Genomic DNA, 68,515 nt, shown 5'->3' on the forward strand with positions numbered 1-68,515 from the left:
TCTTGCAGGAATTCTTTAAAGTTTACAGTAGCTTGCCGGCGCTGCACCGGCCGGCTGCCCCCAGCACCCCGACGGCTCTGTCCATGGGGCACCTTGGCCCAGACCCCACCCTGCCCAAGACACACACACACACACACATACAGACAGACAGACGGACGGACAGACGGCAGGACGGCGCTGCTGCTGCCCCTTCCCTGAACAGAGAAGAAACTCAATAAGTTAAAACAGCAAATAAATAATACTGGTCTCGGCCAGCCTCGGGGCGACGGGCACGCTGGGCCCTGGGTCTCGTTCCACCTGCGGCCCCCAGAGAGCTGGGGGTGGGACGCGGCGGGTCAGGTGGGCGGCGCTGAGGTGCTTGGACGTGGACGAGGAGCGGCGGGGTGGGGGAGGGGCGCGCCGGGGAGAGGCCGAGGCGGCTGGGCCAGACGACTGCTTCGCCCCCTCGGGCCCGCCCCGGAGGCCGGCTGGACCCGCCGAGGGCGCTAGTCAGCGCGCGTCCAGTTGGGGGGGCCTGGGTCCTCCTCCCCATGGCCATGCGGAGCTGAAACTGGGCAGAGCTGCCGCGCGGGCAGGCGGGCGGGCGGGCGGCAGGAGGAGAGAGGGCGGGTCTGCGGCAGCTGCCTTCGGTCAGCCGGAGTCCGGCGGAGAGCACGGAGGGCGGCCTCGTGGAGGTGACATGTTAACTTTTCGGGATAATTCCTGGTATCAGAGTGGAGACAGTGGCGTTGTCAGAGACAGGCAGAGAGAGACAGCGAGAGAGAGAGAGAGAGCGGGCCCGGTCGGCCTGGCCTGGGCTGCAAACCCCGGGGCCCCCTTTCCTTTCCTCCCCGGCTTGACGGCAGTCTAGACAGACTGTGGCCCTGGGTCCACCCCGGGCGGGCGGGCGGGCGGCGGGCCGCACAAGGGGCGGGGGCTATGTGTCTGTCTAAGGCTGCTCCCGGCGGGCGGCGGGCAGCCCCGTCCTGGCCGCGTCCTTGCCCGCTGGGTACTCGGCGTCCCCTCCAGGGCCGGGGCCAGCGGCCGCGGAGTCCCCGAGTGGGCTGTGGGCACTCCGCTTGGCGGGCGTACTGGGGGCCTGGGCTGCCTGCCCGTTCTTCTCGTCTGAAAAAAGTTGTTTAATTACGTCAAAGAAGTTACTCAATGGGCTGCCTGGGTGCACAGAACAGAGACAAAAGAAAAAAAGAAAAGAGAGAAAAGGAGGGAGGGAGGGAGGGAGGGAAGAGAGAGAACAGACGGATGAACCAGGGGCCCACGAGGGCAGGTGCGCGGGCGCGCGGGGCCGCGGCAGCAAGCGGGGCTGGCGGCCGGGGGGGCTTGAGGCCTCTGGGCGGCAGGCTGGGGCCCAGGCTGGCGGGGACCCTCCTCCTCCGCCAGGCCTCCCATCACCCTGAGTCCTCAGCGGTGGGAAGGCCAGGACCAGGCAGGACCCAGGGAATGGAGGCCCAAGCCAGTCACACTCCTCCTGGGAGGCCTGGAGCCCCGCCCCCGGCCAGCCTGGGTGGCACAGCGTGGACACAGAGGTCAGCAGCGGACAGACAGATGGATGGATCGGTGGACAGGCATGGAGCTTGGGTGTGGTGAGGGCTGGGGCAGGCAGCCAAAGTGGGGTCCCAGAGAGACCGTCCCGAGGGAAAAGGAAGGGGCAGCCGTGGGGGCCCAGCCTGTGCTCCTGGCCCCAGTGCACCTCAGCCCCTCCTCCTAAGCCAGGCCTCCACCCGGGCAAGAACAGGCAGGACCCCCATCTCTGCTCTGATGACGGAGCAGCAGGTGCCCCGCTCTGCTTCTGCCGACGGCAAAGGGCCTGACCCGAGCCTGCAGCCCAGGGCCTGGGGGCCCCCTGACCTCAGGCCAGAGCCCGCAGCTGGGAGCCTTGCTGGCCTTGGGGCTGAGGCGCCCCTTCCTGCTCTGAGCCTTGGAGTCCCTCCCTGGCCTGCCTTCATCTTGGGCCGGGCTTGCGGCCGCTCTGGGGACTGAATGAGGGAGGTGGCTGGTGGCAGAGACTGGGGGCTGGGCACAGCCGGGCGCCTTGGGGGCAAGCGCGGCCCCGTGTGCGTGTCCGGGCGCCTCAGGCACACAGGGACCCCAGGACAGCCGGGGGTGGGGGCAGCACCCACCAGAGCAGGCTGCAGGGGGTGCAGGGGTGAGCAATGGGGTGACAGGCTGGGGGGCCCCGGTGCGCGTGAGGGGTTCTTACCACATTTGGAAAGCCTCCCCGTCATCATTTCCATACAGTTAGTGGTGTCTGGAGCACAGAACGGAGAAAGGAGGGGAGACGTGTGAACACAGCTTCCAGCTCAGACCTCGAGCTGGGGGGGCAGCCTCAGGCCGGGCCCGGGGAGGGGGGGGGGGCCCTGGGAAGGGCGGGGCTTAGGAAGCGGGCGTGGTTGTGACCAAGGGTGGGCGGGGCTGGGGCCAAGGGGTGGAGCCAACGCAGGCGGGCTAAGAGGGCCTGTGCTCAGAAAGGCGCCAGGAACACGCAGTGCGGGGCTCAGCGGGGAGGCGCCCGCCGGGGCGGGCAGGGCTCGACAGAGGGCAGCGGAGAGCGGGACCCCTCTTCTGGGCACTGGGGGTCATGCCTGGCCCTCCCTCCCCTCTGACTCTGGGTCCAGGGCACGCGCTTCAAAGCTAAGAGGTCCAGGCCTCTGGCTGGGATCTGTGTGGGCCACCTTTGGGTCCTCAGCCTACCGCCCACTCTTTGACCCGGTGGCTGCAAGGCTCCCCTTTTCCAGACTCAGGGAGGCACCCTCTTCCTGACCCTCTCCGCTTGGCCGGGCCGGGTGGGCTGGGGGTGGGGAAGGCAGCCAGGCCCTCTAAGAGCCCCTCCTTGGGCTGCAGGGGGCCCTGCTGGAGTGGCTACCAGGTCTCAGCCTCGTGCCCCAGAGGGACCCCAGCTTCTGCCCCCTCCCCGCATCCAGCGGCTCTGAGCTCCCGGGACAAGCAGGACAAGAGGGAGGGACCTGGCAAGGGCCGACCCCTGGAGGAGGGGCTGGGGTCCCAGCCTGGGCTCCCCAGGTCCAGGGCTCCCTGAAGGAAGGCAGGACAGACGGGCTTGGCCCAGAGCTGGCACCCAGTAGTCTCCAGGGAGGCGGTTCAGACCCAAGCTGGCGCAGGGGTGGGGCCCTGCAAAAGGGTTGGTCCACCAGGTTTGCTCCTGGGCTGGGGCCTAGCGCAGGGCACACTGGCAAACGGGAGGGGGCCCCCTAGGGCGGGACTCTGCCTGGCCAGGAACAAAGAAGGCCCGTGTCCCTGTCCTCCAGGCAGTTCGCCAGGCCCCCTGCTCGCTTCCCTGGACAAGCTGTCCTGACTCAGCTTCAGCCTCCCCCTGGGAGCGCTGCCTCCTCTGAGATGGGGGCATTAAAGGCACAGCCCCCAGGCCAGCCAGCTCCCAGGGCTGGGGGAGTGGGCCCCCTCCGTGGGTCAGAGCCCTCCAGCCCCAGCCCCCCCCCCCACCAGAGGGGCACACGTGACAAGGGGGAGAAGGTGGAACACAGACGATGGAATGAGCATGGCGGGGCGGGATGGACGAGGGCCACTCGGCCTCTAGGATCCCACACAGAAGCACAGACGGTCGGCCACAGGGGCCCTGAAAAGGGGGCTCTGGGCTGGACCCTGCGCTCCCCAGGCCCCACATGGGCCTCGCGGTCAGCTGGCATCTGCCGCCGCGAACCCGCGCCGCTCACCCTCCCTGACACGCCGCTCACCGTTCATGCACGAGCCCCAGGGCTCACCCACACCTGTGCGGCCACAGCCCCCTCCCCGCCAGGGCCCAGCCGTGCTGACCCTCAGGCTCCTGGGCCTCCAGCGCTGCAGGCCTGGGCAACGCCAGCCCCTGTGTGCACCCCTCTAGGCCCACCGGGAGACCCCTGCTTCGCCTGGACCTCAGGCCCCCCTGTCCTGCCCGTCTAGGGGAGGGTGGGTGGCGGACAGCCCCTCATATCAGCCAGAGTGGATACAAGAGTGGGTACCACCCCCCACCCTGGAGAATGCTGTGTGGGGGACCCCAAGGGCTCAGGGCCCCGGCAGGACCCCAGTCACTCCGGAGGGGCCTGCTCTCACTGGCCAGGGGCCGGGCTGCCCCATGTCCAGCTGCTCAGCTGGGTGCTGGGCCCGCGTGGCCTGTCCAGGGCCGGGAGGCAGCCGCTGGATGTGTGGGTGGGCACAGGGCGCCCTCCTCGGGCCAGCCTGGCTCTCACAGAGGACCTGCCCACAGACCCCTCCCTGCCCCGGCGGTGGGGCCGGACACCTTACCTGCCAGCGTCAGAGGCTACTCTCGTAGCTGGTGGCCACCTTCTGGCCCTTAAGCCCAGCACCCCAGCTTAGTCCTGGAGCTGGCGGGGGGGGTTCTACAGTGGACAAGAGGCGCCTTTCAGTGTGGCGTGCGGCCCTACCTCCCTGGTGTGCAGAGACGCCGCTGTGCGGGAGCGCCCTGCTCCCTGGGGGCGCATGGCTGCGGGCCAGGCGGCTCGCAGAGGGGCCTCACCCCGTCCCCAGCCCTCGGGCCGCCGGGCCAGGCCCCTCCCTCACCTGACAAGTGCTGGGCAGAGGGCTGCTCGTGTGTGCTCAGCAGCTGGGCCTGAATGGTCTCCACGACCCTCTTGAAGCGGCGGCTCGGGCCTGGGGGAGACAGGGCGGGTGAGGGGCAGAGCCGACGGGACCCCGGCGCTCCAGCCCCGCCCCCAGGGGGCGGCCCCAGGCCTCCCCAGCGGCTCACCTGACAGGAGCGTGAACGTGACCGAGTAGATGCCGTTCTCCTTCTGCGCGGCCCCGCCCTCCGTGTACGTGATGTCCACCTGGAACTTGACCGGCTTCTGGAACACGGCCGGGCCCCCGGTCGCCTTGTACTCCGCCCGGAAGCTCGTCTGGGAGATGACGCTGTGGCTGAGGCTGGGGATCTGTGGGCGCAGGCAGTGTGAGTGCGGCCTCCCCTTGTGGAGCCGCCCGCCCCCAGGCCCCCAGACCCCAGCGGCAGGGGGTCTCCACCTCAGGCACGTGGACCCCGACACGGGGCAGAAAGCAGGGTCTGGCGGTGGGAGGGGAGAGGCGGGGCCAGAGCCTGGGCCGCATGTAGGGGACGCGGCCCCCGAGGTCAAAGCCTGACTCTGCTGGACTCAGGCCTGCGGCTCTGGTCGGGCCGAGCAGCCTCTGCACGGAGGGGCGCGGGGCTGCGGGAGGCAGGCAGCGGGCACACAGGACAGGGCGCCAGGCTCCCGGGGACAGTCTCGAGGCCCCAGGTGAATCCCCCAGACCTGCAGAGCCCCCCACCCCACAGTGAGACCTCAGGCCCCTCCTCAGAACGGCTGTGCATCACCCCACCTTAGTGAGGGGTCCCTGGAGGCACCACCACACCCCACCTGGGCTCGGCCCAGGGGACACCCATCTCCTGCCCACCTGGCCCTGCCCAGGCCGGGGTCCCAGGATCAGGGACCTCGTGGCGAGAGGCTCACCGACAGGAAGGCGTGGACGATGTCAGCTTTGATGGAGCTCAGAGGCTTATCCTTGATGACCACGAAGATCTGCTCCTCCTTCTCTAGGCTGATGAAGTTCCCGAACCAGGACTTCTTAGCGAGCCTGGGTGTGGGCGGACAGCTGATCAGCTCAGGGCACCCCAGCCGAGCCGAGTGCGGGCCTGTCTGCTCCCCCGGGCTGCGGACAGCTCGCTGTCCTAACTGGGCCCCTTCCCTGGCCCAGCACCCTGACCCTCAGCCACAGCCCTGACCTCAGCATCCTGACCCTCAGCCACAGCCCTGACCTCAGCATCCTGACCCTCAGCCACAACCCTGACCTCAGCATCCTGACCCTCAGCCCACAGCCCTGACCTCAGCATGCTGACCCTCAGCCCACAGCCCTGACCCCCACCATCCTGATCCTCAGCCCACAGCCCTGACCCCCACCATCCTGACCTGACCTCTGACCCCCCCATCGTGACCCCCATCCCAGCCGTGACTGTGACCCCATCTTGACTCCACTATCTTGACCAACTTCCCGCCCTAATCGCCCCTCCATCCTAACCCCTGACCAGCCCCGCCCTGCACCCCGCAGCCCTCACAGTGGTCCTGCAGCTACCCCCTCCCACCTGGGTGTGGGCAGCACCTGCTGAGACCCCGTCAGGAAGGGAGGAGGGGAGGTGGGGAGAGTGGGGAGCGCCCTGCCCTTGAGCACACCCCGACCCCACCCTTGCGTTATACCACTGTTTGGGGGTGACTTGCAGAATGGCCTCCCTGCAGTTCCCAGGGAGAGGTGCCCATCGGGGCTGTGTGGGTGGGGAGGGCGGGGGACCCTGTGCAGGTCTGCCCGGGGAGGGGGGCAGGGATGGAAGCTGGGGCCCGGATGCCACCTGCCCTCCCTCTGAGCCCGGGGGACTGGTGCCCGCCTGCCCGGCCAGATTACTCCTGGGAAACGGATCTCGCTCAGACCCCTGGGGGCCCAGCTGCTGCATGGAGCAGGGCAGGGGCCACCCCAGGGACCCAGGGTGGCAGCCCCCTCTTGCACGAGAGCCCGCACCTCACAGGCACCCGGCCTGCCCTGCCCATCGTCCTCTGTCCCTCTGTCTCATCTGAGGCCCCCATCTGGGCTGGCCGCCCCCTCAGCGCACACGTCCTGCCACCTGTATTCAGCCCATGCAGGCCCCTCCCACGGTGCACGAGGCTGGGACTCGCTTCTGAGCAGGAGGGCAGCGGGCCTCTCCCCCAAGATCAGGCTCTGAAAGGCTGGCCTCCCCCTGGCTAGGGGCCTCCACCTCGTGTGGACAAACTGACACGGTTAGACGCAGCGGGGACAGATGGACGGAATGGGGAGGCTTGTGTGGCCAGGAGCCTGAATCCTGCTGGTGACCAGCTGAACCTGGAGGTGGACGGAGCCCTGGATGGGCCTTGAGATGACCGTCACTGACCAACACTGTAGAGTGGGGCCTGACCCAGAGGCTGGGTGATGGACAAGCATTGGTGGGAGCACCTGCCTGATGCCAGGAGCTCAGCTGTGGACAGGGCCAGGGCTCCGCAAGCAGGGGGCCCGCCCAGGCCAATATTGCTCGGGCGGCACTGGCAGCGTGAGTGGTGGGGCCTGATACCCCGCAGGCGCCAGGCTGGGTCTTCAACTTGCAAGGCACTCTCCCGTGTGGCTCCCCTTTCTCTTGCCCGTCTCTGGAGCTGGCTCTGGGGCCCGTGGCAACGCTGCGGCCCTCGACACTGCGGGCAGCAGGCAGCCTGCCCACAGAGGCCGTGTCCACTTGTGGGGCTGGAGCCGGCCTCTGGGCATGGACTCCGAGGCAGAGACGCGCGACCTGCCCTTCCCGGGCCCCGGCGATTGCTGGCTACCTTCTCCTCCTTCCGCACACCCTGCTGGCTCCACAGCCGTCGTCGCATCCAGAGCTCCGCGGGCCTGAAGTTCAGAAAAGGGCCAGGAGGCGGCTCTGGAGCCCTCGGTGGGGGCCAGCGCCCCGCCTCCCTCGATGAAGACACTGAGTCACAGGAGCACTCAGCTGTGTGCTTGGCGTAGGGTCTGACAGCAGCCTGAGCGGCTGAGAAGGCCTGTGCGGTTCAGTCTGGGCCTGGCTGGGCCTGTCGGTGAAGGCCTGTTGTCTGATAGCAGCTCTTACACGTGCTGACGCGGACTCTGAGCCTCACCCGCTGGGGGAAGGTGCTGAGAGCAGAGGCTGGGACTCCTGGAGGAGACAGAGCTTGCGGCCCGAGACGAGGCGCCGGCCTGGTGTCTGCCCGAGGAGCTGAGAGTCTGGGCCATCATGCAGGCCGGGTGTGAACGCCACGCACACACGACGGACCGAGGCTGCGACCACGTGGAGGGGATGTCTCCGGGCCAACGACCACAGCCTCATGAGGAGCGGGTGCCAGGGACGCCCCTGCCCTAGGGCAACCCGTCGGCTCCCTCATCAGCCACAACCAATGAGTGGGGGCTGGGTGCCAGCCAGGGCCCTTGTGGGGGAACCAGGCCTCCAGGACTCAGAGTGGGCGCGAGGCTGCGGGCTGCCTGGGCGGTGCTGTCCGCTGCTCTGGGTAGGCTTTTTTTTTAAGCTTTTCTAGAAAACCTAACAATTAAGTTACAAACGTGGTTGCCAGAGCTTCTGATGACGGCAGGAAATCCTGACCGAAGGGACACCAACGGGGGGTCCCAGAGACCCCGAGGCCCTGCACCTAGGGCTGGCGGCCCTCCAGCTCCACCCTGGCGCTATGTCCACAGGCCCACGTGGGGTCTCGACGCTGTGGTAACAGAGCTTCTCCTGCAGTGAGGTCACGGCGAGCCTGCCCACGGCCACCCCCCAGGTCTCATTCACATGCTGAAGGGAGAAGAGGCTGGGACCTCTCGGGAGTCTGGGCCCCAGACACGGGGACTTGCGTCCAGACATCCAGCGCAGCACTGCCTGCCTGTTGCCTGAAGGCCGAGCTTCCGCCTCTGGTGGGACGGTGGGCGGAGGCCCCTCCTACAGGCGCCTCACAGCTGGCCAGGGGCTCGGGGCCGCCAGCTTCCCCTCGTAGAGCCCATGGCTCACAGCAGGAGCCGACGGTCACTCTGAGGCGCGGCTGTGCTGTCCCTGCCACCCGCGTGGCCCACCCCCTGAGCTGCGGCTTTGGAGCAGACCTGGGCAAGGCTGCGTCGCTGCCCCAGCCTCGCACCGACCCTGGCACTCAAGGTGAGGTCGCAGGCGGCCTCAGCACCCTAGTGACCCCGGCCTGACACCCAGGATCCATCCCGGATGCCCACACACTCCACGTCCAGGCAGCGGGAAGAAGCCAGCAGCACATACTCGAGCTTGAGCAGGGCCACTTACTCTGGGGACGACTCCGGAGTCAGGTTGGACATCTCCTCGGGCGTCGGAACTGCATGCGGAAGGACAGGGAGAGAGCACGGTGACCGCCCCGCCCCACCCCCAGCAGGGCCCCGGGCACAGCGAGCTGTCCGGCCTCCTGGTGCTGAAACCAGTCTTTGCCTTCTCTGGCCTCCAAAGGGCCCTGCTGGGGAGGTGGCCACGCCCCCCACGCCCTGCCCGTTGACACGCTGCGGCTGGTGTACCCTGGTGTACCCGGCTGGCCAGGGCCGCCGCCCCCGCTCCCGAGCTCCGCCCCCGCCCCCGCCCCGCCCACCTGATCTCCCAAGCTCCGCCCCCTGCCCCAGCTGGCGGCCCCCCAGCGCCTCTGCTGTGTCTGGCCACTCTCACCTTGCAGTTTCCGGCGGTGGAAGCGGGGCGACCCCAGGAAGCTGTTCTTGATGGAGTTGAGCCGCGTCCTCCAGGGCACCCCTCCCACGCTGGGGCTGGATGGCGGCGTGGGGTTGGGCGTGCCAGCCGGGCTCTCCTTGGGCGTGTGCACAGGCGTCCCCTTGGGGGTAGGAAGGGGACTGCCCCTCGGAGAGGGGTGAGGGGTCACCTGTATGATGGGGACAGATTTGGTGTTCGGTTCAGTCCCAGGGGGTGGGAGCCGGGCAGGCGACGGCAAGGCGGGTGGGCCCGGGGGCAGGGCCGGCTGGGGGCTGAGGCCCCCTGGGACAAGGGGCTGGGCCTGGGTGCCTGCCGGGAGTGGGTTGGACTTGGTGCCCTGCAGCGGCTTGTCGGTCAGCTTGGCCTTGCTCGGCAAGGTCTGGGTCTTGGGGTTGGGCCGCGGGGCGGCCTGTGGAGGGAGGAGGTGTCCGGGCCGGGAGGCGCTCCGACAAGCTTCAGGCTCCGTGGAGGTGGCCGGGGGGCAGGCCACAAAGGGGAGCTCGGGGGGCGGGGGAGGCAGGATGAACTTTCTAATAGGCTACAGGGCAGGCGGGAGCCGCAGGGGAGAACAGGGGGGCCCCCAGAGCCCAGCGCATGCCCCGCCCCCCGCATGCGCCGCCCCCGCAAGTACACACAACGCCAGGAGGACCCCAAGGCAGGAGGGGGGACAGGCGGGTGGGGGGAGCGTTCGCCACAAAAGGAAACGACACACGAGGGAACAAAACAGAAAACGTGCCGTTAGCGAGAGCAGCCGGAGCCCCCGAGCAGCAGGTGGGGTGGGGTCCGCCCGGCCACCCCCCGCCCTGGGGGGGCGCCCTGGGGGGCGGGGTCACTCACCCGGGGGCTGCTGAGCGGGCTGGTGGACAGGCCCGAGGAGGCGCCGCTGATGGACCTGGACCTGGGAACACGGGCGCGCAGGGCGGCTCAGACGGGGGGCTCCCGGCGCCTCCCCCCTCGGGTGGGCCCGCAGAGAGCCCCGAAAAGTGGCCCCGGCCCAACGCAGGCCTGGCAGTGCCCAGGGCAGGCCTGCCGTCCCCCCCGCTTTGCACCAGGCCCAGGAGGGCCCAGGCCCCTGGGGGCCATTGGAGCCACGTGGTGCAGCTGGTGGCCTGGGGGCTCCTCTTCCCCCCACGCAGAAGCTGCCTCACATCCAAGGCCCAAAGCCCCAGGCCCAGAGGACAGAGAGGGGCCCTCAGCAATGCTCTCGAGCCTGGTGAGCAGAGGGACAGGGGAGGCAAGGCTCCCGGGGGGCCCTCTCCACACACCCACTGACCCGAGCCCAGCTGAACTTCCAGGCTGAGCTGTCGCAGACCCAGAGTCCTGCACTCCACCGAGCACCTCACCCCTGGCGCCTGGGCACCAGCCTAGCCCCTCCATGCCCACGGTCCACCCGTATGGCTCAGAGCCACCCCCCCCCCCAGCCGCCTGCACGGCGCCTGTGACGGCCGTCAGCAGGGGTGTGGACTCTGTCCACCCTGCCTCCGTGTGGCCTGCAGACTTGGCCTGGGCATGGCCGCAGAGAGGTCACCGGCCAGCTTGCCCGGTGGAAACCACTGCGGCCGCTGCCCCCTTGGGGCAGGAACCAGACGCCTCTGGGGCGGGGCTGGGCCTGCAGGGCCTTGCTCCACCACCCACGTGGCCTCGAGGGAAAGGAGACGCCGCTCACCCCTGGGCGCCGGCACCGGCCATCCTTAGAGGAAGGAAACCGGAGGGGTCGAGGCAGCCACAGGAGAGAAGAGGACAGAGCAGCGTGAAGGGCAGCCACACCGCCCGCCCGGCCACACTGCCCACGCCGCGGCCAGCTCCTGGGCCTCGGGGAGGAGCCGGGCCCCCGCGGGCCAGGCCCCCGGCACCCGTGGGCTGGAGCCCCCCGGCGACGACCCTCTGACCCCCACCCCACCTGACGCAGCCACAGAGCCGGCGCCTTGCCCTCAGCAGCCCCAGCCCAGTCCACTTGTATCTGCCGGGCAGGGCCCTCAGCCCTCAGCCATGAGAACGGAGCACGGGCTGGCGGTCCCAGCGGGGGCCTGCCCCGCACTGCGGCCGGCAGGGGCAGCAGCTGCGAGCTTGCCGCTCGGCACGAAGGAAGCAGAGAAGCAGCAGCAGACTGTTGGCGCTTCCACGCCCTGCTGTCTAACCCTGGAAGCTGAGTTGCGGGAAGGACACGCCAGCGCAGAGCAGCCGGGGTGGGAGGGGGCACGGAGGGGGAGCCAGGGGCCCCGGGCCAAGCGAGGCCCCGCCATGGGCGCTGCTGGGCAGCGGGCCCTGCAGGCGGGGTGCAGGGGGCCTGGAGGGCTGGGCGGCGTGCAGGGCCTCCTGGGACCCGCACAGCCCCTGCCCCTTCCTGGGGAGCCTGCAGCGCCCAGGGCGACCACCTCCACTCTGGTCCGTGTGGATAGCCGGGCGGCCCCCGGACATAGGCCAGTGTGGAGCGGGGAAGGGGAGCTGAACAGGCCCAGAGGCCCACTGACCACAGCCGAGGGCAGCCCAGGGCCCGGGGCGGGCAGAGCCCGGGTCTCCTGGCACTCCTGGGGGGCCGCGTTCCTCCTCCTGGGCGTCAGCCTCAGCTGACCAGCCCTCCCCCCCGGCTCACGGGAAGTCTCCCTCGCCAGATGGGGGAGGCCACCCGAGGCCCAGCCCTGCCCCCAGGCCCGCCGCTGTCTGTGGGGCTGGGGCGGGGGATGGGGGGGCAGGGTGTATACCTGTCTTCTTTGCTGAATTGGGGGTGGGCTTCAGCGATATCCAGGCTTTTACTGAACATTGCTTTACTACAGCGGGAACAAAGTGAGAAAACAGAATTACTGCCGCGGCCCCGCCAGGTGGCCCAGGAGGCCGGCCCTCCACACCTCCAGGTTGGGCACAGCCCGCCGGCCGAGGCCAGGCGCACAGGAGGGCCGGTCGGGCAGGGGCGGCACAGCCGGCGGCCTGATGGGCAGAGCGGCCTCGGGGGACACCTGGTGCCGCCCCAGGGGGGTGGCCTGTCGCCTCAACAAGGGGCCAAGCCAGGGAGGAGCAGCCTCTGAAATGGAGCAGTAAGTGCGGCGGGCGAGGAGTGTGGGCTTTCCAGTGAGTGACCCCTGGGATGGGTGACCCCTGACCCTGCCCCAGCCCCCCACCGCCCCTGAGGCACGCGGGCCTGAAAGGCAGAGTGGAAGCCAGGACGGCCAAAGGTGGGGTGTGCAGGGCGGGGGGAGGCTGGCGAGCCCCCAGCCTGCCCGCAGCTGTGGAGCCGGAAGCCAGTGCGAGGCTCGGAAAGGATGGCGCCTCCAGAAGAGGCGCCCCGACAAGCAGGACCTTCCTCCTGCTCCTCCCCGCCCCCCACCCCGGGGCGGGACCCTCGGGCGGTGGACCGCGGTGGCTGGCAGACCTGGAGAGGGCCCCAGAGGCTGGGACCCCAGAGGGTGGGGGCTGGGACCGCCGGGGGTGGGGGCCGTGGCCGGTGGGTCGGTGACCCATTTAATCCTGACAGTGGCCCACAGCCTGCAGTTCCTCAGAGGCCCGGCTGGCCCCAGCGCCAAGCACCCAGCTGACTGGTGTGGCTGGGGCTCCGGCGGTGACACCTCCCGCGGAGCCTCTGCCCCAGGGTCTCCCTGAGGGCTGAAGGCCCTGCCTGGGCAGGGAGGCTTGGTCTCGCCCAGCATCCCGGGAACAGCAGAGGCTCTGCAGGGCCCCGATGCCCCCCCCTTCTCAGGGGGGCCCAGACCCCCCACACCAAGATTCCACATCCCTGACCCCTGCCCGGCCACAGCTGACCCAAACAAGGGCTCAGCATCAATCAGGGTTAAGCCTCCTGGGCTGCGGCTCTGAACACAGCTGACCTCCGCCCAGCCCTGCCCAGTCTAATCCACTCCAGCCCAGCTCTGTCCAGGATGGCCGCACCGAACCCAGCCTGCCCCAAGCCAACCAAGCAAAGCCCTGCCCCTCTCAGCCCAACCCAGCCCAGTCTGCTCCAGCCCAGAGTTCAGCCCAGATCACCTTATTCCAGCTTAGTCCAGCCCAGTCCAGCTCAGCTCAGCCAGCCAGCCCAGCCCACCGCAGCCCATGCAGGCCCCTACCCCGACACCTCCCCAGGCGCACCTCAGCCCAGTGCCACGCAGCAGCCTTAGCCCAGCCCCAGGGCCGGGGTGCAGAGAGGAGCCAGGCCCCGTCCAGCGCCGCCTGGCCGGGGCGGCAGGAGGCACGCACCTCTGGCCGTGCTGGGCCATCTCCAGGGCCCGCCGCGCGGGCACAGGGGAGCCGCCGTCCGTCACGCTCAGCACCTCCATGGACTTCCGCTCGGGCCGCCGCTTGCCGTGCCGGTTGAGCATCGGGGAGTCCACACGCTTCCGGGGCGGGTCTGCGTGCAGAGCGGGGTCAGGGCCGGCAGCCCGCAGGGGCGGCGCGGGCGGCCCCGGGACCCCGTACCTATCTCGTTCCTGGGTGGCAAGTCCTCGTCCTCGTGGCTCGGGTACCTCTCTTTCCGGTCCAGGAGGAGGAAATAGATCATCTTCTCCTGGTTCTCCCTGCAGAGGGTGAGAGGCGCCGGGAGGCTGGATGGGGGTCCCCGCAGGGCGGCGCCCCCGCCCCCAGGCAGGCCCCCGCACGCACTCCTCGGACAGCAGGTCCTGCAGCAGCTTGTTGCGGTCCCGGAAGCAGCCGAGCGAGTGCATGCTGTCGAGCACGTCGGGGTCGATGTCCTCCAGGCTGGGCAGGGAGCGGATCTGCACCTTGCGAGGGACAGGCTGCTCCGGCTCCGGCTCGTTCTTGCCTCCTCTGCGGGGACAGGGCCCGGTCACTCCCTCTGGCAGCACCCGAGGCTCCTCGCCCGCTCCCCGGCCCTGGGCCTGAGTCCTGCTGCTCTCCCTGCGCCCGGCCCCTGCACATCTCCTGCGTCCTGCCTGTGCCCAGCGTGGGCCGGCCAGGGTCCCCGAGAACTGGCCGGGGGCCCGAGGCTGGAGGCAGGCCTGCGTCGGGCCGGGCCCTCCCCCCGCCGCCCCTAGCGGGCCCCCCGGGCCACAGAGGCAGGCAAAGCGGGCGATGAGGGCAGGACAAGCTACTTACATATACCATATGTGTTTCTGAATGTGCTCTAGCTACAAGGAAAGAGAAACAGGGAGTTAGTACGCGGAAGGAGCGGAGCCGCGTTAGGGAGCCGAAGGTGCCGGAGCGGAGGGGCGGGGCTGGAGGCTGAGCGAGGAGCCGGACAGACGGCTGCGAGGGAGCGGGCGGGGTTGGAGGGGGAGGAGACAGGTGTGGAGCCGGGGCTGGCAGAGAGCGCGGGCACGGTGCGGGCTCGCGGAGCGGGGCCATCTCGGACGCCTGGCTAGCGCCCGGAGCCTACCTACCCCCGGGGGAGCGGACAGGCCTCCCCGGAGACGGCGGGGAGCTAGCGGGAGCGGGGCTGCAAGCCGGGGTAGAGCACTGCGAGGTGGGCAGCAGGAGCCCCCCGGGGCTCAGGGCGGGGCGGGGGGAGGGGAGCAGCGGGCAGCGGGGCGCGGGCCGAGCGGGGGGACCGAGGGCAGGGAGAGCAGGAGGCGCTCGGCCCCGACGGGGGCGCGCTGGGCCTCTTTCAGAGCGGGGCGCCCCCAGACCCTGGCTCCCCCCACACGCCCGCCGGGCCCCCCTCAGGCCCTGACTCTCCCCCCGCCCCGCCCCGGAGCGGATCCGGAAGCAGCGCTCGGGGCCCTGCCCGCGGCGCACGCACCGTGAGACGCCGCGCCGCGTCCACCTCGATCATGCCGCGCAGCAGGCTCTGGCAGTCGGGCGGGATGAAGTGCGGCATGTGGAAGACCCCGCGTTTCACCTTCTCCAGCAGCTGCCGCAGGTTGTCGTCGTCGAAGGGCAGCGCCCCCTGCCGGCGGGGCGGGGTCAGGGCTGGCGGGCCCCGGGGCCGGCTGTGGGCGCAGAGGGGCGGGGGAGGACCGTGCAGGGGGAGCGGAGGGGCGGGGATTGGGGGATGCAGGGGGAGGGGCAGGGGCCGGGGCGAGGAGGGGGCTGCGCGGGGTGGACCGACGGGGCGCCGGGAGGGCCACGGGGAGCCTCACCACCAGCAGCGCGAACAGAATCACGCCGCAGCTCCACACGTCTGCCTTGCGGCCGTCGTATTTCTCCCCCTGCGGACAGTCCTGGGGTTGGTGGGGGCGCAGGGCCGGAATTCTTGCGGGGACAGAGGGTCCGGGAAGCGATGGCCCCGGGGGCGGCGCCTCGGACAAGCAGCCAGGCCCCGACTTGGGCGTCTGCGATCACCGGGGCAGGGAGGCCCCTTGGCTGGACAAGGGCTGGTGTGGGGTGGCTACTTACCCGGATCACCTCCGGACAGGCATAGTGGGGCGACCTGAAGGCAAAAGCCGAAGTCAGGGCCCAAGACGCACCGTGCCCCGGCCATCCCACCCCCTGGACTTCCGGGCTGCCCCCAGAACGGCAGCCGGTGGAGACCCAGAGCAGGGGGAACCCAGCTCCATGCCTCTAGACTCTGCCTGGCATGGACGCCCTATGGGGGGTTCCAGGGCTTTGGTGCCAATTCTCCCACAACCTCATAGCCTCTGCATGCTCCTGGGAGCCAGGGACCCAAGGAGCCGGCGGGCAGAGGCAGGACCACGGGGTACGCATATCCCCACCCTGGCAGCCCCACGGGGGCGCCGGCCCCTGCCTCCAGCCCAGGCTGCGGGGCCATCTGCCGGGGCAGCCATGGAGCCAGGCTGCGGCCACCGTCCTGGCCGGTGTAGAACCGGAGGCCGGCTGGGGGCTCAGCTCACCCGCAGCTGGTCTCCAGCAGGCTGTCGCCAACCTGCAGCGACGCCATGCCGAAGTCTGCGATCCGGATGTTATTCTTCTCGTCCAGTAGAAGGTTTTCTGGTTTCAGATCCCTGTGGCTAGAAGGAAGGCAGGATTGAGGCTGACCGCGGCGGCCCCCCTAAAAACCCCGCCTCACAGCAGGAGGCCAATGGCAGCGCAGCCCGCTGATGTCACCAGCGGCCAATCGGAAGTCTCCCTCGGGCCGATGGCTGCAGGGTGGCAGGATGCACGGACAGGACTGCCAGCAATGGGGCACGCTCTGCTTTACTCCTTGGAGTCTCTCCCCTTTCCTGCTTCCCCCACCACACCTCACACCTGCTCTGGGCCCTTCCCCCACCACACCTGCTCTGGGCCAGCACCATCCTGGGGCCCCCAGACCAAGGATACCCTGGCCACCGGGCCTCTGAAAGCACCAAGGAGATTTGGGTGGGCACCTGGCAGAAAGCTTTCTGATGCCCTGAGGGGGTCAGTAGGGATATGCTGCTTGATCCAGTGCGGAGGGAGTGGGGGGGGGGGTGGGCGGGGGGATGCAAGAGCTGGGGGAGGCACACGTGCAGGGATGGGGGCTGTTTGGTGGGGGGTGGGGTGCCTGGGTGCCTGCACAGAGATCCAACCAGCCCATCCTAAAGGAAATCAGTCCTGAAAATTCACTGGAAAGATCAATGATGAAGCTGAAGCTCCAATACTTTGGCCACCTGATGCAGAGTTGACTCATTGGAAAAGACCCTGTTGCTGGGAAAGATTGAAGGCAGGAAGAGAAGGGGGCAACAGAGGATGAGATGGTTGGATGGCATCACCAACTCAATGGATATGAGTGTGAGTAAGCTCTGGGAGTTGGTGATGGACAGGGAGGCCTTGGCGTGCTGTAGTCCATGGGGTCACAAAGAGTCGGACACAACTGAGCGACTGAATTGCACTGGGGTGCCTGGAGGGGCAGGGGGCGCCTGGTGGGGGCCGGGTGCCTGGAGGGTGGGGACACACCATATGGAGTGGCTGTGGCAGAAGTCCAGCGCAGAGATGATCTGGCGGAAGAACTTCCGGGCCTCTTTGGGGGTCAGCCTCCCCTTCTTGACCAGGTAGTCAAAGAGCTCTCCACCAGACACATGTTCTAGCACCAGGTATCTGCAGGGGGCAGGCAGGCGTTGGGTGGGCGCCCCCAGCCAGGGCACCGCTACCCCTCAGCAGGTGGGCGCCCGCCACTCCCCTCCTGGCAGGCCCAGGCAACAGGCCCACACTGAGCCTCAAGACCAGGGGGCACTGAGGTAGCTGACCCTCTCGTGAGCCTGAGGTTTCGTCTTTCCAGACCCTTCCTGGGCTCCTGGATGAGCGAGGACACGTCAGATGCTCAGGCTCTGAGGGAGCCGGGGGCCAGCAGGGTGGACCTCGAAAGGGATGGGTTGGGGCAGGGCACAGCTGGTCTGGGAAGATGTGAGGCAGGGTTGGGGGAGGGCCGGGGCAGAGGAGGGACCTGGGGGGGGGAAGGGGCCTGAGGGGTGTCCAGATGGCAGATAGTGACTGCCCTCAACTTGGCTCAACACAGCTGGATGGTGTAGGGGGGAACCCTATGGCCCTCTGAACCGAGAAGGGGGCTGTGTCCGAGCTGAGCCTCCCTGGGGTGGAGCCTGAGGGGCTGGTTTCTGGGGTGGAGTGGGCGGCGGTCCTCAGGGGAGCTGGGACTCAGGCTGAGCACAGACCGTAAGGAATCCCTGGTGGGAGCCGGGCAGGGGTGGTTCTGCTGGTCTGAGGGGGCTTGGGGATGGGAGGGGGTGACAGGGCCCGTGCGGTGGGATCAGGGCAGGCAGGGACGGGGGTGTGGGCCTGGAGCTGGTCTTACAAAAATGGAGGGGCTGGTGGAGGCGCAGGCTGTCTGTGGCGAGGAGGAGTTGGGGGAGGAAGGGACGGGGACACGCTGGGATGTCAGCGGGGAGAGGGGCGGTTCCCGGGGCCCACCCTGTTCCTGAGAGGGGGGTCCAGGCAGCGCCCCCAGCTGAGGGGCAGAGGCCCTGCCTGAGCTCCCACCTCCAGGCTCCTGGCCCACCCTGGCACCCTGGGAGGGCACTGGGCCCAGCAGCAGCCAGGCCGGCCTGTGTCCTCCCAGCATCCTGTCCCATCACCCTGCCTGTCTTGACTGTGTCCCCCACCTGGCCTGCGATCCCCAGCCCCTCCCTGCTTCTAGCCCATCTTGGGGGGCCTCCTAGGAGCCTCACTCTCTGCCCAGCAGCCCCATAAGTATCAGAACAGGAGGACAAGTGACTGTCTCCTGTGTGCAGACATGGCAAGACCTGCCCAGCACCCACCCGCACCCCAGGCTCACGGGCCGTCATCGAGACACGAGCAGGTGGGTCCCCAGTCAGGCCAACGGGGGTGATGTGGACAGGAGGGGAGACCCATGGGTTGTGCCCCTCATCATGGTCCTGATGGCAGCTCCAGCTCACCAGTGTCGGGGGCCCAGGACCACCCCCCACCCCGCCCCGCCTCCCTCAGCCCCCAGGCCTCTAGTGTGGGGACCCTGTTCTTCCCGGGGCCCCATGGGGGCAGCTTGTCACACTGTCTGCCACTAAATACTCGGAGGGGGCTGCTGGTGGGGCGCCGGCACCCCTGCTCCCCAAGGGCTGCCCAGAACAGAGCCACCTGGGCTGGCCATCCTGCGTGCATCAGAGCGCAGTCAGGGCCGGGCTGGAGGCCCCGAGGAGCCCCTGGAACAGCGGGCCTGCGGGAGCGGTGCCAGACGAACCTCCTGCCCGCACCCCCTCGCGCCACCGCCGCTGTCCCAAGGAGGACGTGGGCCCTGCCTCGAGCCCCGCCCACGGCAGCAGCAGAGCCGACGCCCCCTTGGAGACCCCGTGAGCGGGCGGTTCTACCCTGGGTGCGCTCGCTCAGGCCACGCGCGGGAGGGGGCACGTGCGTGGGCTACCAACAGGGAGAGGTCGCCGGCCTCAGTGGTGACAGAAGGTCAGCCACACTCAGGCAGCCGGACAGCAGGCCGTGGCGACAGCGCAGCCAACCAGCCTGGGGTCCCCACGCCCGTGAGGAGCACGTGCGGGCTGCGCGAGGGTCACAGGGCAGGAGAAAGGGCCTGAGTGGCTCCTGCCCCCGGAGCCCCGCCCCCATGAGGCCCCGCCCCCGGAGCCCTGAGCCCAGGAGGCTCCGCCCCGGAGCACTGCCCCCCGCCCAGAGGCCCGCCCCGGAGGCCCCGCCCCCATGAGGCCCCGCCCCCGGAGCCCTGAGCCCAGGAGGCCCCGCCCCGGAGCACTGCCCCCAGGAGGCCCCGCGCCCAGAGGCCCGCCCCCTGGAGGCCCCGCCCCCGGAGCCCTGCCCCCAGGAGGCCCCACCCCTGAGCCCTGCCCCCTGGAGGCCCCGCGCCCAGAGGCCCGCCCCCCGGAGGCCCCGCCCCGCTCTCCGCACCCAGCAATACCTACAAATATTTTTTGTTTTCATAGACGTCGTGCAGTTTGAGGACGTGGGGGTGCTCGATCAGCTTCAGGATCGCGATCTCCCGCTCCACCTGCGGGGGGCCGCCGTCACTGGGGACGCCCCCGGGGGTTCTCCCTGCCCCAAGCTCTGCCCTGTTCCTGCCCCCCAGCTGTGCTCGGTCCCTGGCCACCGCCCCCCAGCCCCCGGTTGCGCCCCGTCCCTGCCAGTCCACCCCCGGGTCCCCTTCCGTGAGCTCCCAGCTCCCCACCCGGGTATCTTGGAGCATCTTACTTCGTGCCCCCGACGCACGCGGTCACCACCGGAAGGGCCCCCGCCCGCCCTCCTCACCTTCATCAGTACAGACTCGCTGAGCTTCTCCCGGTTGACGATCTTGACGGCCACCTTCTGGCACGTGACACAGTGGATCCCCAGCTTCACCAGGCCTGGAGGGACAGCAGGCCTCAGACCCCATCCAGCCGGGCCTCGGCTCGCACCCTGCCCTTGGCACCCCTCACTCAGCCCCTGGGGCCCTGGGCCCCTGCCCTGCCTGGCGAGTCCTGAGCCAGACCCCAGGAGTGCTCTGCCCCCACTCCTCAGGCACCGGCCAGAGGCTGCCCCCAGCACAGTCCCTGCCCCACGCCACGCGGCGGTCTTGGCCTCCTCCAGGCTTCAGTCTGGCCTCTCTCTCGCCAGTGACACCTGGAGTCACTGCCCAGACCTCAGTGGAAGCCCAGCCCCTCAGTGGGGAGGCAGGGTGACACACCATCCCACACGCCCCCCCACACCCTGGGCCTCACCGACCCTGCACCACTACCTATCACCCTCCTTCTGGCCTGCGGACCTCTGGACAGAGGGGCCTTGGGCACCGGCTCAGCCAGGGACACTGGTGAAGGTGTAGGGCCCCTCCCGGGCAGGACACTGTCAACACACCTCCACCGTCACCAGTGCGCTGCAGGGACCCTCAGTCCTGCTCACTGCCTCCCAGCCACGTGGGCACAGCTGGCCATCTGCCCCCTCCCAACCCCGCAGAGATTTGCCGACAGAGCCCCTGGCAGCTTCTCTTCCTCCCCAGCCTGCTTCCTGGCCTCCTGTGCCCTCTGTGGCCTCAGACCCAGACACCCTGGGCTCTCCCCTCCCCAGCGTGGGCCCCGCCTGGACATTCCCCGATGGGCACGGAGGTGACCACCACAGCTGGAGCCACCTCCAGCATGTGGGAGCCCAGAGGCAGCCCCAGGGGAGACGCCGGGCTCCACAGCACTGCAGCCTGTGCCTGGCCTGGGCGGGCGCCCGTCTCATTCACACTCTGCTGCTGCTCTGTGACCTTGACGCAGCTCATGACTCCGGCCGGCTGGGTGTGCACTTGCCCCTTTGGATGGTGCTGTGGGGCAGCTCTCAGAAAACTGCAAAGCCCTTTGCTTGAGAAACAAATCTTTTGCCACATGCAGCTTCCCCTAAGGGGCATGCATCTCTTTATCTGACCGTTGGGGTCATTTCATGAATGCTCACACCTTCCCAGCAGCTCGTGTCCTCCTCCTTGCCCACTGACCCCTCCCCGCCGCTCCCCCTGCAGCCTCACCCATGGGCAGCAAGCTTGCGGGTGTCTGAGAGATGATCCGTGCTCCCCAGAGGCAGGTGGGCCGGACGAGGGCAGGGGACCTAGCCTGGTGGAAGCCCTGAGCCTTGAGCCTGACCTTCCTCAGCTCAGGGGAGGACAGAGACCCCGCGGGGGGGGGGGGGGGGGAGCGCTGAGGCCCAGCTCCTGCCAGGGAAGGGCTGCAGCCCTTGGGGCTCTCACCAGCTGCCTTTGATCTGAGCCTGTGATTCAGGTTGGGAGACAGCAGAGCGAGCGGGCCCCAGGGACCAGGGGCAGCAGCGGTGTCTGCAATTCAGAGCTGAGGCCCAGGGCCTCCACGCCTCCAGGACAGCACCCAGGCCTGGCACAGATCCCTCGCCCAGACAAGGTGGACAGGCCTCAAGGAGCCACCACCACGGTGGCCCGGCTGCTCCCGAAGACATGAGCCCCTCTGAGGCCCAGGGCAGATGCCGGACAAACTGCAAACAGAACAGGCGAGGGTTCCTGGGGAGTCACCGGCAGCCCTACCGCCGAGCCTCACACCCTGCACGGGGGCTTGGCACACCAGTGCACACACATACCCCTACACGTGTGTCCTCAGGAGGCAGGACTCAGAGACACGTGGGGAAGGAAGGAAAGTGAGCTTCACCTCAATAGCGACCTGGGGGGTGACAGAGGCGTCCCCAGAAGCAGGGTGTGAGGTGCGCCCCCCCCCCCCCCCGATAATCATGGCAGGTGGTCTGCTGATGGCGCACCGGGGCTGTGAGACACCGACATACAGAGAGGCCAGGAGGACCAAGGGCCCAGCGGACAAGGTGCCCGGGAACGCCGCAGGCAGGCGGGGAGCTTTGCTGGGCCTGGGCGGGCGGGGAGCTGCGCTGGGCCTGGGCACAGCGGGCTGCCCTCGGCCGTGTCCTAGAGCTCTGGTGGCTTCCTCGCTGCCTTCATCTTCTCCCACTTGTTGCCTCTGTCTGCAGAGTCCACTGTGCACAGATTCCTACACACCCTGCAAAGCCCAGCTTAGAGGTGCCCCTGTCAGGTGGGGCTTCTGGGCCCCCTGGCTGTGCTGGTCTCCTGCAGCCCCAGGGCCCTCTGGGCGGGAGGTTTGGGTTTCAAGCAGCCCCACCACTTCTCTGGAGGCAGAGAGCAGAGTGCACCCTCGGGAGGGCCTGTGAGGGAAGCCCAGGACCGCCCTAATTACCAGCCCTCCTACTGCTCAGGCTCATTTTCCAATTGTGACTTTATCTCTAATTATTGTCTTTACAGCCAATTCGGGCACAGGCAAGAGAAGAAAAGTATACAGTGTCGCAGATAATTGCTGGAGAAACCGGCAGTTCTGCCCAGGCGGCGGGTGCCCAGGGCTGCAGGGAGGGCTCCTCAGAGCTGACCTGAGAACCTGGGCCCAGCCATGGGGTCTCCGCTGCACCCCAGTACTCGTGCCTGGACATGGGGGGCAGGCTTCCTGAGCGCAGCCTGGGGAGTCCAGGGACCCAGTGGCCGCTGGCTGAGTGCAGATCCCCACACCCAGGCCCAGGTGCCGACTGCAGGACTCTCTCAGACAGCCCAGCCTGCCAAGCAGCTCTGCCCTCCCCTCAGCCACTGGGCCTGCGGGCCCAGAGGCAGTCACAGGCCCGGCTCCCACCCCCAGCTACTGGAGGCAGAATGGCGGAGCCTTGGGGACCCTGGGGCCTCAGACCTGCAGGGAGGGGACTGGAGGGCCTGAGGGGTTGGAGGCCGGGTTGGGTGGTCCCGAGCAGACGCCTCACCCGGGCCCTCTGGTCATCCTTGACCCGCCTTTTCTTCTTGGTCACGGTCCTTCGGAAAAGACCCTGTTGGAGGGCTCAGCAATGCGGGGACCGCCAGCTCGGAAGACAAGACGGAGCACAGGGCCGCTGTCCCGCAGGGAGCCCTGGGGCGGGCCCAGACCCCACCACCCAGAGACTGCCTGGGGCTGGACGGAGGTCTGGACAGGCGGTGCTGCCGCACCTGAGAGGGAGGGGACCCCTGTGCCCCGGGGCCAGCCCTGTGGCCGCGCAGGGCAGTCGAAGCCAAGGGGGGAGGAGGCAGCAGGCCTGCGGGGGCCCCCCCCCCCCACAGACATGGCGGCGACACTCCCCAGCCTCCAGCACTGTTTTCCCCCCTTCCCTGAGCAATGAGCCTCTGCAGGCCTGGCCGGGCAGGCACCAGGCTCCCCTCGCCAAGTTCTCCAGGTGGCCAACTGAGGCAGGCTGCCCTCGGCCTCCAGCCCCCGGGGGCAGGCAGCGCAGCTCAGCTCCCCAGGCAATCCGCCCCTCCGTCCTGTGTCCTGAGCTCAGGGGCCCCTGAGGCCCCCTGGCCATCCACCTCCACTCCACCCGAGACCCCTCCTGTGGCTTCTGCCACACGCCTCCCGAAAGAGGGTGAAGGCTCATGGAAGGGTGGGAGTCAGCTTGTCTCCCGGAGGCTCTAGGGAGGGGAGGCCCAGCCCGAGTGGGCGCCGCTGACCTAAGTCACCCTGTGTGCAGGGAGCGTGCGGCGGTGGGGGCGGAGGTGGACTGGAACCCACGTTGCTGCGGGGCTGCTCCGGCTGCTGTCCGTTGTGTCCCGAAGCCCAGCTTGGTCTGACAACCCCAAGTGTCTGAGGGACGGGACACACCCGCTCCTGCGAAGCCCGTCAGTGTGCCCACACCGGCCTCCCGGTGCTGGGGGTTCGGGCCCGCGTGACCAGGCTGAGCGGGAGCGGGCGCAGCGCCAGGCACCGGAGGGCCCCTCCCCGCAGCCTTCTGCGGAGCCAGGAGGAGGGAAGGGAAGCCTGGACCCCCCCCAGAGCCCCTCTTGGTGCCTCAGGAGACACCAGCGTCCTGCCCCTGATGCTCATGGGACCACCTAAAGGTCACTGACCCTGGGCCAGGTGGCCGGCCCTCCCCATGACCGTCACTGCACCGCTGGACCATGTGGCCAGCTCCCCGGGGCCACAGGCACAGCTGATGGTGACCCAGTTTCTGCCGCCTCTGCACACCTCGCTGTGGGGGTGTGGGGGATGCTGCTTTCCCGGGGTGGACAGGACGGACAGCCTGCCGTCCCTCCCGCGGGGCTCTCCCTGGACGAGGGTGGGGGATGCCGCTCCACACTGGCTCACGGGGAAATGAGTTAGCACAGCTGGCCACCTTGAGCCGGCTTCCCACGCCGGCACCGGGGAGCTTGGAGGGCAGTGGGAGCAGGCACGGCTTGTTACCATAACTGAGAAGGGCAGGACAGGGCTGAGTCCCCGCTTTGGGAGGGGACACCTCTGGCATACTGCTGAGAGCTTGTAGGTTGCCAGTGACCGTCCCTGGAACCAGAGCGCCCCAGGCCCTGCACCCAGGGCCAGCCCAGTGGCGTCTCTGAGGAGGGCCTGCTGCAGTGGGGGTCTCAGCTGCTCCTGCAGCTTCCCAGCTCTTCCCTGGCCACACCCCCACGACCCCCTCCAAGTACCGGCCCAGAGACCCCAGCCCGCCCTCACTGGGGCTCACATGTGCCCTCTTGATGGAGAGGATGGGTGGTTGTGGAGGCAGAACTCAGGAAGGGGTCCAGGTTCTCCATGAACCCAAGGCCTGGAGAGGAGCCTGAGCCACCAAATGTCCCAGGGGGCAGTCAAAGGGGGGGGGGCACAGGACCAAGGCGGACCTGAGGGGCTCCCCAAGAAAGTGTGCCCAAGGAGCAGCCCCTCCCCCAGCTCCCCAGGCCCCCCCAGGTAGGAGTGATGAGTCAGGAGGCACAGGCCCAGCTTGAGGAGCACACGTCTGCACCTGCCACCTCAGTACGCTGCTGACCGCTCACCTCGGCAGAATGCAGCCCCCCAGGGACCCCAGGCAGCCCCCAGGGCAGTGTAGTCCTCCCCAGGGACCCCCTGGTGGCCCCCAAGGCAACGTGGTCCTCCCCAGGGACCCCGAGGGCAGTGTGGTCCTCCCCAGGGACCCCTAAGGCAGTGTAGTCCTCCCCAAGGACCTCCGGCCACCCCCAGGGCAGTGTGGTCCTCCCCAAGGACCCCCTAGGGCAGTGTGGCCCTCCCCAGGGACCCCCGGTGACCCCCCAGAGCAGTGTGGTCCTCGCCAGGGACCCCCAGGGCAGTGTGGTCCTCGCCAGGCTTCACCAGGGCTGGTCTGTGTGGCCAGTGGGATGTGGCAGAATGGACGGCCTCCTTTCTCCAAGGTCAGATGCTAACGAGAGCTCAGCTTCCTTTGGGATCCCGGGGGTCACTGCTCGAAGGAGCCTGCTGCCCTGTCTCAAGGCGATGCTCCGCCGAGACACACTGACCCATCCGTTCCGCTGACACAGCCCCTCCAGGGTCTGCCTGGGTGGGTGGGGGTCCCAAGGGTGGGCAAGAGGCCACCCTACCACTGTGAGGGTTAACCCCTTGTGCTCACCTGGCTCTTCTCCCCCCCACCTGTGGGTGCCGGCTGTGGGCGAGGAGCCCTTCCAGGAAAGGGAGCGGCTCCTCCAGTGTTCCGGGCGGCGGCTGAGCAGCTCCTGCCCGGGGGCAGGGATCCGCCTGGGGCCCCAAACCCAGGTGCGCAGGGGTCGAACAGCGGCCCATGTCCTGATGCCTGGACCCCATGTGTGAGCCTGTTTGGGAAACCGGCCTTTGCAGAGGCACTTAAGTCACAGATTTCAGGAAGAACTGCCCTGTGTGTAGGACAAGTGGGCCTCAAGTCCAACGACAAGGTTCTCATAAAAGCAGACGGAGGCTGGACCCAGACACGGGAGAAGGCCTCGCGGACGAGGGGGCAGAGGCTGTGGCGGTGCCGCAGGCTGCTGAGAGCTGGGGGGAGGAGCCTGGGACGACCCTCCCTCAGGCCAGAGAGCCACCCGCAGGCTTCCGACTCCCGGAGCTGGAAATGAGACTTGTTCCAGCGACCAGGCTTGCGGCAGTGTGTGTGCAGCCCAGAGGGCTGTGCACGGGCCTTCAGCTCACAGGGCATTCTCCCTGTCTCCTCTCATCATAACCTCCTGGTGTGCTTCAGAAGGGTTTCCCTTGGTTCCAGAGGATGCTATGTAAGCACGGCCTTCCCTGGTGGCTCAGACAGTAAAGAACCCACCTGCAGTGCAGCAGACCTGAGTTCTATCCCTGGGTCGGGAAGCTCCCCGGAGAAGGGAATGGCTACCCACTCCAGTACCCTTGCCTGGAGGACTCCATGGACAGAGGAGCCTGGCGGGCTACAGTTCCTGGGGTCACAGAGGTGGACATGCCGGAGAGGCTGACAGTTTCACTCTCTTTCGTAAGCACGTATCTTCACGTCACTCACTGTTAGGTGGGCCCCTCCCCACACCCACCCAAACGCAGCAGAGGCCTTGTGCGTTCGAAACAGGCAGTTCCCAAGAGTCCTCAGTACTCGAGGGGGGTTGAGATGTAAGGACAGGATTGGGGAGTGGGATGAGGGTCTGCACCACCTTGAGAGCCGACACCAGCAAGCGCAGCTCCCTTCCTTACCCTGCCTGCACCAGGCACAGCGCTGGGGAAGGCGCCTCATGGGCTGCAGACCTGGCCACCCAGTGCATGGTTGAGACCCCGGGGGCGGTGCCCTGGGCAGTGGTCGGGCCTGGATGCGGCCACCGGCTCCAGCCACACCACCACCTACTCAGAACTAAGGCTCCTCCCTGTGTTCCACTTGAACCCTGACCCTTGCAACAGCCCCTCCCTTCCTCAGAAGGGGAAAAGAGACCAGGCCAGGCCTGCGCAGCTCCAAGGCCCACTAACTGCCACTGCCCGAGGGGTCAGGAGAAGCTGCCCCATGGCCGGCCGGCCCTGAAGGCGGGCCTCCCCATCGCCCCCTCAGAACAGGCTTGGGGAGTAGCAGGTGTGCTGGGCAGAGAGACGGAGGCAGGACAGAGATGCTGGAGCGAGTACCTGCCCCTTCCCCGGGGCTGCAGAGGGGCAGGCAGCGAGCTGGGCGCCCAAGTCCCTTTCAGCACCACGGACAGGAGCCGGCGTCGGGCAGTGGGAAGGGCCCGCCCGCCCAGGGAGCTGGCAGAAGCCAGAGCCAGGGTGCCCTAGAAGCCAGCTGTCGGCTCCAAGGCGCCCCCCTCTTATCTGGGCTGAGCAGGCAGCCTCCCACACCACACTCCCGGCTGTGACCTCTAAGCTCAGACACCCCTGACACAGCCCCAACCTCAGGAGATGCCCCCCCCCCCCCAGCGGGGTCCTGGTGCCTGGATGCCGGGCCCCATCCACACCCCCACAGGGCCTCCCACAGCCCGAAGGGCCTTCGGAGTCCAGGAGCACGCCATGTAGGAGCCCCCACCCTCGGGGCGGGGGCAGGAGAAGGACGGGCCAGTGGGGGATGGGACTCCAGGGCCCAGGGGGGTCCCAGGGGAGGGACTCTCCCTCACTGGGGGGTCCTCTTCGCTCCCTCCAAGCCTGAGGGAGCCTGTGCTGGGACAGGGCCCACGGTGCTCTGGGCTGGCGCAGGGGGAGCTGGGGGGTCGCAGGGAAGCCAAGCCTCACCCCCACTTGCCGATGTTCCGCCCACCTGCCCCCACCTGCAGGCAGCCCTGCAGCCTGCTGCCCAGCACCCTCCCCAAGTGACTTCCCTTCGCACCCACCCACCCACTCGGGGCCCATGCTCGGCTGGGGGAGCTCTGGGGCCTCGCCTTCAGCAGGCAGAGCCCCGATGAATAGATGGAGAAAGACCACACAGCTCTGTCCTCCGGGGGCCGGCACCGCGCCGAGTTCCACCCGCGCCCCTGGCCGCGGCCCCAGTGAGTCCCTCGGCCTGGACTTGAGGCCGGGCCCAGGAGGACGTCTGGGGGCGCCCCGAGCAGCCGCCGCCTCTTCTGCGCCCCCTGGCAGAGTCCAGGACCGCCTCCCTGGCGGCTTCAAAGCCTGCCCCTCCAGGCGCAGCGCGGGGAGGGCGGAGAGCGGGCCCTGGGGGCCGCCCCCCTCCGCGCCAGGCGCCCCGGGTCCCAGCCCTGGGGGCGCCGGCCCGGAGGCCCGCTTCAAACAGGCCGCCGCGCGCGCGGAGCCGGGGCGCAGACCCGCGCGGGAGGCGCGGCCGCTGTGAAGCTGCCGCCACATCACCGCGCGCCGCGCCCGGCGCTGCCGCGGCCCCTCCTTTCTCGCCCCAGGCCGAGCTCCGGCGCGCCGAGCGGCACCGCGGTTTCCTCGGGCTCTCCTCCCGGGGCCGAGCTCCCCAGCCTCCGCTCCTCCCCGGGGGGACGCCCGCACCGCGCGCCCCCCACGCGGGGGCACCCACGCTTCCGAGCTCCCCGCGACACCCTCACACCGCGCCCCGCGCTCCTCCGGGGCCGGGAAGGAGGCCGCGACGGGAGGCCTCGAGCCGGGGGCGCGCCGCAGCGCGCGGCTCGCTCTCAATATAGACTGGGCGGCTTCCTGCGCCCACCGGCGCCAGGGGGAGGGGGCGGCGCACGTCTCTTGGGAGCCGACTGTTCACGCTCCGAAAGGAACCTCTCAAATTAAATTAATTAAGCCTTGAAATATTTCACACAGCACTGCGGCCGCCTCTGCAGGGCTCCCTGCCCGCCGCCCCCGCCAAACACCCAGACACCCAGACACCAGACGGGGCTGCCGGAGGCTCAGGGGGGCAGCCCTCGACCCAAGGGAGGAAGGAGACGGGGGTCTGCCCCCTACCCGCCCTCAGGAGGCCTGCCCGCCTCCGTGGCCATCCTGCGCCCCTTGCGTGGCCCCTTCGGGACCTGAAGGGCCCCCCCCCCCCCCCCCCCCCCCCCCCCCCCGGGCTGGGCCAGCAGTGAGCACAGAGCTGCGGTCAGGGCCCCCATCTTCTCCTGGCGGGGGGCTTGCCTGCCCTCCCCCAACCCCCCCTAAGCTCCTGCTCAGCTCCGGGCCCAGCAGGAAGGTGCTGAGAGACACTACCAACTTGGAGCCCTGGGATGAAGGCTCAGTTGCCAGGGGCCAGCGGAGGGTTGAGGGAGGGGCCGCAGTGACCCTGGGGACACAGACCCTCCTCCCCAAGAGACACTCAGCCCAGGCTCCCCAGGTCAAAGCTGAGAAGGGCTGGGAGAGGCTGGGCACCTGCCGGGCGTGAAGGGGGTGCCAAGCACCCAGGCCTCTGGCTCAGCAGCTGGGAGACCCTGCACCCACCACAGGCTGGCGTGGGCTCTGGAGGCAGCCAGGAATAGGAGCACCCTCCGTAGCCAGGAGGTGCCCGGAGGCGTTTCCCAAGCCGGCCCCACTAAGGCGCACACAGAAGCAGCTCCACTGATGAGGGTGATGAGTCAGGAGAGGAAGCGGGGGGGGGGGGGGGGGGGGGGGGGGCGTCCAGAGAACTCTGCTGGCCCAGGTGACAGAGGGGCAGAGCCGGGTGGGGCTCTGGGGCAGGATGCTGGGGGGACCTGGGAGGAGGTCGGCTGGGGGTCAGCGCCAGGAGAGGCTGCCAGGGTCCTGCCAGCCAGACAGGTCTGGGTCCCTTGTGTGTGCCTCCTGCTGACCCCAGCCCACGGATTATAAGAGAGGGAGCCTGGTGGTAGAAAGGAGAGATCTCAAAACCTGGAAGGAGGAAGGCAGGTGACGGGGGCCAGGCAGGGGCCGGGTCTGCCAGCCTCCAGGTGGGGTGCCTGAGAGAGGCTGCAGGTGCCAGCGCCAGCTGGGATGCGGCTGCAGGAGCAGACGGGCACTCACCGAGGGTGCAGCCGTGGGGGCAGCACAGGTCAGCATCCCCCCGCCCCGGCTGAGAGTGCAACACAGCCAGGGACACAGCCCAGGACCCCAGGGCCCAGGAGGCGCCTGCTCGTCCTCGTCCTGGCAGGCCAAAAGGCCGGGCCCTGCCCTCAGCATGCCCCCACCAGACACCGCACACTGAACTCCAGGCAGGAGACGCCCCGGGAGAAGGCCAGGCTTCCAAACGTTCCCGATTCTCCCACAGGTGGTAAACGGCCAGGCACACGTCAGAGGACGTCTGAGAAAGAAACAGCACTGGCTTGGTAGAAACAGATGGCTTTAAATTATTTTCCTGTTTATTGCACTGATTTACCAGGATTTAGTAAGCTGCTACACCTAGAAAACAAGAAGTCCCCGAAAAGGATGAAAAAACGAGGAGGAGCTCTAAGACATAACAGTAAGAGCTAGAGAGAGCGCTTCAATAGAGAGTAAGAACATGAGAAATGCCCAACAAGGCAGAGCAGAAGGAAAACGTGAAATGGAAACAGACGACCAGCCCACGATCAACCCCAGAGGATGAGACCCAAAGGGAGTAGCTGAGTGGGAAGGGTTAATGCCCGGAGCAGACGGTCCTGCCAGAGCAAAAGGCCCTTGTCTGCCCGTCCACTGCATACAAGTGGGCCCACATCCGGGCACGGCCTCTCAAAGGTGAGGCCACGGAAGCTTGCTTCATTCATCCACTCATTCACTCGCAAGTACGCACTGGGCTTCTCCAGGGACGGCCATTCAAACCAGTGACAAACGCAGAGGCGTCCACACCGCGGGGCTTAACCCCCTGGAGACACCGGCTAGAGCGGGACAGAAAGTCACTGAAGTGGCCACTCACTCCTGACCCAGAGAAAGCCCTACCACCCTCCATGCCCGACGGGGGGAAAGGTGAGCCTTCCCGGGGGACCCCACAATCTTCTGAATAAATGACGCCTGGTGCACAATAAAGACGATGGCCTAGGCAAAGAAGCAGGAAAGTGACCTAGACCTCCAGAGGAAAAACAGCCAACAAAGCAGGCTGCACTGACCCGAGAGGCAGGATTTTCTGAAAAGGACTTTGCAATAATATTACAAAATATCTCTTTAATTAGAGGAAAAGATGCGCAGAAAGAATTCACTGAACGGACCACAGAGCAGACTGGACACAGAGAAGGAAGGACTCGTGAGACTGAGAGGCCGGCGCGGAGCCGCAGACAGCAAGTCAGCGCGGACGACAGGCCAGCGCGGAGGACAGGCCGGCGCGGAGGACAGGCCGGCGCGGAGGACAGGACTGTGAAGCCTCAGAAAGGCCGGCGTGGAGCGCGCGAGCTGAAGTCAGTGCAGAAAACAGGCATGGGGAGGAGGCACGCCCAGGCTGAAAGCGAGGGGAGCGTGAAGGTGCGCTGGGCAGGCCCCGAGCACGCGGGGAGCAGAAGGCCCAGCTCTCAGCCTGGCGGGATTAGAGGGTCCGGAGAAGTGGAATGAGAGGCGGGAGCGAAAGGGCAAATGCGGGGCTTCACGAGTGGAGGAGGCTGTCCGCCCGTGCCCCACGCGGGGACGGGGCAGGGCTGCCGAGCAACCACCGACTCGGCGCCGTCAGGGCCGGGCAGTCGGGTCAAGAAGCAGAGGGAAAAGCCTGGCTTCAAGGAGCTCTGACGCAAAGCAAGAGGCAGGAGAGCCAGACGGGCTCCTGGCCCCATCAGCACTTGGGGCCCAGCGCTCACGGGGCCGCCCCCGGGCTGCTGCTCCTGGGAAGTCGCCTGCCAGGAGGGCGCGCCAGACCAGAAGGAAGCGCCAGACCAGAAGGAAGCCACCACTCGGAGGGGTCCTGGGAACCCCCCACCCCAAGGAGGAGGCCCCTTAGAGACACACAGCAGTCCAGGGCAGGGCAGAGGGCTTCCCCGGGAGGAAGGAGCCTGACAGACTGGGCGGCCTCCCCGGAAACCCGCGCGACGAGCCGATGGTAAACACTGCAGAACGGAGACGGGGAGCCAGGAAACCAGGGGACCCACGTCCCCGGCAGCCCAGCGGCTAAGCCAGCAGACGGGGCTACAGGAGGGGCGCTGTCTGCAGGAACCTCCAGCCTGGCCTTGGGGAGGATGTGGCGGGGGCAGGGGGCACAGGGTGGGCTGAGCGGCCTGATCGCCTCGCTAAGTCGGGCCCCTCCCCAGATGCAGCAGGACACAGTGGACCAGAGGGGCCGTGGCCCCAGGACCCGCTGGGGCTCGGGCACACGGGGCTGGCACCCCGGGGCGGGCACCCCTGCTGTTGGTGGCAGCATGGGGTGATGCTGCTGTGCTCAGCCAGCCCGTCTCCCACCCCAGGGCCGGGGGCACAGCCAGGCTCGCTGCCCAGCCGCAGCCCCCCACCCTACTGTGCCTGCCAACCCAGGCTCCTGGGGTGTCCAGGGCGGGCACCGGCCTCAAGAGGAGGGGAGAGGTGGGGCGGGCAGGACACCCAGGGGGTGCTCGTGTCTACAGCCTTCCTGGGAACTGGGCTGCGCTGGGGGCCAGAGTCCCCGGGCCCTCCCTGCAAGATCCCAGCTGGTCTCCAAATCCCCAGCCTCCTCACACAAAGCCCTCCCCCTCCTCTCTCCTGCCAAACCACCATCCGTTGCCATGACGACGCTGGGAGCAGACAAGCAGGGGCACTGAGCCCCCCCTCCCCCACTCCCTTCAGCTGGGCCCTGGGCTCACAGCAAGCCGCTGGCTGCAGCCCCCACGGGCCTCAGGGACCCCTGCCCCCAGCCCCAGTAGCACCTGCCTCCTGCACAAAAGGCAAGGCAAAGCCTCCTCCTCTGCCCACTCCCCCCCACCCGCCACGGTGCCAGCCTGCCCAGCAGGGCCTGTCTTGTGCTGAGTGTGCCTGGTCCCTGACCCACCTCCCCTGCTGTGCCCCTACCCGTGAAGCCTCGGGCTGCCGCCAGCCCCACCCAAGGAGCACCCCCAGGAGACCAGCCCGCCCCCGACCCTACCCTGGGGCAGCTCTGGAAGCCCCGGCGCCGCGCGGGCAGAGCCAGGCAGGAGGTGCCCCAGGTCAACTCAAGTGGAGCAGGGAGACCCCCGAGGAGCAGCCAGCACACGCGCAGGCCGTGGCTGGTGAAGACACGCGGCCGCCACGGCGACGAGGAGGCGCACGGCCACGGGCGGCTCTCACACCTCTGCCAGACAGACACGCGACGGCCGCTCTCACCACAGGGCCCCGGCTCTGAGGCTCCGTGGCCGGCCCGCAGTTGCCCATGCTGAGCCCGTGCGGAGTTCCTTCCCTCGCCCGGCTTGCTGCCCCGTCTCAGCAGCTCTGGGGAGGAGTCAGCGACTCGCAGCCTTAAAGTGCTGGGGAGTTTCCACTTGGGCGCTGGGACCGGCCGACCACCTCCCCAAGGCACCAGGCCCCGTCACCCTCCGCCCAAGTAGCCTGCTCACGGTGCACGGCCCACCTGCCCCGGGATTTCCTGTGAACCGAGTCGCTGGGAGACACACAGTCAGAAGTGACTCAGGCAGGAAGGAGGCCTGGTGAACCCGGCCCTCCTACGTGACAAGCTCTTTTAGAATCCGAATCTGCCAACGCCGGCTGCTTCCCGGAGCCGAGGAGACCGGCAATTCCCAGGAGAAACACCAGTGTCTGACACACCTAGGCAGGAACCGTGGCTGGACGGGAGCCAGACAGAGCAGTGCGCAGACCTGGGGCCCAAGACGCTCCAGGTGTGGCCCCAGCCCCTAGGCCCAGCCCAGGAGCGGGGAGCCGGAGCCAGGAGGGGCTGCAGGCAGAGCTGGGGGCCCTCCCCAGCTGCCCAGCTGCCCGGCTGCCCTGTGGGTCTGGGAGGCAGGGACGGGTGGGAGCAGAGACAGCCTGGGGCTGCAGCATGACGCCCCCACCCCTGTGGTCACCATGTTCCCCCCAGGTCCTTCCAAAGGCCACCGCCCCGGCACCCAGCCATCTGGGCGTGTCCAGGACCCCTGCACAGGGGGGACCCACTCGGGGCTGCAGAAGGATGCGCTCCCGGCAGGCAGAGCGGAGTCTGCATGCAGGGTCAGGGCCAGGGAGGCCGAGGTGCCCCCACCCCAGGCTGATGGGAGACGGGAGAAGGCCAGGAGGTTCAGGGCCCAGCCAGCAGGCCGCCCTCTCCCCAGAGACGCTGAACCCAGCTGGCAGCGTGCGGTTGCCATGGCGACAACAGGGCGGTGCCCCCTCCGCGTCCCCGTCCCGCCCGCCACCTCCCCACGCCCCAGGAGCCCTGGAGCAGGGGCAGAGGGTGAACGCTCCTCCCCAGCCGAGGTCCCCTGGCCGACACCCAGAGCGAGGGCATCACAGCCCTGCATCCAGGCTGAGGCTTTCCCGCAGGCAGCGGGCCCCCGGGACCCCTCAGCCACGCCACCGAAAGCCCACCCGCCCAGCCAGCGTCTCTGCGGGGCATCCACCTGCTGCGTGCTCAGCAACCCCCGGTCGGAGGGACCCCCTCCCGCCCTGATGGGCTCCTCGGGGGACCACGGCCGCGATGCCCCGGAGGGACTGCGGCCCTGTCAGGGGGGCACAAGCACTGTGGAGCCGTTAGCCCTGGGGTGTGCGTGACCCAGCGATGGTCCACAGCCGGCTGGGCCCCTCCCTGTCCAGACCCCACACCCACTCACGCGGGGAAACCCTCCGAGGCAGCCAAGGAGCAGACTCCGCTCCCAACCGTGGCAGATGACCACGTGAGGCTTTTATTAACTGCTTTATCAACTCGACATTGTAAAATTAGCCCAATGAGACATTCTGATTGAATTCAGCAACCGTTCAGTGATTCAATCTGGTAAGTTTTTTTTTCCCCCTAAGCTGGTGCCCTAGTTTCAGAAGCCTTAGGACTGGGAGCTGATGCTGGGGTCGCCAAACAGGCATCTGTAAGAAGGCGGGTGACTGGCCCGAGGTGACCAGGGAGCGGGCAGCAGCCGCCCTGAGGACAAGCTGCGAGGAACCCCGCGTCCGAGAAGACGACCGCCAGGGGCCAGGGTCGCACCTGCCGTGGGGACGCCAGGCGCTTCTGTCCCGGCTGGCAGCTGTCCGGGCCCCAGGGATGCCGGGCGGCGGGCGGACAGAGTGGGGCTGATGGGCAGGAGCGACACAGGGTCAGTGACCCGGGGCCTGGTGCGGGAGGGGAGGGGAGGGGTCCCCAGCAGAGGCAGGCTGCCTGCAGGCCCTGGGGGGGCTCCAGCAGCAAACTCGTCCCCCCAACCCCCCAGGCCCCAGGGACCTGACAGGGTTGCCTCGGTGACGGCGACTCGGCTGGGGACGTCTGCCCCGGGAGGCCCATGGGAGCACCGCCTGCCACGGCGCACACAGACAGACACACCCACAGCCTCCCGGCGGCAGGTGCGGCCCACGCGACGGGCCCGGCGTGCGGGGCCCTCCGGCTCGGAGCCGGCTCAGAGCTGCTCGGAACCAAGCCAGGGGCGGAAAGGAGCCCGGGGCCTCCCCCCAGCCCCGACCCTGTGGGGCTGGAGCTGCGGGTGACCCCCCAGCCCTGCCTGCGCCCAGCTCCCGACACAGGACGCAGGGAAGCTTCGTGCAGGGCAAGCTCCTCCCGTCTGCCGGGCGGCCTGTGCTCACTTGTGGCCGCACCCCCGCAGCACGCCTAGGAGGGCCGCTGGGTCGGCCTGGGAAGCCACGAGCGCCTGCGGCCCAGCGGGTGGGGCTGGGGCATGGCTGCGGGGCAGACAAGCCCTCCAGTCAGTGGCCAGGAACTCCTGCCCCTCCAAGGGCATGGAGCCAGGGCCACAGGACCATTCTGCCATATCAAATGTGGACTCTGCTTTTAAAAAACCCTCACCCACATTTTAAAACACTATCTGCTGACTTGCTTGTGTCCTACCCTCCCCAGGGCCGAGAAGCCTCTGTCCCCACCCCGCCTGTGGGTCGGAGGGCTGGGGGCCCCATCCTAGACTCATCCCAGGAGACCAGCTGTCCGAGCCCTGCTTGGGGGGTCCTGGGTGGGACACGGAGGCAGTTGCAGGCAGGCCCAGGGCCTGGTTTCTTCCTCTGCACCTGCCCTTTCTGTGGAGCCTCGAGACTGCATGTAGGGGGTGCGTGATCTGGGGGAGTCGGGGGCTGAGGTGGCTGCCAGCCGGTGCTGGGCAACCTCCCTGCCCGGGTCCCTCAGACAGACAGACCCACACACTGCCTGCGGTACCAGCAGGAAGTGAGAAATGCCTGTGGCCCCAGCCCTGGCCCTGCCCAGCTGGGGTCAGGTGTCAGGAGCGAGCGCCTGTCCCCGGGAAGGGCGCCTGCGGGTGTTAGGTGCCAGCGCAGGGTAAGAATAGATGCTGCTCAGCGGTCAGCAGGCAGCTCCCCTGAAGGACAAAGGGAATGAGAGAGGCAGGGAGCACCCGCCCACATGGGCCCCCAGTGCGTTCACGGGGCCCAGGCGGCCCCTGCCCGGAGCTGCCCAGGCTGTGGAGCCCAGCAGGATGCCCACCCCTCCACCTCCTGCCCGTGGGGCTGGCACTTGGGGAGCAAATGGAACGGCTGGGCAACAGGACCTGCCCGCCGATGGCACAAATGGGCATGGGGTCTCAGGACGGGAGCCCAGCCCTGCGGGGACACTGCAGTGGCCCCACCGGACATGTCGGCCCCAGGACCTGCTCAGTGTCTCCTGGACCTCTGGCCTGACCCATGACTCCCATCCCAGGCAGCAGAGCCTGTCCCACGTGCTGCCCCCAGCACACCCCCAGGGACGGGTGGGCGAGGCGCTGGGCTCACGCACAGCTCCCTGCGGGCTGCAGACCTGGCTCCTGGGGGCCTGGACCCAACACCTCAGGAGGCGAAGGCACATGCCGTCCTGCCAGCACGGGGTCCCCGGGCTCTCGCCCTGCCGGCCCCCACCTTCCCGGGCCCCCGAGCCGGAGAAGAGGAGGGGCGCAGGCACCCCAACCTCTCCATCGACACCCACCCCGAGCCTGCCCAGGGCTGACAGCCCCCCACAAACCCACGCTGTTTCCGGGGCCGCCCCGCACCACAGGCTGCTTGGCAGCCCAGAGCAGAGGCGCCTCGTGGGGATAGGAGCTGGTCCAAGGCGCCCCGGGCTCAGCAGGACTCACCCAGGTGGGGAACCTGAGGCCCAGCGAGGAACTGCAGGGTCCCCAAGACAGCACCTGTGCCGTGCGCCGATGCCCACCCGCCCAGAGTCTGCCCAGGGCCCGACGGGTGCACACGGGGCCCTCTCCTCCCCAGGGCCCACTGGGGGCTCTCAGCAGAGGTGGGAGGGCAGCCAGGGCCCCAGGCCCAGCCGGAGCGGACGGGTCCAGGAGCCACCCTCCCTGAACCGTGGCTGCTCATCCGGTCCTGCCCTGGTCAGGACAGCCCCCAGCAGAGCCCAGCCTGCTTCACCCAGATGCCCCGATGTGTCCAGCGGCCGGAGACGACCGCCTCCTGCAGCAGTGCCAGGAGGGCTGCCAACCAGGCCTCGGTCACCGCAGGTCCCCTCGCTCACCACCTGGCACCACAGGACCGCCACCTGCTGGGCGTGACTCAGGACCCTCAGCCCCTGGACGGACGGGAGGTGAGCCTGTGAGGTTGGGGCCCTGGTCACCTTTGGAGGCCCACAGCCCTGACTGCCCCCAGGCTCATACCCTGGCCCTCACCCTGAAGCGGCCGGCGGCCCAACTGCGCTGTCCCAGCAGCCTGGATCCTGACGGGGCGTCACCAGCATCACCCCAACAGGGAGGGGGCCCCACATCCCTGCTGCAGACGCCAGAGCAGCACACAGATGCCCAGAGCAGGGAGTGCCTTGCAGAGCTGGTGGCAGGAAGCAGAGCCCCTGGCTCGAGGCCCTACAGCCAGCCAACCCCAAAGGCGGGTTGCAGGACAGGGGTCTGAGTGCCCCTCTGGCAGAGGGACGGGCGGGCATGGGCGGCACCAGGGCAGCAGCCAGCTCTCACGGATGCTGAGACACCACACGCCCAGCAGGGCCAGCAGCGAAGCCGACCGTGCATCTAGGAATGTGGCCCACAGACCCTGGGCCCCTGGGCGTCAGGCAGAGGGGTCCCTGCAGCCCCTGGCACCCACCGCCCAGGTGGCACAGCCCACACCCGCCCACAGGTGTCCTCAGCTGCCCCGCGGCATCTGCTGGAGGAGGTCCTGTCTGTGCCACTTTATAATTCGTCACAAATCCCCTGGGATCGGGGTTTAGAGCCAGCAAACCTCCAATCTGAGAAGAGCTCTCGCCTGGAGAGATAAGCCAGCATCTGACCCTTCCCGTCCACCCAGCCCAGCCCCCACCCCACACACGGGGTCACTCCCTCTGCCCCAAGGCCTTGGTCCATCCCAAACACCGCCTGTCCCCGGCCTCCCAACCGGCCTAGCACAGGATGTTTAGTGGGGGTTGGAGCTGGGGACCCGCGCTTCCCAAGTCCAGGCCCCAGGCCTGGGGAGGGGCCCGCAGGCACAGGCTCTGAGCCCGACGACCCTCCCTGTACGCGCAGGGAGCTCGGCAGATCCGCCTGAGGCTGAGCCGGTGGAGAGCAACAGCTGCTCTTCACACCCACCACACCCGTCCCCCCAGGTAGGGGCTCAGGGAGGCAAACCCCAGACTCAGAGGGTCGGCACAGAGCCCGGCCCACAGCTGTTTCCCCCACCAACCCCTGCCAAGGCCACCCCATGTCCCAGCGTTCTGAAGGAACGCCTGCATTTCATGCTCCCTTGGGTCACAAGACCCTCGAGATAAGGGGACCCAGGAGGGCGCCAGAGCCTCTCACAGCGTGCCTGCCCCTCCCTGGGGAACCCAGGTGGTGTGGGGCACCACAGCCTTCAGAGCCCGGGGACAGGCGGGTGAGGGCTCCCAGGGAGGCACCTTGAGTTGGCGCGAGACCAGAGAAGGTGCTGCAGCCCTGAAGGCGAACAGCACTGGCTCGCAGGGACCCTGCCCTCCCCTCGCCTGGCCGGTCAGCAGCAGCCGCAGGAGAGCTGGCCACCAGCTCCTTCTGCCCAGGGAGGGGACTGGGGGCCAGGGTCTCCCCCAGGAGCACACCAGGCGCTCCCACCTGCCCCTCCTCAGCACAGGACCAGTCCCACACCGGGAAGCCAGGTGCGGGAACTCACCGAAGACCCCTGGGCCTGTCCACAGGCCTGCTCACAGCTGCAGGGAACGTGGGAGGGCAAACTACTAATGGCAGCCTCCCTCCTGCGGCGCCAGGAAGCTGCGGACTTCAGCACTGCCGCGCTGGACAGCTCCGCCCGCAGGCCGCCCGGGGCGAGGGCCTGGCGCCAGGTGCGCCGGTGACCGCCCAGCCTCACCCCTGCAAGCCCTGGAGGAGGCTGCGGCAGAGACGGGCACCGCCCAGGGCCTGCACCGCCCTTCCTGAAGACAGAGGGCCGAGTGCGGAGGGTGGGGGTCCCAAAGGCAGCTGGCCCTGGGGCTGTCCTTGACCATCCTGCGCCTGAAGAGCAGTTCTCCCAGGTCACTGGGGCCCCCAGCTCTGCATGGAAACAGGTGCCCCCGGCGTGAGCCCCACTTTAGCAGGAGCATGTGCCCTGGCCTCAAGCAGCCCCAAATCCAGGCGGGAAACCCCAGACCCAGATAGCGCAAGGGGTCCAGGCTCAGGGGCTCCCAAGTGAGGTCACAGGCTGGACGTGATAGCAGAGGCGACCCAGGAGGAGGCGCTGGAGGTAAGGGCTGGGGGTAGGCAAGGCCGAGGCTGCCCCACGGACGCATGGCCGGCCTCACACGACATCGCTCTGCCACCCAGCAATAGGGCCACCACAGCCTGCAGGCAGAGCCAGGACCCAGCCCGACGGAAGGACACAGGGTGCCCCCCCCCCCCGCCCAAAGTTGTCCCAGATCTCCAGGACAGCCTCCCTCAGCCCCGCCGCCCCCCGCGAGGCCCCCGCTCCGTGCCTGTTCCTCACTGACACACCAAGGGCTGCAGCGGCTCGGGGCTGAGGGACCAGGGAGTGACCGGCCACTATCTTCCACTGCCTCAGGCTCACTTGCTGCAGGACAGAGCTGACCCTGGGAGCTCCTCACGGAGCAGCCCCCCTGGGCCAGCACCCGCGTGCACGGTCAGCAGGGCAGCCTGGGTGGGCCCACTGTCCCCGGGCAGGGCCAGGCCGGCATCTCGCGGTGCACCGGCCAGCACAGCAGGGCTGGGGCGGGGATGAGGGCGCCCAGACCTCCAGGGGCCGCCCCCGGGGGCCAGAGGGACTCGGCCTCCAGGAAGCAGTCCATACCCACCAAACCGGCGTCTGACGGGGTTGCTGCCAGCTTTGGAAATCGGTGTTGACTTCTCAGGATTCTAAGCGTACGGTACTTTATAAAGAATATCTTTTAGACCCAGCCCTGAAACATTCACAGTTCGACAACAACGTCTGGGGAGTGGGCTGAGGCAAACTGTCCCTGCGACTGTGTTGCCGAGGCTGGGTGGGCTCTTAGGGCCCCGGGGGGCTCCTTTCTCTACTGCTGTCTCTGGAAATGTCCCTATGTGGCGGGTTTCCACAGCAGCCCAGGAATGTTGGCGTCCCTTGACCCCCGGCAGGCCCCTGGAACAAAGGTGTCTGCCGGCCAGGTGGCAGGAGGCTGGGCACGAGAGGTCAGCAGGGGTGGGGGCACAGGGGGGCAGGCCACCCCCAGAGCACCATGCACCATGGGAAGACACAAGACAGCCCCCAAGCCCAGTCTGCGTGTCCCCCGGGGGCCCTCAGCCCGGCACAGCTGGCCACTCCGCCAAAATCCCCACCCACTCTGCTCACTCGCTGCCCCCAAAACCAGCGCTGCACGGAAATATGGCTGCCGAAGGGAGAAGCAGGCACGATGCCCACCTGTCCTGTCCCGGTGCCGCCTCCCCTGGCCCCCAGCCCAGGCCGCACATTCGGCCCGAGAGTGACTGTGGTTGCCAGCCCCCTGCCTGGTCCCAAGCAGGTACATCCCCTTGGGGCACACCACCACCGCCCACCCCAGGGCCGGGCCAGGAACAGAGGCCTGGAGATGTGTGACTTTCCCACAGCACAGCCTGGGCTGGGGGCCCTGCCCCACGGGCTCTGCACGCAGGCTGACCGCAGAGATCCCGGACAAGAGACCCCAGATGCTCTGTGGGCCCGGGATGGGGCGCCCTGTCCAGCTCCTTCCTGGCTCCACAGGGCTGGCCGAGGGACTCCTTCTGAACGGTTGTGTAAGACTTGGCCCCTCAAACACACCAAGCCCCCACCCCGAAGGGCAGGGGCTGGGAGCTCCACATGCAGTCCTCTCCAGAGGCCTTGGGCATCCCCGGGTCCCCGCAGCTGCCCACCCAGCACCTGCCCCACTCCCTGCAGGGAGGGAGCAGGCCCACGAGGCTGCCCAGCTCCGTCGCAGGCCCTCCGGGACAGCGGGTCGGGGGGAGTCCGCTGGGGGCGGCAGAGCCTGCGCTCCCACGTGCGTGGGGCTCCCACGGCCCTGCCCGCCCGTGTCCCGGCCTCCAGCTGGCGCCGAATCGATGCCCAAGGAAGCCGGACCTCAGGGCCCAACGCACCGCTGGACCCGGCTCAGGGGCAACTCGGAGCAGGAAGCAGCGGCCTCAGGGCTGCCATCCCGCCCAGCCCCGCCCCGGGGCTGCTCTGGCCTCATGGCCTGCGGTCCAGGCCAAAACTGCTCTTCAGGAGGGACCATCGGGAGGGACCACTGGGACGGACCCATTGGGTTCCCATGGCCACCCCTCCCACCAGGCACCGCCTCAGACCCCACCTTCCAGCTCCTCTGCCAAGCCGGCGGCTGCCAACAGCTCTGGAATTACCCGGGGGCACTGCGGCCAAGCCTCCCCCCAGAGAGGCCACATTCCTGGCCAAGCAGCCTCCCGTCGCCCCTGAGAACCGCCCACGGCCAGACGTGTCCCCAGTGCCGGCCACATCATGCAGGCCAGGCGGGCCTCCCAGCTCTGCCCTGGGGTGAGGAGGACCAGATGTGGGGCCTGGCTGAGCCCAGGGGGCAGCCGTGGCCTAGGTGCCCTGTCCTCCCCCAGAGCCCAGCCCAGAACCATGGGGCCTGGTCGGGGGCGGGGCCTGGGCCCCGAGTGGATGAGGACAGGCCAGCCCTTGGGGAGCACCCCTGTCCGTGCAGGCCAGCACCCCGGCTGGGGGTGTCCCAGGATGCCATGTTGGCGCTGGACACACGCTGACTTCAGGGGCCCGATCCAGCCCAGGGCGCAGGGCGCAGAGAAGACACTGAGGCCAGCAGCCTCCCGGGGCCTGAGGGACGAAAGCCGATCGGCCGGGAAGAAAACCCAGGAGAGGAGGGCCATGTCCTTGCCCGTGGGGGTTCCCAGCTGCCCGGCTCCAAAACACTGGCCCCTCAGAGGCTGCAGAACAAGGCCGGGGCCGCCTCTCACGGCCCGGCCCAGACAATCCCCGCTTTGTCCCCGCGGCCTCAGCCCCAGCCCAGCCTCCGCCTTGTCCCGAGTCCGAGGCAGCTGGCCTGGCAGCCCCCCTCGGTGGCCGGCAGCCCCGCCTGGGGCGGCACCTCGGGCAGGCCATGGGCAGCTCTGACAACCCCAGCCAGGCCCTGGACGCCGGGCTCACAGAGGCCACTCTGGGCCCACCACCCAGCACGGGCTGGCCTGGCTGCCTCGGCCAGCCTGTGGGGGACGCAGGGCTGGCCAGGCCTGTCACTGGGGAGGGCTCTCCTGCTGGGCTCGTCCAGAGGCGCCAGCCCACTCCGTGTCCGAGGACTTCTTGCAGTCCAGGGCAACACCAGGAACCACCCACAGGTGCGGGGGGCCCTTACCCTCCCCCAAGACCCTCGATGGGCCCTGGCAGGTGCTGGCCCGCATGCGTCTGGTGCTGCAACCGGCCATCGGGGCCTCACAGAGGCCGTGGGGGGGCCTGGGGCTCAGAGCCCCCCGAGCGTCAGAGCCAGGGGCCGTGCCTGGCTGTGACTCCAGGCCATGGACACAGAAATGCCCTGCAGGGAACAAGGCACCCACAAGGTCCTGGGGGCCTGCTGCACGGCAGGGCAGGCCAGGCCCCCAGCGGTACCCGGGGCCACAGGCAGGCCCGTGACTCGTGCGGCCCCAGGCCCCGAAGGGCCCTGCTCTGAGCAGCCAGGCGGTACGGGTGGGCCGGGCAGGAAGGGATGCTGTGAGCGGGTGGCCGGAGGGCAGCTGCCTCTGCGGGCACTGCCTGACTCTCTGGTGCCCACTGGCCTCGACCTCTGCGGGCACTGCCCGACCCTCTGGGTGCCACTGGCCTTGAAGGTGCTCTCCAAACCGGAGCACGAGGAGGCACCAGGTCCCCCAGACACTCCTGGTGCACGGCAGCCACACACCCTCCCTGGGCCCACGAAAACGGCAGCGGGGCCCACGTAAGCTGTCCGTGCACAGGCTCTGACCCTGGAGGGCCTGCCTGCTCTGGGCACACGGAAGGTGCAGGCAGCGAGCGGGACACGTTGGCAGGCAGAGAAGACGTGACTGGGGCTGCTGCCTGGCCTCTCAAGACACCAGACTGCCCCCCATCCCTGACACCTGCAGGCCCAGAGACCCCCCCACAGACAAGCGCCTGGAGTGAAAACCAGGGAAAAAGCAGCCAGAGAAAGGTGGGGGTGGACAGCCAGGACCTAGCGTCTCCTGGCCGAGCCCTCGCCACCCCACCCACAGCAGTCAAGGTTGGCTGGCACGGGCCAGGGCCGGGGAGCCAGCCCTGGGGGCCTCAGTGCACACGTGCCCCCAACACGTACAGCCCAGCCTGCTGGTCACCAGCAAGCCTCGGGGAGGCCCTGGACACCGTCCAGCCGTCAAGGGCTGAGTCTGAGACCCTCCACTCCCCTGCCCGGCGCACAGTCAGACAGCTGCCTGTCCTGCAGAGGTCCCGCCTGGACCCCCGAGTGAGGATCCGCCTCAGGGCTATGGCCAGTGTTGGCCTGGCTGCTTCCAGAAGAGCCAGACCTGGCCCTGTCCACAAGCCACTCCTGGACAGATGGGTCCAGAGATGACGCCTGGCACACGTGGGCAGAGGCGAGCCCCCCACACCACGCTGGGGGCCGCCACTGGTCTGCCTGCCCCCCCCCCCCCCCCCGAAATCCCACACAGACAAGCCCCAGCCGGAGCGGCACCGGACAGCACCCAGCTCTGCCAGAGCAGGTCAGGCCTCTGCCCCCCACCCCGTCTCTGCAGGGCCTGGCACCACAGCCAGTGATGAGGCAAGGGGCCGAGGTGGGTGCACGAAGACCCAGAGGTGTTCAGAGCCACAGGGGACCATGGTGGGCCGGGGACGTTCTGGGACTGGGGTCCTAGGGCTCGGTCCACCCAGACCCTCCCATCCCTTCGGGAAAAGGCTCGCCCCCTGAGGGGAAACCCCGCATCACCCCGGGGACCCTGTGCAGAGGTGCCCTCTGTGCACAAGCACAGCCCCCCCGGGGCCGGCTCCAAGCCTGGGGGAGGGTGTGTGCCTTGGGAGGATGGCTGAGTGGCATCTGTCCCAGCATCACTGATGGGGCGCCAAGCCTTTCCACACCGGCCCCAGGGAGGCAGGGGCATAGGTGTGGGCTCCCCGCTGCCCCCAGCTCTGCCCACAGCTCCTCGAGGACAGGGTGCTAACGTCTAACCAGGGTGCCGTGAGCATCGCGGGCTTTCCCACGGCCGCTGGGAACCACTGTCCCGGGCCACGTTAGGTTCTGAGCCTGCTCCCTGCTTATAAAGTGGGCTAGACAGACTGGGTCTGGCCTGAGGCACAGAGCGGGAGGCTCCGAACCCACGGCAAAGGGCGATGTGGCCGGCCGACCGCACTGACCATCCAGCAGGACAGGTGGTCCACGTGCGCCCAGTGGAGGCCCTCCCTGCCCAGCCTGCGCTGTCCACCCACACGGGGCCGCCCACTCCGGGCCTCAGCCCCCCACGGCACCCTAGGCTGGTTTCTGCGCCAGCCCCTCCCTGGCCACCCCCGGGGCCAACGGGCTGTGGCCACTGGCTGGCTACACAGCTACCTCCCTCTGCTCAGCCTCCTGAAACGGACACAGCCCTGCACACCACCCTGCCCGTCTCCACCTCTGCCTGCCCCCGCCCCCGGTCCTGAGCCATGGGTCACCTCAGGGTGCAACCCCTCCCTCCAGCTCACCTGTCTCTCCTGCTCACATCTGCCTCTTCCCAGCTCACCTGTTTCCCTCCAGCTCACACCTGTCTCTCTTCCCAGCTCACCTGAGTCGCCCTTGCTCACCTGCCCCATCCCATCCCAGGAGTCCTCGCCAGCCTGCCTGACACCAGCACCCATGTTAATTCTCCCAGGAGTCCCTCAAGAGCCTGGAGGGGCTCTTCCTACCGGCACACCCACCACCCTGCGAGCCCACCCAGGGGCAGCAGGGCGGCCCCCCGATCCCCTCTTCTCTTTAGCTGGACGGACTCCTCACCAGACAGCCCCGTCTCGGCCCCCATCTCCTCCCCGCTGGACGAGGGGTTTCCAAGGGCGGACTCCACCTCCTCCGGTGGACCCCGAGCCCACCTCCCTCCTGTCCTCCCCGGGGTCCTCGTAGCCGACGGGTGCCGAACCCCCCGCCCCGGCTCTGCTGTGCCCTGGGGGATGCGCTGCTGACTTCCTGATGGGGCTGGGGGAGTGACAATGGCACAGCCCGTCCTGGCCTCCTCGGTCCCTGCTGGACCCTCTGGCGGTGCCTCCCCGCCTCCCCCCAGCTGAAGAAGCCTCTCCTGGACAAGCGAGTGGGCTCCACCCTGCAGAGCGACACCCGCCCCAGCGGGCCTGGAAGGCCCTGCCCCCCGACAGACCAGAAACCCTGGTGCAGCCAGGCTGAAGACCCTCGCCAGGCCACCACAGAGGCAGCGCCAGGCCGTTAAGGGCAGCTGTGCGGAGATGACGTCCTGACCACCTCGCCAGCCTTGACGGGGAGACCTAACACCACAGGAGTGATGGACCCTCCGCCCTGAGCCCAACGCCAACCGGGCGAAACAGAACCACTCGTGGCTACAGAGTCACAACAGAAGTGCGAGCGGGACCCTGTGGCCACCAGAGGGACGTCCAGCCAGACGGAGGGGGTGGCTCTGTCCACACCTGCCCTCCATGCCTGCAGTGTCCCCCACCCCACACCTGATTCCCCGAAGGCAGTGTCTCGGGGGAGAGGGGTGGGCCCGGCTCCCAGGAGGACCTGCCCCCCCGGACCCGGGGCCAGAGTGGCCAGACCAGCCATCGCACACGGCCCACCGCCACTGACATCTACCGCCAGCTCCCCTATACAGAACCTCGGCAGAGGGCAGGCCACGAGTGGGGAGGTCGGAGGTGTCCATGAGACGAGGGCGGCTGGGCTGGACCCCCACACCCCGGGCCTGGGGGCACCGCACGGCTCGGGGAGCCGCTCCCCCGCAGAGCACTGTTCCCCGAGGGCTCCTGGCAGGAAGCCTGGCCCCCAGAAAAGGTCAGGCAGTCACCTCAGGAGTGAAGGGACAGGCCTGGGAAGCCACAGCTTTCTGGGCATTTGCTGCCAAAGAGCAGCCAGCAGGCCAAGTGAGCAGGCCTGGTGGACGCAGGCCGCGAGGCGCCGTGTCCACCCAACTCTAGATGACCCTGCCACAGAAGGGACAGAGAGCCGGGCCAACAGGAAGCCGGCGCTCCAGCCATCAGGGTCTCGGGGGGCAGCTCTGAGCACTCAGGCCAGGAGGAGCAGGGGGCAGACAGACCCCCAGAGGGGCCTCAGCCAGAGAGTGGGCCCCACTCCGAGACAGGGGCCCGAGGAGCTGCTTCTAAGCTTCGCGGGGCCTGCTGTTCACACGTCACACACGTCCTTCTGCGTTCATCACTGTCAACTACAGTGGGAACCTCCTGTAATTAGCTGCGCGAGAGAGCAACTCAGGAAGAGGACGGAGACCAGCCCTACCCCCGGAGACAGGCTGCCGTATAGTCCACTGCCGTCACCCCCACAGGCCGATGCCCCTACGACAACGTCTCACTGGTGCAATAATTAGATTATTTCACTGCTCCTGCATTCTGCTGCCCCACGCCCCTCCGCCATCGAGGATTCCACCAACGACGGTTGTTTTTGCCAGGAAACATGCGTATTTTGAACTCAGTTGAACAAGGGCTGTCTGCCACCTCCTCCTTGAACCCGGCCCACCGCCCCCACTTCCAAAGCCAGCTGCACTAGAGCCCAGGGCCCCGGGTGCCTCGGCATTTGGCACCAGCGAGGGCCATCCACCCAGAAGGAGGGGGAGAGCACCCACCTCCCCCGCCCAGGCACCCTCTGTCGGCCTCAGTTACATCACAGCCCCCACCCCACCCCCACCCAGCCCCGAGCTTGGCCCACTTTCCTGCCACCTCCAGGCTCCGCCTCTGGGCCACCCTGGGGGGCCTGGGGAGGGCGGGCAGCGACCCTGGCTGGAGCGGCTCCCTTCTGGACCCCGCGCCTGCCGCACCCTCCTCTGAGGTCCCAGGAACTTCCCAGGGAGACAGGGGCAGGGATCAGTGCCAATCGGACCTCTGGGTCGCGAGAGAGGCCCAACCAGCGGCAAGAAGAAAATGGCTGAGCGCAGCCGCTCACAAAGCAGATGGGGAACTGGCCGCCGGCTGGGTCTAACCCAACTGCCAGAAAGGCCGCCGGCCAGGAGCAGCCGGTGAGCCCCCTCCTCCCCCGGGCCGCGGGTCTGCCCCGCTGCCTGTGTGGGATCCCGGGCCGGGCTCTGCGCTCGGGCCCGTCGGCAGCCTCCCTCTCCCTCCCCCGGGGGAGCGCAGTGTCGCAGACGTTCCGAGCCGAGGCGGCGAGGAGAGAGAGGCGCTGTCCAGCCCCGTGAGTGGCCCGGGCGCTCTCCCACTCCCACCGTGACGGCCGGCCGGGCCTGGCCGGAGCGGCCGGTCCCCGCAGGACGCGCGCGGCGACCTCCCCGCGCGCCGGTCGCCGGAGTTGGGGTCGCGGCCGGGGGCGCGCGGCCCGGGACGCAGCTGCGCGGGCAGCACGCCGATTAGCGCGGCCGCGGCAGACGGCAGATGGGCGCCCGCCCGGCCCCCTCCTTCCGCGGCACAATGGGCCGGGCCGCTGGGGCTCACAATGCGGCCGGGCCCGCGCGCCTGCAGCCGGGCCGAGGGGCGCTGGCCGGGCCCGGGCCCCGCCGCTCGCGCCGCGTGTCCTTGGGCCGCGCCCGGCCGACCGCTACCGCGCGGCCTGCGGGGCTCCGCGGCGGGCCTGGGCGCCCGGCCTCCTATTGTTCGCGGCTCCCGGCCGGATCCGCGGGCCCGGCCTGCGGCGCCCAGCTCGGGGCGGCCTCCTTCCCCGGCCCCCGCGCGGCGCTCCCGGGCAGCCGGCCTGCGCGCCCCCGGCCCTCGCGGTCCCCCGGCTCCCCCGGCGCCCATCGGCGCCCCTGGCCCTCCGGCCCCGCCGCGGGCCGGCGTCCCGGCCCCGGCCGGCGCGCACGCACCTGTCTGCCCCTTGCCCAGCGTCTTCTCCAGCCGGTAGGGGCCCACATACTGCGCGTGCTGCGCCCCGCCGCCGTCCTTCCCCGTCGATGTCATCGCTCCCGGGCCCGGCGCCGGCGAGGTGGGCGCCCCGGGCGGGCGCGCGGGCGGGCGGCGGCAGGGAGGGGCCGCGTCCGCGCGAGTCCGTCCGTCCGTCGGCTGGGCCGGGTCGGCGGCGCCCGGCGGGCCGCGCTCGCTCCGAGACCCCGCGCCTCCCCCGCGCCGCCGCCCCCCGCGCCTGCGCCCGCTCAGCTACGGCCGGCGCGCGCTGCCTCCGCCTCTGCGAGAGGACCGGGCGGGCGGGGGCACAAGGCTTCCGCCGCCGCCGCCGCCGCCGCCGCCGAGGCCCGCGCCCCGCGCCCCGCGCCCCCCGCGCACGCCCGTCCGTCCGTCCGCGGCCGCGCAGCCGAGCCGAGCCGAGCCGAGCCGAGCCCGCACGAGCGCCGCCCGACGCAGCGGCGGCCGCGAGTGGCTCCCGAGCCGGCCAATCAGCGGCGCCGACCAATCAGCGGCCTCCCCTGCCGGCCCCGCCTCCGCCCCGTCCGCCCGGCCGAGGCCGGCGCTCCCGGGAGCGGGTCTCCGGGAGGCGAGGCCGGGGCGGTGTCCGGGCGGGGCCGGGGCGAGGCCGCGGCGGGGGCGGGGCCTGCGCGTCTCGGGCCCCCTGACCACCGCCCACCGCCCCCAAGCCCCCGGCCCCGCCCAGGGGGCGAGCTGCGAATGCCCGGCGGCCCGCCTTTAAAGCGCATCTCATGACCGGGCAGGCGGCAGGCTCTGGGGTGGACGGTCTGCGACCCCGGCCCCCGGCGCCGTCCCTGCTGGGCTCGACCACCAGGCTGGAAAGGCGTTACTAGCCCCTCCGCACCACCCTCGCGGGGGCTGCGGCGCTGCGTGGCGCGTGGCCCAGCCGTGACCTTGCGCGCCCGGAGGCAGTGCCCGGGACACTGCGCTCCTCCGCTCCGTTTTCCCGGGTACACGACGGTGACCAGCACAGCGGAGTCAAGAACTCATCCAAGGCTACACAGCAGGCCTTTGTGCTGGCCCACCCCGCAGAGGGAAGCCTGACCTGGGGGGCCCCCTGTTTCTTGCGGAAAACACACGTACTTCCTGAGCCAGGGCCGCAGAGGCCGGGTGGGGGGGGTATGGAGGAGGGGAGGGGAGGTTCGGGAGCAGGGAGCGCCAACCGTGCAGGCGCGGCCCGCACCCTCTGAGCCGCTGGGTGCCCTGCTGTGGCTCTGATCTGCCGCCATGTCCTGGGTGGCCACCTTTCTCCAGCAGGTTTTCTGCGGGCTCCGGGGCCCCAGCCCCAGCCCGCACTCCAGTCAGGGTAATGCCCTGCTCCGGCCCAGCCTGAGGGGAGGGCTGTGTCAGCTCAGGGAACCCGCAGATCGTCCCAGCACCCGCGCTGGGAGGGCCGGCTTGCATTTTTCTCCCCTCTCTCCGCTCAGGAAAGGGAGACAGCCCTCCCAACCCCAGCCCTCCGCCCGTGCAGGCCACCCCCTCCCCCCCCCCCCTTGCTTCCTGCTTGTTTCTTAAAACGGGGCAGACTGAGTGAGTCTTCAGGTGGCAGGTGCTGGGTTCTCCAAAGGTGTGCAGAGCCTCACCCCACAGAACAGACTGCTGCAGACAGCTCCAGGCTTGGGGGGCGGGCACAGGTTTAACTGGATATACGGAGAGTTTGGGACTCTGGACGGGAGACTCCAGGGGCTGAAGGCGCAACAGGAGTTGTCAGGTCCGGATGGGCAGGACTCGGGCCAGGGCCATCGGCACACAGAGGAGGGCAGCATGCCCAGGCACCCGAAGGGGGGCAGCTGCCAGGGAAGGGGCACAGCCTGGGGCCTGCCTGTCTTGCTCTGCTGGAGCCGCGCCTGCTGCGGCCCCCTGGTTTCCCCAGCCTGCAGGACTTACCAGACACATCCTTCTTGTGCCCTCAGTAGCACTGGCCAGCTAACAGTTCTTATCTGGATACTCTTGGGCTAAAGCACCTGGCTTTCAAGATTCCCACCCCCTGCCCACACTGCACCCTGTGCCCCTGGGGTCTTCCCTCTCTGGACACTTCCCAGCCTTCTGTGTCCGTGCAGCCCACACCCATCGTCCTTTCTCAGGGCTCCGTGGGGGACCCTCTGCTTGCCTCTCCTGTCTACTTCTAGCGTATTCCTGAATCACCCTTGCCCGCTCCGCCCTCACTCCAGGGCCACAGGGCAGCCTCCCTCCTGCAACTCTCCTGGTATCGGCTGCACAAACTCTCACACTTAACACAGCACAGAACCATCTTTGTGCACGGCCCCTCCTGGCTGGGCTTCCGTCCGCCTGGCCCAGCACTGGCCTTGATGCAGAGAAAGTCCAGGTGGGAGGCCTGACTGGAGGATCTCAGCAAACCTTTAAAGGAGAAATAACACGGTCACTGCAGAGTGCTTTCAGAACAGAGAGGAGGAGGGAACTCTTTTGTGAGACCATCTTAACCCTGGTACCAAGTCCAGAGAGGACACGACCTGAAAAGGAAGTTTAAGTCCAGTACCCTTCATGAGGCCAGACAGAAGCACTTAACAGAGTATTAGAAGAAGACAAGGGCTTCTCTGGTGGCTCAGTGGTAAAGAATCCACCTGCCAATGCAGGAGACACAGGCTTGATCCCTGATCCTGGAATATCCGACAAGCCTCGGAGCAACAGCTTCGGAGCCTGTGCTCTCGAGACCGGGAGCTGTGACTTCTGAACCCATGTGACGCAGCTGCTAAAGCCCAGTGCTCCAGGGCCTGTGCTCCCCAGCAAGGGGGCCGTCGCAGTGAGAAGCCCGCAGACCACGGCTGCAGAAAGCCCACAGGCAGCAACGAAGACCCAGCACAGCCAAAAATAAATAATTTTTTTTTTTTTTTTACAAAAAGACAACACATATGACCAAGCAAGGCTAATTCCGAGAATGTAAGTTACTATCACCTTTCAGAATTGACAGTTCACAATGTGAGTGGTCTGAAGCAGAAAACCACAAAAGCATTTCAATAAATGCAAAACAAGGCATTTGGCAAAATGCAACACCCATTTATGGTTTAAGCACATGCACACACGTCAGTAAACTGGGACGAACAGGAGCTCCTTCAGCGGACAAGGCCTTCCCTGATGGCCCAGCTGGTAAAGAATCCGCGGGCGGGAGACCCCAGTTAGATCCCTGGGTCCGGAAGATCCCCTGGAGAAGGAGTAGGCTACCGCTCCAGTAGAGACGGAAATGGCAGCCCGCTCCAGTGCTCTTGCCTGGAGCATCCCAGGGACGGGGGAGCCTGGTGGGCCGCAGTCCATGGGGTCGCTAGGAGTCGGACATGACTGAGTGACTTCACTTTTCACTTTCATGCACTGGAGAAGGAAATGGCACCCCACTCCAGTGTTCTTGCCTGGAGAATCCCAGGGACGGGGGAGCCTGGTGGGCCACAGTCCATGGGGTCGCTAGGAGTCGGACATGACTGAGTGACTTCACTTTTCACTTTCATGCATTGGAGAAGGAAATGGCACCCCACTCCAGTGTTCTTGCCTGGAGAATCCCAGGGACGGGGGAGCCTGGTGGGCTGCAGTCCATGGGGTCGACAGAGTCGGACACGACTGAGCGACTTTCGCTTCAACTGAGAAAGCGCATCTAGAAAAACCCAATGACGTTACACTCGATGGTGAAAGACGGAGTGGGAATGAGGTCGAAACACCCGCTGCCACCAGGGGGCGCTAGTGGTCAAGAGCCCTCCTGCCGATGCCGCGAACTGGAGAGATGGGGGTTCCGTCCCTGAGTCCGGAACACCGCTGGGACGAGGGCATGGCAGCCCGCTCCACTATCCTTGCCTGGAGAACCCCACGGACAGAGAAGCCTGGTGGGCTACAATCCATAGGGTTGCAAAGAGGCAGACACGACGGAAAAGACAGCACACACCCATCACCACTTTACTAGAGCACCTAGCCAAAGTAATAAGGCAAGGAAAATAATATTTTCATATAACTGGAAAGGGAAAATTGAAACAATCTTCATCCACAGATGACATTTTTGTCTGTAGATTAAACTACATGATACTCCTAGAACTAACAAGTGAGTTTGGCAAAGTCACAAGATAAAAAGCCAAAATATAAAAATGCTGTCTCTGTGTCCTAACAGTGGACAAATAGAAGTTGAAGTTGTAAGAACAATATAACTTTTAAACAGAATAAAAAACCATGAATTATTTAGAGAAAGTGTAAGAACAATACAACTTATAAATAGAATTTTTAAAACCATGAATTATTTAGAGGAAAATTTAACAGAATGTGTGTGAGACATGTACCCAAAAAACTATAAAATATCGCCGAGAGATCTAAAAAGACCTAAATGCATGCAGAGTCATGCCATGTTTGTCGTCAAGCCAATCCTGGACCCACTCACCCAACGTGCAGCAAAGCCAATCTTCTGACCCCAGGTTGTGATGAAGAAAAGTGCATTTCAATGCAAGGTCAACCAAGGAGAATGGGCAGCTCAGCTCATGCTCAAAAGGCACAAACTCCCCTACAGCTTTCAGGGAAGGGATTTTATAGGCAGTGTGTGGGAGGGGGGGTCACAGGGTGTGCACAATTCTCTGATGGGTTGCTGGTGAAGTGTCGGGAATCTCAATCATCAACCATCCAGTTCCAGCCAGTCTGGGGTCTCCATGCTGGTGGTCAGCTTGCAGTTAACTTCTTCCACCTGCGAATCAGCTCGAGGCCATGGCTCAGAGTATTTCCCGCAGCCCTTGAGGGGGAGCCTTGCCTTTGACCCTCGTTACTTTTTCTTGCTTGACTCCTTGCCTTTGTGTCTGCATTTTCTCACTTCTCTGATTAAATTTGCTCTTCAGTACTCAGGGAAGGCCTAGGAGGCTGAAGCTTTCCTATGTACAAGAGGTGTGGGACCCGGGGGGACTTTGTGCCTGAACCCCCACAGGGTCCCGCTCAGTCTCGTGGTCATGGGTTCCAAGACTGTGTTGTTAAGGTGCGGATGCTTCCCCATATTGATCTCTAGGTTTAATGCGATTTCCAGCAAAACCACCCAATTTTTAAAAAGACTTTGACAAGATGATTCCAAAATGTATAAAGAGATACAAAGAACGAAGGAAATTCCAACAATAAAGAAGAAGGAAGTTGAGAGACTTATACTACCTGATTCCAAGTCGTATAAAGCTATAGCAGATAAGACAGGACAGTGCTGGCTTAAAGATAGATAAAGCAAAGGGCGAGACTAGAGCTTAGAGCTTAGTCCCTGCATTTATGACAAGAGGGTCTCAACAAAGGTGCAGAGGCCACCCACGGAGAAAAGACGCGCGTCCCAGCAGAAGGCGCGGAGATGAGTAGACAGCAGCTGTTAATAGAGGAACCTGGGGCCTCCCTGGTTGTCCAGCGGTTAAGAATCTGCCCTGCAGTGCACGGGGCACCAGCTCAATCCCTGCTCCGGGAAGATCCCACGTCTTGGGGCAACTAAGCCCGGGTGCTATGACTACTGAGCCCAGGCTCTAGAGCCCACTAGCTGCCGGGGCTGCCAGAGATAAACAAATAAATGAGACTTTAAAAAAGAACCGCAAAGCTCACTCACCATCTTTGATACAAATATCAACTGGACGAATGCTTATTCATATTAACTAGCAATTGTACAGATAAAAATGTAAGACTTCTAGACATAAGACTGCTAGAAGAAAACAGAAAAACAAGGTTCTGTCCTTGAGTTTATGTGAAGACTTTTCTAGATAGAATACGGAAAGCACAAACCATACAATTTTTAAAATAATAAATTGGACCTCATCAAAATTAAAAATATTTGTGCTCCATAAAAACACTGTAAAGAAAATGAAAAGCCACAAATTGGGAGAAAATGTTTGCAAAACACATCCCCAATAACAGATTCGCATTTTGAGAAGACAAAGAACACTTGCCACTCAATAAGAAGACAGCTTGATTTAAAAATTGAGCAAAACAGGACTTCCCTGGTGGCACAGCGGATAAGAAGCCAACCGGTCAATGGAGGGCCTGGAGAAGTTTCACGTGCCGCGGAGCAGTAAGCACACGCGCCACAGCTGCTGGGCCCGCCTGCTGCAGGCGCTGAAGCCGATGCTGTGGGGCCCGTGAGCCGCAGTTGACCAGCCCTTGTTGCAACTACTGAAGCCCAAGCACGCTACAGCCCGCAAGCCGCGGCTGCTGTAGCCGCCGGCGCCCCTGTGCCTGGAGCCTGCGGTCCGCAGCCAGAGAAACCGCTGCAAGCAGAAGCCCACCCACCGCAACGCGGAGGAGCCCCGCTCGCCCCAACCAGGGAAAGGCCCCCACGGCAGCAAAGGCCCAGCCTACACAGATAGAACACCAGTTTAAGACTGGGCAAGGCGCTTCAGCCAAGAAGGGAAAAGGATGGCAAATAAGCATGTGGGGGGAAATGGCCGAAGTGATTGGTCACGCCATCCAGGAAAGGCGCAACCGCAGCTACAGGCCTGTCGGAACGACTGAAACTCCCCGTGCGGGGAGTGAGCACCTCTTGCTGGAGCTCTTGTGTGTGTTGCTGACGGGGATGCAGACGCCTGGCCGCTTTGGAAAGCGGTTTGGTTATTTCTTATAAAGTTCAGCATACACTTACCACGCAATCCAACAATCCCACTCACAGGTATTTTCCCAAGTAAGCGAAGCTCGGCCCACTTGAGCCAGCATGCCAGTGTTCATAGCAGCTTTGTTTTTTGTTTTAATTTGTTTTATTTTAGTCTGTGTGGAACCAGAAGCGTTGCTACTTGAGCACATCATGGTTTAGATTACTACACATGACGGTTGTACTGAAAACAGGGGCGTCTCCAAGTTACAGACTGTCTGAAACTGCTTTCTCTTTTTGAATTAATTTTCATTGGCATATATTGATTACAGCGCTGTGTTAGTTTCTGCCGTCAGCAGAGTGAACCAGCTGTGCGTATACGTATCGGGGGTTGCTGCTGTTGTTAAGTTGCTCAGTCATGTCTGGCTCTTTGTGGCCCCCTGCACGGCAGCCCCCCAGGCTCCTCTACTCACGGGTATCTCAGGCAAGAATGCTGGAGCGGGCTGTCATCTTCTCCTGTGGTCCAGGGACGGAAACCAAGTCTCCTGCATTGGCTGGCAGGCTCTTTACCACTGAGCCACTTGGGCGCCCACGTATATGCGTACGTGTGTGTGTGTGTGTATCTGTCTCTCTCTCTATATTCCTTCTTTTTTGGGGATTTCCTTCCCATTAGGTGCTCGCAGAGTACTGAGCAGTTTCCCTGAGCTGTTCATATAGTAGGTCACAGCAGCTTTATTCATAATGGCCCAAAATTGGAAGCAACCCAAATGCCCTCCAGTGAGCGGCAGGATGGGTAGGCCGGGGTCCATCCCCACGGTGGACACCTGCCCCACAGTAAACAGGACTGGGGCGAATGCCCGCCGTGACTCAGATGAACGGCAAGCACGTCGCACCGAGAATCGGGGCTCAAGAGGCGCGCAGCGATGTCACGTGTGACCCTGTAGAAGAGGCAAGACGGCCACTAAGGGGAGCAGACGGGGCGGCCAGGTGCGGGGCGGGGACAGAGGTTGCTGGCAGAGGGGGACGCTGCAGGGGATGGGCGTGCTCTAGGGCCCTGTGGTGGTGATGCAGCTGTGGCTTTTGTCAAGCTCGTCGAGTTACACACGTAACCCAGGCAGTTTTGCTGCCTGTGAATTTTGCTTGGCTAAAGCTGACTGGCACAAATGGGATCTACCCAAGGAGCTGAGGGCCAGGTGGGGAGAGGAAGCCTATGTCCTCTGCCCATTTTCAGCATTCCCCGGCTGTGGGCAGTGAGTGGCAGAAGGCCTCGTGGAGGAGGTGGGCTTGAGCTGCCTGAGGACCTGAGCGCAGAGGAGAAGACAGGGATACCCGGCTGTCGCTGGGCCTTCCCACATCTACTGCACGGGGTCAGCGTGGATCCTGTGGGTCCACAGTGCCCACAGCCCACGCACAGGCCCTCAGGAAGACGATCTGGAACGAGCAGGCTTAGTCACTCAGCTCCATGAGGGGCAGAGGGCAGTGGACCAGCCGCAGCAGGAGGGCAGCCTGTGGGGCTCAGGCCCAGCAGCTCCCCCAGGAGGGGGTCCGGGGGCCACACGGGATGTCTGGCTGGCCGTGACTGCAGCAGAGGGTCTCTCTCGCCTGCCCACCGTCCTGCCCACTTGCATCCCCGGGGACACAGGCTCCAGCTCCACGGCGCCAGCTCTTGCTTTTTGGGGCCAAGCGCAGATGGACTCATCGCTCACTCACTCCACGTGGTCTGAGGCTCATGGCCGCAGGGATTAAAGACGGGGTGGCAGCCTCTGGACAGAGAATCATGCGAGTAGATGATTACGAGGCCTGGTAGCACAAGTGAGCTGGGGAGACGCTCACAGCCCTGAGTCACCAAGTCACCGCCATGGAGGAATGTGATGCTGGCTGGGAGCAAAGCCCCCAGGGAGGGTGTGCAGCTCTGAAGACAGGCCAGAGGCCCGCGGAAAGATGGGACCCTGGGCAGGCCTGCAAAGGCAGAGGAGGTGGAGCAGGGGGCCCAGGACGGGAGGAGGGGCAGAGGGGGCGCAGGGCGGGTGGGACCACGTGTCCCCAGGGTCCGTGGGGAAGGTGGCGCTCGCAGGAGTCTTGATTACCAAGGACCGTGTGCTCATGGGGAGCATTTCGACCCAAGTGTCGTGCTTCTTTTGTTAAATGTATTCTTAAGTATTTTATTCTTGATGATGTTATTGTGTCAGTGTTTTCATTTTCGGATTGCTCTTGCTAGTGTGTAGAGATGCTCGTGGTTCTTGCGCTGCCTCTTGTGAACCTGCCACCCTCACTGGTTCTGGCGGCTTCCAGCAGATTCCTTACGCTCCTTATATTCAAGCTCAGGCTGTCTGCATACAGAGACAGCTTTACTCCTCTTCCGACCTGGATGCCTTTATTTCTTTTTCTTGCCTTATTACCCTGTCCCAAACCTCCTGGAGAGCATTGAATACAAGTGGAGGTGAGCAGACATCCGTGTCTTGTTCCTGATGTCAGGAGGAAAGCTAGTCTTCCGTTGTTAATATGGTGTGAGCTGTGGGATTTTCCTAAGTACCCTTTGTCAAGTGGAGGAAGTTCACTTCAATTCCTAATTTGTTAAATGTTTTTATCACGCAAGGCTGTTACATTTGGTCAAACGCTTTTCCTAAGTCTGTTGAGGTGGTGCGGCTTTCTAAAGTCCAGTTCATGTGGAGTATGACAGTAACTGATTTTCAAACACCAAACCAGCTTTGCATTCCGATGATCAACACCGCTTGGCCATGGCGCGTAGTGCTGATGGACTCAGCCTGCTGACATCTCGCTGGGGACTTTTGTGTCTGTATTTGTAGGGTATGCTGGTCGGAAGCTCTCTTCTTGTGGTGTCTATATCTGGCTTTGCTATCAGGGTGGTTCTGGCCTCGTAGAATGAGTCGGGAAGTGTTCTTCCCTCTTCTTGGAAGGGTTTGTGAATGATTAGAATTAATTCTTCATTAGTGTTTGGTCAGATTCACCAGAGAAGCCATCTGGGCAAGGGTTTGTCCTTCTGCGAACCTAAATTATTAATTTGACCTCTTTATTTGTGATAAGTCTGTCTGGATTTTCCATCTCTTTTGGAGTTCGTTTTGGTTGTTTGTATCTTTCCAGGAACGCGCCTGTTGGAGCACATGTTTGTTCACTTGAGTCCTTTGCTGTCTGGGTCTCGCCTCGGCCTCTGAGCGGCTGGGACTGGAAAGTCAGGTCCTGGCCCCCTTGGCTCGTCCCTTCCACGGCTCCCCTCCCAGGCCTCCTCTCCCCCCAGCTGGCCTGCCTCAGTGCCAGGCACTGGGTGCCAGGCACACTTGTCCTCACAGCCTGGAAGGGCCTGCACGTTCTTCATCAAGTGTCAGAGGATCTGTCTGCCAGGGCGGCTGTAACAAGTCCCACCAACAGGCTGGCTTCAACAGCAAACGCTCACTGTCTCCAGCCCTGGAGCCGGAATCCCAGACCCAGGTGTGCGCGGGGCTGGGCCTCCTGAGGCCTCCCTCCCGGGCGTGCGGACGGCGGGCGTCTCCTCCCGCGTCCTCACAGGGTCGTCCCTGTGAGTATGTCCGTGTCCCGACCTCCTCTTCCTGTAAGGACCCCAGTCCTGGGGGATTAGGGCCCACTCTAGTGACCTCACTTTACCTTGCTGTTTAGACGCTGAGTCATGTCCAACTCTAGTGATCCCATGGCCTGGAGCCCATTTTGCCTTGATCGCCTCTTTAAAGGCCCAGCTCCAGACAGCTGCACTCTGAGGTTCCAGGGCTTAAACACGGGAATCCGGGGCACAGGATTCAGCCCACAACCTTCCGTTCTCCCTGAGGCCCAACACGCCTCGCCTCTAGAAACGAGCAACACTTCCTTCCAAAGACGCCACATCCCCCTCCCCGGCCCGCCCCTCCCCTCCCCGGCCCGCCCCTCCCCGGCTCGTCGTTTCCTTTTCCTTGGCAGGTATCGTCTTTTGAGGTCCATTCTGCATTACCTTTGGCCCATCTCCCGCTGTGGAGCTCGGCCTTCGGAGGCAGGATCCTTGTCTTGTTTCTGGATGAATCTTGGGAGCCAGAGCCCCGCCTGGCACAAGGCTGGCGCTCAGCCGGCGAGCCGCTCCCCTCCCTGCAGGCCCCTTTGTAGCGCGAGCTCCAGGGGCCGCAGCGGGTGCAGGCTTCGTGAGGTGAGCCTAGCGGGGCCTCCTGGGGACAGAAGCCGCAGGTCTGTGCAGCCTCTGGCTCTCCCGTCTCCCCGGCTCTCTCCCTGCGATGAGGGGAGAGCAGGAGGCCCCCGAAGCAGGTGGTGCGGTTCCAGTCTGAAGGCAAGAGCAGACTGAAGTCCCAGCTCACGTGGTCGGGCAGGAGGGATTCTCTCTTACCTGGGGAGGCTCAGCCTGCTGGGCTATTCAGGCCTTCAGCTGATCGGATGAGGCCCACCCACCACTGGAAGAATCATCTGCTTTACAGAGTCCACCAATTCAGATGTTCCTCTTATCCAGACACACCAAGACTCTTTAGACAGATATATATTTAAATTTGTTAATTGGGTGGTAATCACTTTACAATGTTGTGCTGGTTTCTGCCATACATCGACAAGAATGAGCCATAGGCACGCGTCTGTCCCCTCCCTCTTGGGCCTCCCGCCCAGCCACCCCTCTAGGTTGCCAGTGGGCTTGAGCTCTGTGTGTCACACAGCACATGCCCACAGGCTGCCCTGTTCCCACACGGTGATGCTCTGTGCATGTTCCAACGCTGCTCGCTCGGCTCGCCCCACCCTCCCCTTCCCTCACTGTGACCGCAAGTCTGTCCTTTATGTCTGTGCGGCGAATAGGTCCATCAGTACCTTCTTTCCAGATTCCACAGATATGTATTAAAATACGATATTGGCTTTTCTCTTTCTGAATAGTAGGCTCTAGGTTCATCCACCTCATTAGCACTGACTCAAACACCCAGACTCTTGTTTGACCAAATGTCTGGGCCCGCAGTGGTCCAAACGAGTTGCCATGTAAAATCCACGCTCACACTGTGTCTTCACTTACAAACAAGGATGCTGGTCTGGCCCACCCGCAGTGGTCCAAACGAGTTGCCATGTAAAATCCACGCTCACACTGTGTCTTCACTTACAAACAAGGATGCTGGTCTGGCCCACCTGCAAGTCGTTTGACCTGCCTCTCTGATCACTTTCCTGCAGTGAATTTCCCAGCAGAGGGCGGTCAGGGCATGGGATGCTGCATTTTATACACCTTCTCTCCACCACCGCCCCGCCCCGCACACGGCCCTCGCTCTAGAACAGGTTCGGTGATTTCCCGGGCTCTCCTGCTCACCCCCCTTTATGTGAACGCTCATGAACCACCTTTGTCCGTCTGCCCCCATGGAACGGGGTCATGTGTTGACACCGGGAGGCTCTGATACTCTGATAGCCGCCCCCTTCACTCGCAGGATGGTTCCACGCGCTGGCGAGGCTAAAGGTTTCCTCTCCTGCCTTTGGAAACCACTTGCATTTTTCTTTTGTGAATGAGCTCTTCATGTGTTTGCCTGCTTTTCTTTCAAGGTGTTCAGCTTCATCTCACTGATTTGCAAGAGGCCTTTCAGTGCTGAAGACATCAGCGTCCCTGGCGCGCTTGCTGCAGATATTTTTGCCAGGCCCGTTCTCTGACTCGCAGTCACAGTGGTCACAGTGTTTTGTGGGCTGAATGCATAGTCGGCGTCTGTGCCGCCAGGTCTTGCAATCTTCCCTCTACAGTCCAGCAAGGTCGAGAGACCTCTGATGGGGCCCTCCTGCTGCAGGGGCCTTAACCTCTGAGCCGTATCCGCTGGTGCCCTGCAATAGCAGCCTTGGGGCAGGAGGCCTGTCTGCCCTCGTGGGGCCAACTAGGGGCTCCCTCCTCATCATTTGGGACTGGGATCCAGAGGTGCCCAGCAGGCACTGCTGCCCATTCCTCCCGAGGACAAAGACACCTGGGAGCTGTGAGCATGGGGTGGCCCCTAGGGGCCCTGAGATGCAGGAACAGTCAGATTACCAAGAGGGGGGCGGGAGAGAGGGTGGCAGAGGTGAGCAGGCCGGGGAGGGGGGCGGAACACAAGCTGTTGGGGTGGAGAGAGCACCCTGGGCCTGGAAGGTTCCCCAGGCCTGGGAGGCCAGTTTGGGTCCCTGGGCATCTCTGGCTTGATAGCTGGGGGGGTCATTTGTCCCCACAGAGCCTTGGTCAAGCCCCACAGGGATGAGACACCAGCACTCGGGTGTGTCTGGCAGCCTTACCGTCTGCTGTCCTCCAGGAAATAAAGACTTTTGTGAGCAGGCAAGCCTCCCTAACTTATGCCCCCCCAGCTTGTCCTAGGGGGACTCCAAGGGGAAGTTTTACTCTCTTCTGGCTGGGCTGGTCACTAGTTCCTGAGGTCTCCACTCTACCCCTTCACCCCACCCCTCCAGCTCAGGGTGGCGAGGGAGAGATGACAAGAGCAGGGGCCTTGGAGCAGGTGACCCCCAGGGCCAGTCTCAGACGCCTCCCTGCCTGCGCCATGCTGGCACACACCCAGCTTCCCAGTGTTTGGCCCTTGGAGTGGGTTGGCCCTGGCAGGGTCTCAGAGGCAATTCTTCCATGCAGCCCCGCCCCCCACACTTCTGTCTGCAGGGGGAGGGACCAAGCCCCAGCAGCCCAAGCTGCTCCAGGTTCCCGCCCCCCAGCCTCCCGCCCCCCCAGCCTCCTGCTGAACACAAGCTCCTTCCCCTTCTTTGGACACCTGGAGAGGGAGTGGGGGGCCCCGGGAGGGCCCAAGGTTTGTGGGTACTTCAGACCATCAAGGGCTGACCAAGAAAGATGGGGAGCCCTGTTCCTGAGGGACCCCAAGGCCAAGAGGCACAGGTTCCAGGGATCAGGATCTGGCCTGAGGACAGAAACTTCCCAGTAGTTCAGAGGTGAATGGACTGCCCTGGGTCCCAGGAGGCTCTGAGCCACGCCCTCAGCTTGGTGGTGGGGACACCGGCTGGTGGGACAGGGTGGAGGAGCCTCCAGAGTGTAGGGATGTCTTTTGCTGCAGAGTCAAGATTCAGGGTCCCTTGGCCTTGCTTCCTCTCTGGGGTAGCTCTGTATTCCCATCAGCATTTGAATAAGAAATGGGGAATTAAAAAAACAGGCTGTTGGAGCTGGTTGCAGAACCATGTGAAGGTACTTAATACCACTGAACTGCACACTTAAAAATGTCTAAGAGGGTTAAGTTTTCTATTTTCAACCACAATTAAAAATGTGCAAAGCAGGCTGGAGAAAAGATGGGAGTCACAGTCTTCACGGTGGGGCTTTGTTCCTTTCCCCTCCCTTCCCTGGGACTTGGTGGGGGAACAGGGAGCCTGTGACTGCTGGGAGCCGGTGTGGCTGGACGGCTCAGGGAGCCCGGCCCCCTGGCCCTCGTCTGCGCACCTGCCGTGGGAGGGAGTGGGGCGGAGGGCCTTGTTTCCAAGCCGGCTCTCCCGGCGCTGGCCGCCTATTTTTGGAGCATTAATCCCATTCCTCGAGAGACTGCCCAGCCATCGGCCCCTTCTCCCTTGCTGGCGGAGCTGCCGCAGGAGCCGGTGCGTGCTGGTCGGTGCCACCACCAACGAAGGGGCAGCAGGCCAGGCTGGAAATGACGCTTGTTAGACAAACAGTGAACACGGGTGCTGGGTGGGGACGTGTGTGCGTGTGTGTGTGTGAGTGTGTACGTGCGTGTGTCTGTGAGAGTGTGTATATGCGTGTTTGTGTGAGTGTGTGCATGTGTGTCTGTGAGTGTGTGCACACGTGTGTGTCTGTGTGTGCACGCACATATCAATGAGAGAGTGTGTGTGCACCCCTGTGTCTGTGTGTGTGCACGCGTACCTGTGTGTGTCTCTGTGTGTGTGCATGCGTGCGTCTGTGTGTGTGTATGTGTGCATGTCTGTGTGTGCGCGAGCGTGTGTGTGTGCACGTGTGTGTGAGTGTGCGCACGTGTGTGTGAGTGTGCGTGCACATGCGTGTGTGTCTGAGTGTATGTGCACACGCACCTGTGTGTCTGTGTGTGTGCTTGTGCACGTCTGTGAGAATGTGTGTTCAAGCGTGTGCGTATCTGTATGTGTGTGCACATGCGTGTGTCTGTGTGCACACATGCATGTGTGTCTGTGTGTGCGTGTGCATGTCTGTGAGAGTGTGTGTGCACATGTGTGCATGCACGTGTGTGTCTGTGTGTGCACATGTGTGTCTGAGTGTGTGTGTGCACGTGCGTGTCTGTGTGTGTGCACATGTGTGTCTGAGTGTGTGTGTGTGCGCGTGTGTGTCTGTGAGTGTGTATGCATGTGTGTGCACTTGCGTGTGTCTATGACAGAGTGTGTGTGTGTGTGTGTGTGTGTGTGTGTGTAGGGGCAGGGCCTGCACATTTCTCCTCCCTCATTCCCCCTGGAGCTGACCACCAAGAGCTGATGTAAAAGAAACATGCCCAGGCGGAGTCCCCACCTGACTGGTATGGGCGAATCCAGACTTAATGGCGCTCATACTGGGCGAGCAGCAGCTTAACATTCGATGCATTTTCAGTGAGACTGTCCTTGTATTTACTTGCTTAACGACTCGGGGCCCCGGAGACCCTGGAGAGGTCCTGGCCCTGGAATGCTGCAGGGGATGCGGAGGTGCCTCAGCCCACCTTTCCGTTCTGTCTGCTCCTGGCTTGCAGTGAGACCACTTATTTATGTTTTCAATTTGGTTTTTATTATTATTTGTTTTTTCAGATTTAGGAGAAGTACATCAAACATCCTCACACCCCCAGAAGCCAGTCAGATAGATGTCTCCGAAGTGCAAGCAAAGTGTCTCCCTCAGATGGGAGCAGAAGAAAAATATCTAATAATTATGTTGAATGTTAATAATTAAAGTTAATATAACTCAGTGGATTGAGTCCATATTTCTCGGAGTGTGCGTGTCTCATCGTAGGCAAGCCTGCGCATCAATTCTTTGCACACAAATAGCTGGCAGATTTGCATTTTTGCAGTGCTAGTGTTTCCCACGGAATTGGCCTTTACTACGGGATTTTGCTCCTGTTTCCTCAGGACCCCTTTGACACGATCAGCCGCTCGGTCTGGACCTGCCCCGGTTCCTGAGTCCCATGTGAGGCCCAGGCAGCTTGTGGTTGACCTTGGTCATCCGTGGGCTCCACTCTGCCGGGCACACATGGAAGGATCTCCAGGGGCCATCACCCGTGGCTGGGGAAGCAGCCCACTGCAGTGAGAGACCGCGGGGGAGCACACGCCTGGGTGAGGACTTGGAAGCCTCTTTGGTCGCTGGAAAGTGGAGCCTTTCAGGGTTGGGTGCATCTGCTGGAGACCTGTGTAGACTCCCTGAGACCACGTCCCCAGGCCTGCGCCTCTGCCCCGGCCGGGCCCCAGGAGCGCAGTAGCTGGGACAGGAGCTGTCAGGGCTGCCCCTCCCGGGAGAGGCCTCGGCCCACTGCGGAGGGAGGCAGGGTCCGGCCCAGTGGCTGCAGGACCCGCAGTGGGCAACGCCTAGCGGCCCTGCTGGAGCCCGGGGCCGAGTCCTTCCCTCCCTCACCACGGCCGTATACTCCTCGGCTCTGGTTGGCACTGGCCACGAGCAGTGGCCACCTTCAGGCAGCTGAGCATCCCTGAGCCCCCAGAGCTTCCAGCCCCTCCAACCCGACCTCCAGGGCGGGCCCCAGGGAGCTGCCTGCTCCCGAGGTCATCAGCCCCTCCTCTGCTGCCCACCCCCATGGAGGCTCCAGGCAGCCACGTCCCCCGAAGCACACCCTGTGCTCAGAGCCCCGTGGGCCCCGTGGCTCCACCCAGCCCTGGCGTGGTCCCGTCCCCTGCTCCGCCCTGCTTCCCACTCTGGGTCTGTCTCAGCCTCCTGACTATGCCCCTTGGGCCACCTGCCCCGCCCCTCAAGGGGCGTCACCATGACGGGGCCCCACCCCTCTGGGCCCCAGTCTCTGGGCCCCAGTCTCCCGGCCCCTCCAGTAGCAGTCCCCGGCCCACAGCTCCCCTCCCTCCAGTGAAGGGTGCAGCCCGGCCCGATTCCGAGCCCCCGATGGGCTGGCCCCTTATCGCACTGCGCCCGGGCCCTGCCAGGCGGCGCTGCCTCCTCCTCCCATCGCTGGCCCCTAACAGTGACCCTGGCCCTGTGAAGGGACGAGTGGCCGGGTTAGAGGGCGCGGGAGGGAACGACCATCCTGGTGAGCAGCGTGTCTCAGGCCTGGCCCAAGAAGGCCTAGCCCTGGAGCAGGGGGCTGGCCTGAGCAAGGCTGGGGGCCCAGCCTGGACAGGGCTGCCACCCCTGTTGAGGCCTCGGCCATGTCCTGGGATGTTCCCACCTCAGGAACAGGAAGGGGTCCGGTTGTGCCGCGGACCGCCTCCCTGCCGTGGCCTGGCATGTGTCCCCCAGGGTCCCGTCTTGAAGCTCAAACCTCAGCGCCTCCGGTGTGGCTGTATTTGGAGACCCAACGCCTTAAAGCGGCGATGTGAGATGACTGAGGTACACCGGGGTGGGTCCTGATCCCACAGGACTGGGGCCCTTATGCGAAGAAGCTGTCAGCACACAGACACACGCAGAGGGACGGCCCCGTGAAGACACAGGGAGGAGGTGGCCGTCTGCACGCCCCGGGGGGGGGCCCTCAGGAGGACCACCCTGCCCACACCAGACGTGGGATTCCAGCCTCCGGTCTGAACGACTTCAGAGCCTGTGTTCGGATGTTGTTAGAGCAGCCCCAGAGGGCCCACAGTCATGCCCGCCACCGTTTCTCCCGCTGCTCCCTGACCTAAGCGGGCTTTTGAGAACGGCAGAGCCTGGCCTCCCAGGCGGGCTGTGCTCAGCGGCACTGCCGGCCGGGCCAAGCCTGTGCGGGACGGAACCTGGTCCAGGCCCTCGCTCCTGCCACCGCCGAAGATGAGGCGCGCCTCCATGGGCGCTTCCCCAGGGCGACGCGGCTTTGAGATTTGGTTTGGCCAATGGGATGCAGGAACCAGTGGCAGCTTGCTGTCCGGCCAGGCCCTGAGGGCCCTGTGAGCTCCTGCCGTCACCGAGAGCATGGTCTCAGGGGCCTCTCCAGAGGGGTCACTGCGCGTAGACCCCAAGCACAGCCGCGAGCCACAGCCCTGACCCCGGCAAGGCCCTCCTCAGCTCTGCGGCCTCTCTCAGGCTGCTTGCAAAAACTACCAGCTCGGCGTTGGTTCTCAGGAGGACTTTGCAGCAATGAGTGAACAGACAGGGAGTGGTCCCAGGGTGGTATGAGTGGGGTGCACCCCCCTGTGTGTACCCCAAACCTAAACGTGAACCCAGCCTGCATCAGCACCCTCCCCCTCGCAGTCCTTGCCCTCCAGGGCTGCTGGCCCAGCTGCCCCCAAGTGGGCAGACCTGCAGATGCCCCCCTGGGGCCTCAGGTCCTGGTGTCAGCCCCAAGGCCACTTCTCCCTGGACAAACTCCCCAGCCAACGGCTACGAGAGCAAAGAGGGTCTGACCTGTGCACAACAGACATCCACGGGAGCAGAAAGGAAGTTGAGACGCTCCCTTTTCATTAGAATTCCTCAAATGCAGGACAGATAACCGTGTTTCCTAATGGCCAGTACCTACTCCTGAGGCTGAGGCGGCATGTCCACAGATAATTGACCTGCTGGTGTGAGGGGGGCAGGTGAATGGAGGGCCCTGAAGGCTCAGGAGCTGCCGTGTTGTGGCCAGGCGCTCCCGGCTCCTCACCTTCCCGCTGTCAGAACCGCGGCCAGGGGCACCCGTGAGGGGCCCCTCTCCACCGCCCGCTCCAGATGCAGCATCTGCGGCCGTGACATTTCCTGCTTCGTGACACATGGCCCCTCGACTGGCCGCCTTCTCTGCAGATCCCAGGGGCCCCTCCACTGCCCACCTGTTGCCCTCCTCCAGCCAAGATGGGCTGGTGGCTACGGAGTCAGACACCCTCCCCACCTCAGCCCTACACCTGGCACTCAGCACTGAGATGCAGTGTCTGCGGCCACCAGGTCACATCCTGGGAGCACCGTGCGTGCACAAGAGCACGTGGGTGCCCACCACCCAGCCTCGGGAATGGCTGCCCGTGGCCACTTCTGCGGAAGCTGGTGCAGCTGCCGAGGGTGCGCCCTGAAGCAAGCGAGCAACGGCAGGAGAGGGGACTTCAGGGAGGAGCCAGAGGGTTCCCCCTCACAGGCAGGATCCCAGGAGAAAGGTGTTGCTGGTGTTGACACTTGTCTTACGCCAAGGTGTGTCCCGCCCCGGCCACGCCCCAGCCCAGCTCCGACCCAGCCCCCGCCCCGCCCCGCCCCATGCTCCGCCCGCCCCCGCCCCCATGCCCCGCCCCGCCCCGTGCTCTGACCCACCCCACCCCCCCGGCCCCGCCCCTCCCCGCCCCCGGCCCCGCATCACCTGTTGGTCGCATCCCTTGTCCTTAACGCCTCCTGGGACTCGGTTTCCATAAAACGGGTTAATTCTCGACAGGGCTACACTCTGAGCCAGCAGGGTATGATGTGTGTGGTAGTCAGCGCCAGGCAGTTGGAATTGCGATCACGGGTCAAAGACTCAGCCTGCGGACAAACTGAACACTCTCATTTTCTGAAGGTCACCCAGAAAAAGAAAATGAAGCTGTTTCCCAAGCAGTGACGGAAAGCACTTTCCCTAAAGTCGGGGTTCCTGGCCTGGCGAGAAGGGCCAGGGGCCAGGATGGGCCGTTCGGGGCTTTTCACTTGTTTTTAAAAATCACTTACTCTTTCATTTTTGGCAGTGCTGCGTCTTCCTGCCGCACAATCTTTCCTCCAGTGGGGACGAGCGGGGACTACTCCCGGCCGCGGCGCGCGGGCTTCTCAGTGCAGTGGCCTCTCTCGCTGCACAGCGCAGGCTCTAGGAAACGGGCTGCCCCAGCTGTGGCTCCCGGGGCTTGGAGGCTCTGAGGCATGCGGGGTCCTCGTAGATCAGGGACCGAAGCTGTGTCTCCTGCGCTGGCAGGTGCATTCTTTGCCACTGAGCCACCAGGTCTGTTTAATTTATTTTGGCTGCGCTGGGTCTTCACTGCCAGGCACAGGCTTCTCTCGTTGTGGGGAGTGGGCCCGGCAGTTGCAGCACTCAGGCTGAGTTGCCCCACGGCACGTGGGATCTCAGTTCTCTGACCAGAGATCAAAACCCACCTCCCCTGCCTTGCAAGGCAGATCCCTAACCCCTGGGCGACCGGGGAAGTCCTTAGCTGGTCAGTGTTAGGTGTTACTCACTCATTTCCATTACGCTAGGTGAGAAGCCTGGGTGTCACTGACTGGGTGGACGTGAGTTGGAGCAAGCTCCGGGAGCTGGTGATGGACAGAGGAGCCTGGCGAGCTGCAGTCCAGGGGGTCACGGAGTCGGGCACGACTGAGAGACTGAAGTGACTGAGATGAGGATTCGCTCTGACTCCTTACCTGTCCCTCACCTGTCCTTCCCTGTGTGCTCAGTATAGAGAGCTCCTCTAAATTTGAATCAACGGTCAATATTTACACCATTGTAGCTAAATATCCAGAGAAGGCAATGGCACCTCACTCCAGTGCTCTTGCCTGGAAAATCCCATGGACGGAGGAGCCTGGTGGGCTGCCATCTATGGGGTCGCACAGAGTCGGACACGACTGAAGCGACTTCACTTTCACTTTTCATTTTCACGCATTGGAGAAGGAAATGGCAACCCACTCCTGTGTTCTTGCCTGGAGAATCCCAGGGACGGGGGAGCCTGGTGGGCTGCCATCTATGGGGTCGCACAGAGTCGGACACGACTGAGGCGACTTAGCAGCAGCAGCTAAATATCGCCCACCCCAGCAGACAAACAGTGCCATTCCATTTCCTTCCCTGTGCAGCCTGTTGCTTTTCCTGGAGGTTGTTCTTGGCACACAGTCCACTTGCATCAGTAACTGTGTTTTCATCTTTAATTCTTTCCAGTCTCTCTGCCCTGCCTTAGAGCTGTCTACTGCTGCTCTGCCAAACTGCCACAAACTTCGTGGGGAACGTCTTGAAGCGTTCACTTTCATGACGAGTGAAGCTTCTAGAAGCATCCCTGTGTGTCCACGTGGACTAGGTCCTGCCA

The 68,515-nt window shown here is 65.6% G+C and overlaps 1 protein-coding gene across 1 annotated transcript; it reads right to left on the bottom strand.

Annotated features, from left to right (window-relative positions):
* Positions 1 to 928: 928 nt before the first annotated feature.
* Positions 929 to 48,027, bottom strand: BRSK2 (BR serine/threonine kinase 2). Its single transcript, XM_052662189.1, has 20 exons — positions 47,934 to 48,027; positions 19,748 to 19,842; positions 19,405 to 19,490; positions 16,967 to 17,107; positions 15,946 to 16,062; positions 15,491 to 15,524; positions 15,235 to 15,303; positions 14,895 to 15,041; positions 14,252 to 14,283; positions 13,799 to 13,963; positions 13,616 to 13,713; positions 13,397 to 13,547; positions 10,049 to 10,109; positions 9,173 to 9,380; positions 8,786 to 8,834; positions 5,448 to 5,571; positions 4,715 to 4,895; positions 4,528 to 4,617; positions 2,198 to 2,245; positions 929 to 1,104 (listed from the first exon to the last, which is right to left on the bottom strand). Exons 1-20 carry the CDS (start codon positions 48,025 to 48,027, stop codon positions 929 to 931), a joined length of 2,166 nt encoding a protein of 721 aa, XP_052518149.1.
* Positions 48,028 to 68,515: the final 20,488 nt, after the last annotated feature.

This window comes from Budorcas taxicolor, chromosome 25 (genome assembly GCF_023091745.1).
Source record: "Budorcas taxicolor isolate Tak-1 chromosome 25, Takin1.1, whole genome shotgun sequence".
NCBI lineage: Eukaryota > Metazoa > Chordata > Mammalia > Artiodactyla > Bovidae > Budorcas > Budorcas taxicolor.

Excerpts from the sequence above, each read along its gene's own strand:
- BRSK2 (XM_052662189.1), bottom strand. The coding sequence starts at position 48,027 with ATGACATCGACGGGGAAGGACGGCGGCGGGGCGCAGCACGCGCAGTAT. Across the intron at positions 15,042-15,234 it reads TTCTGTTCGCGCTGCTGGTG|GGGGCGCTGCCCTTCGACGA; the intron begins GTGAGGCTCCCC and ends CCCCGCCGGCAG. Across the intron at positions 2,246-4,527 it reads CTCTGCCCAGCACTTGTCAG|ACACCACTAACTGTATGGAA; the intron begins GTGAGGGAGGGG and ends TCTGTGCTCCAG.